At 40.9% G+C, this 72,089-nt stretch overlaps 3 protein-coding genes across 4 annotated transcripts; 1 reads left to right on the forward strand and 2 right to left on the reverse strand.

Moving 5' to 3' along the window:
• The first annotated feature begins 18,450 nt into the window (after positions 1-18,450).
• Positions 18,451-26,630, forward strand: LOC116362205 (gastrula zinc finger protein XlCGF17.1-like). Of its 2 annotated transcripts, XR_004207730.1 has the most exons (3): positions 18,451-18,771; positions 23,065-23,302; positions 23,904-26,630. XR_004207730.1 is itself a non-coding variant. In XM_031816527.1 (2 exons), exons 1-2 carry the CDS (start codon positions 23,200-23,202, stop codon positions 24,821-24,823), a joined length of 1,023 nt encoding a protein of 340 aa, XP_031672387.1. In that variant the 5' UTR covers positions 23,189-23,199; the 3' UTR covers positions 24,824-25,123. The 2 variants fall into 2 exon arrangements, 1 of the variants encoding a protein (XP_031672387.1); XM_031816527.1 differs by lacking the exon at positions 18,451-18,771 and having other exon boundaries at positions 23,189-23,302; positions 23,904-25,123.
• An 8,229-nt stretch (positions 26,631-34,859) lies between these two features.
• On the reverse strand, positions 34,860-46,662 carry LOC116362207 (zinc finger protein 239-like). The gene is made up of 3 exons (XM_031816529.1): positions 46,565-46,662; positions 42,462-42,702; positions 34,860-36,990 (listed from the first exon to the last, which is right to left on the reverse strand). Exons 1-3 carry the CDS (start codon positions 46,604-46,606, stop codon positions 36,236-36,238), a joined length of 1,038 nt encoding a protein of 345 aa, XP_031672389.1. The 5' UTR covers positions 46,607-46,662; the 3' UTR covers positions 34,860-36,235.
• A 6,267-nt stretch (positions 46,663-52,929) lies between these two features.
• On the reverse strand, positions 52,930-66,832 carry LOC116362206 (oocyte zinc finger protein XlCOF6-like). The gene is made up of 3 exons (XM_031816528.1): positions 66,727-66,832; positions 63,013-63,258; positions 52,930-56,084 (listed from the first exon to the last, which is right to left on the reverse strand). Exons 2-3 carry the CDS (start codon positions 63,116-63,118, stop codon positions 53,656-53,658), a joined length of 2,535 nt encoding a protein of 844 aa, XP_031672388.1. The 5' UTR covers positions 63,119-63,258; positions 66,727-66,832; the 3' UTR covers positions 52,930-53,655.
• Positions 66,833-72,089: the final 5,257 nt, after the last annotated feature.

Raw genomic sequence — 72,089 nt, forward strand, 5'->3', positions numbered from 1 at the left:
ACACAACCCACCCAACTCATGCCCTGACCAAACTAAAACAAAGGAACTAAAGTTAGACCGTGACAGTACAACTAGTCACCCCCAAAACCAATTCTTTCTTTGGCCGCCTCTCCTTCCAGTTCTCTGTTCCTTTGTTATGTCTTTGTTTTAGTATGGTCAGAACGTGACTATCACCTACAGCTGAAAATAACTTTTGGTTATTGGATCGGCAGTCACTCACCAGCATTCCTACCTGAAATACAACTTTCCTGAATTGGATCCTTGGTTTGTACCCCATGAGGCAATTCAACTGATCCCAGGTGCTGCTCCAGGGCGCCGCAGACTGAGAAGAGGTGTGCAGTGTGGACTTTTGATTCGACTCACGGTAGGTTTTGACCAGAAGCAGAACCTATTCAAGTAAGTATTGCCACTGTGTGTTGGCTGATGAGCTGCTAGCTAGCAATTTTACATACTAGTGTTAAGTTAAATATCAGCTGGCTAACGCCATATTAGCTTGTTATCTTAATGTTCACCTATTTATCATTGTAAATTAAAAATTCATTACCCAGATGCGTTTGTAGATATCAGCAATGGAAGAGGGTGAAAGGATTTTCTTCTCCAGCTGTCAGAAAAGGAAAACTATGAAGACCAACAGAGATAAGTCAGGGCTGTCTAATTGGAATATAATGAAGATTGATTCTTTGATGTCTGTCCTCAGATATGGAGAGCTATGAAAGCCTGTCTGCAGATGAAGAGGTCCCAGTGAAGGTCCAAGAGACTGCAGGCCCATCCTTGTGTGCCATAGGATTTGTGTGTACTTATGTTAGCACATGTTGTACACAACAATACAGTTACAATTCACACACAATGTAGGCTACAAACATACTAAATCAAATCAAAGTTTATTTGGGGCGGCAGGGTAGCCTAGTGGTTAGAGCGTTGGACTAGTAACCGGAAGGTTGCGAGTTCAAACCCCTGAGCTGACAAGGCACAAATCTGTTGTTCTGCCCCTGAACAGGCAGTTAACCCACTGTTCCTAGACCAGTTAACCCACTGTTCCTAGGCCGTCATTGAAAATAAGAATTTGTTCTTAACTGACTTGCCTGGTTAAATAAAGGTTAATAAATAAATAAATGTCACGTGCCCCGAATACAACAGGACCTTACAGTGAAATGCTTACTTACAGGCTCTAACCAAGTGTGAAAAAAAAGGTGTTTAAGTAAAGAAATAAAAACAGTAAAAAGACATTTTAAAATAAGAGTAGCAAGGCTATATACCTGGCTAGACACCTGTTAGTCAGGCTTATTGAGGTAGTATGTAGGTATGGTTAAAGTGACGACCCTGGCTTTATAAGCGCAGCGACTCTGCCGCTGGAGCGAGCATGCTTTTGTGACAGCGCGCCGGACCTCGGGCTCTAAGGTCGAGGGTTAGAAGGTCGACAGCGCGCCGGACCTCGGGCTCGAAGGTCGAGGGTTCGAGACCTGCTCCCTGCTGTTTCATTACAATAGTATCCAAGATGAACTAGTGTCAATGTTCATTAATTACAGATCAGAATTCTACAATCAAAAAAGGTGTGAAGGGGATCTGTCTCTAACTTGTCTGTGTCTCTGTGTTGCTGTCTCAAATGAACACAACCTTTTTGTCCAGTTGTAATCTCTCTCTGAGCGGTTTTATTTGATTGTCATGCTGTCTCAGGATATCATCCATTTAGCTGCTTGTCATAATGGCATGCATTACCAATGCAACCATATGTCTACAGTATGATGGCATTAATGGCCTAACGGACATGTGCAATCAATGTGCCCCTTGTCATTATACATCAGCAGACAATAGCTAAACTCATATTGTTGAGCTAGCTATATGTTCTACATTTGAAATGGATAATGTATGAGGCTAACCATAAGCCAGATTTGTGACATGATTTATCTGACAATTTGTTCAGTGCAAATTCAACCATTGTATTCTAGGTACATGATATTTTATTTTAGCTCATGAAAAATGGGACCAACAGTTGACATTTTGCATTTATATATTTTTTGTGTATCTTCACTGAGTGTACAAAACATTAAGGACACCTATTCAGTTAAAACCTTTTGCCCTCAATTCGTCAGGGCATGGACTGGGGATGATGGTGTTGATGTGAGCCATGACCAGCCTTTCAAAGCACTTCATAGCTACAGACGTGAGTCCTACGGGTCGGTTGTCATTTAGGCATGTTACCTTGGTGTTCTTGGGCAAAGGGACTATGGTGGTCTGCTTCTCTACTTGCACCTGCCCGCCTGTCCAACATCACTACTCTGGACGGCTCCGACTTAGAATACGTGGACAACTACAAATACCTAGGTGTCTGGTTAGACTGTAAACTCTCCTTCCAGACCCATATCAAACATCTCCAATCCAAAGTTAAATCTAGAATTGGCTTCCTATTTCGCAACAAAGCATCCTTCACTCATGCTGCCAAACATACCCTTGTAAAACTGACCATCCTACCAATCCTCGACTTTGGCGATGTCATTTACAAAATAGCCTCCAATACCCTACTCAACAAATTGGATGCAGTCTATCACAGTGCAATCCGTTTTGTCACCAAAGCCCCATATACTACCCACCATTGCGACCTGTACGCTCTCGTTGGCTGGCCCTCGCTTCATACCGCATATCGCCAAACCCACTGGCTCCATGTCATCTACAAGACCCTGCTAGGTAAAGTCCCCCCTTATCTCAGCTTGCTGGTCACCATAGAATCTCCCACCTGTAGCACACGCTCCAGCAGGTATATCTCTAGTCACCCCCAAAACCAATTCTTTCTTTGGCCGCCTCTCCTTCCAGTTCTCTGCTGCCAATGACTGGAACGAACTACAACAATCTCTGAAACTGGAAACACTTATCTCCCTCACTAGCTTTAAGCACCAACTGTCAGAGCAGCTCACAGATTACTGCACCTGTACATAGCCCACCTATAATTTAGCCCAAACAACTACCTCTTTCCCTACTGTATTTAATTGATTTATTTTGCTCCTTTGCACCCCATTATTTTTATTTCTACTTTGCACATTCTTCCTTTGCAAATCTACCATTCCAGTGTTTTACTTGCTATATTGTATTTACTTTGCCACCATGGCCTTTTTTTTGCCTTTACCTCCCTTATCTCACCTCATTTGCTCACATCGTATATAGACTTGTTTCTACTGTATTATTGACTGTATGTTTGTTTTACTCCATGTGTAACTCTGTGTCGTTGTATGTGTCGAACTGCTTTGCTTTATCTTGGCCAGGTCGCAATTGTAAATGAGAACTTGTTCTCAACTTGCCATCCTGGTTAAATAAAGGTGTTCTCAACTTGCCATCCTGGTTAAATAAAGGTGTTCTCAACTAGCCTACCTGGTTAAATAAAGGTGTTCTCAACTAGCCTACCTGGTTAAATAAAGGGGTTCTCAACTAGCCTACCTGGTTAAATAAAGGTGTTCTCAACTAGCCTACCTGGTTAAATAAAGGTGTTCTCAACTAGCCTACCTGGTTAAATAAAGGTGTTCTCAACTAGCCTACCTGGTTAAATAAAGGTGTTCTCAACTGGCCTACCTGGTTAAATAAAGGTGTTCTCAACTAGCCTACCTGGTTAAATAAAGGTGTTCTCAACTAGCCTACCTGGTTAAATAAAGGTGTTCTCAACTGGCCTACCTGGTTAAATAAAGGTGTTCTCAACTGGCCTACCTGGTTAAATAAAGGTAAAATAAAATAAAAAAACATGTAGGTATTACAGACTCAGACTCAGGTTGAAAATGTTAGTGAAGACATCTGCCAGTTGGTCAGGACATGCTCTGAGTACACGTCCAGGTAATCTGTCTGGCCCTGCGGCCTTGTTAATGTTGACCTGTTTAAAGATCTTACTTAACGGGGACTGTCTAATTTGTAACATTTTTTACTATATTGCAGATATTCAGAGATGCAGAGAATGAAGTTGGGTTACTTCTAAGTAACTTTGGCTGACTCCTGTCATCTCCAACATGTGACCTATTCTAGAGCTTTGCTTTGGTGTGGATTGAGGCCTATACATTCATATCAGTTGTGTTCCCCCTGTTGTATTCAGCTTTCCTTATTTCTATTGTGGATTGTGTTTCTGTACGCCAATGGAAAGTCTACAAAACTATGAGCAAACCAGCCTGTGTATTGAATACATGGAATTGGATTGTGATGATACCGATGAATGAATCATACACACAATGTGCAAATATTAATATGTTTCATTTATCAGTAATTAAATGTGAATGAAGTTGTTTGGTTAAATATGCATAAAAGGAGAGTAATTACCCATAATTCTGCACTTTTGTATCAGTTTTATTGTTTTTGAAATAGCTGAGAAAAATAATAGCTGAGAAAAGCTGAGAAAAGTGGTGTAGCGACACCAAGCATGCCATCTCCATCCTCAACCATCTCCCCATCTTGGTCCAATAAAGCCGAAATAGTCCTTTCCCCGTGATTTAATTTGCTTGAAAAAAATTTGACGAGCACTTCATCATTTTCCCATTTATCTTGTTGACTTTTAAAAATGAAGTCTCGAGCTTTCTTTTCAAATAATGTGTGCTGCTTTTTCAGCAGGATACCTAATTTGTCTTTATCTAATCCACCACCATTTACATTTCCTTGGCTGTGTAGATCTTTTAGTTCATTTTGCAGTTTATAAAATAGTGTGGTTATTACGTACTTTGTCTTTGCAAAAACTCTTGATTCTTAATTTTGTGCTCTGCCACCACTCTATGACAGTAGAATAAAACTGTTTCATAGCTACACAGCCCTGGAAAAAAGACCTGAATCTTGTCCCAAAAGTTTTGTCCTTTAAAATGCCGCTATTAATTTTCCAATAACCTTTTCCAAATTCAATTGTTTTTAATTCTACTGTCACAGACAGACAACTGTGGTCCGAATAAAACACTGGTGTGACGCAAGCGGAGGACACACGGAGTTCCCGCGGAACAAACAGATAATCTATTCGGCTCCTCGAGCCACTGCTGTTTCCCCAAGTGAAACCGGGATCATCCGCATGCGCCATTCTATACCTATCTACCAAATTATATTTACCTATAAGACTTTTTACAAGATGCCCGCCTAGATTACCTCGGTCATATGACACATTAAAATCTCCCCCCATAAATACCTGTCTGTCATAAAAATAGCGTCTAGGTCGTTAAGCATTTCCCTCCTTTCCTTGGGTGCCGATGGTGCATATAGATGAATAAATCTAAAACATTTACCCTTCCAATCGATATCTACTATTAAAACCCTCCCTTGTACTGCCGAAAAACTTCCTACTATTTTAAAATCCCTATTCCCACATAGAACACCAACCCCTGTAGAATGCACCCCTCCGACACTCCACCTGGACTCTCCCTGAACCCATTCCCGCGTAAACCTCTCCACGTCATTTTGGTCTTTTAAATGTACTTGTAAAAAAACACAGAAGCGAATGGAGGACAAATGGGAAAAAAACAGTCGCCCTTTTAACTGGGTTCCTAAACCCTCTAACATTGATGCTAGCTAGGTTAATAAAAGACGACATGAGTTAAAGAGGGAAAAAGACAACTATCTAAATATGACATTATTTTCCAAACTCACTTTAAGTACATTTCCTCATTAGGCGGCCTGTCTGGGAAACGATGTTCTCCAGTCGGAGGACTGTCCACCAAGATGGGGGTCGGGAAAACACTGTCCTCCTCCTCATGCTCCCCCTCCATCTGCGTGGGTGCAGGAACCCCACTGGGTGCCAGACCGCTGCTCTCGATGGAGGCCGCGCCTGACAGGGATAGCAGAGTCTCCACTGCGCTGCCCAGGTTTCCCTCGCTTTTCTCCTCAGACTTCCCGCTTTCAAAACAACTGAAACGATTCCCCCCCCCCCCCAAATCGGACTTCTCCGTCGCCTCCATGCGGATGAGTGGGGAAACAGGGCTCATCTGCTTCCTTTTCACCGAGCACTTCCTCCACTCCCTCACCGTTGTTCAGCTCTCGGTAGCCGAGGGCGCGGTGGGCTCTCCCTTCTCCTCCACTTGCTTGTTCCAACTGCTGTCCGCTTCTCCTCTCTCCTCGTGAGATGATGTTGGCGTCTCACTCCCGCTCTCCTCTGACTCTCGCAGTTCTCTCTCCATCACTAGCTCATCCACAACCTCCTCAATAGCGCGTAGTTCCATGCCTTCTCCCTCATCTGGTCTTTTCCCGCTCACCGCTCTGGCGTAAGAGGGGACAGCCTTCGGGCAGTGACGGAACAGGTGGTCCTCTGAGTTACAGACAGCAGCGCTTTGGCACGGTGCAATCCCTCATTATATGTCCAATAGTCCCACAGTTTCTGCACCTTGTCTGTGTACAGGCATCTGCAAGGTGCCCGTACGTGCTACACTTCCTGCAGAAACGAGGCTGTCCAGCATACATGAGGTTGCCCCTGTCTGCACCGATGGAAAAAGAAGCAGGAGGATGGCGGTATCCATCATGGCCGCTCTCGTCCTCCTTTAGCAGCACGCGAAACTGCCTCTTCCCTGTCCAGATGCCTAGGGCGTCCTTAATGTCTCTCACTCCTGGCAAGATGGTCACATACCGGCTGAGGTAGCACACTAAAGTTTCTTCAGTGACCCATGGGTTGAACATATGCACCCTCATATTGTGCCTACACATGGACTCAACTTTAAAATCCACGAGGGCGGGTGCTGTCGCGTTCGCACGGAAGAGCCCTCTTACCTCCTCCATCCGGGTGATGGTGTAGAAAGACACATCATAAAACTTCTCGGGTGTGTTCTGTTGCAGGCAGTGCACATCGTCTGCTGTCAGGCGTAGAGGTCCAAACAGAACTTCCTTTCCAAAACGAAATCTTTCCATCAAATTATCCTTTCCTGTCCATTGAAAACGAAGCGTATTCTTCAGTCCAGCAGCCGCTGACTGTGACGTGGCCGACGACGACGTACCACCTTGAGGATCCCGCTGTGAAATGCACTCGATCTTTCTCTTGATCTTAGCCAAAAGGCCGAGAAGCGATACCCACAGTGGTTTCGGGAGGAAGTGGCCATTCTCCGACACGTCAAATTCGACGATGGCTACACCAAACTGAGCTCTGTATACTATTTTCCCCCATAAAAAAAGATTATGCTTTAAAAAAATGGCGGCATGGATTGCGAGTTCATCAACGAAGCACCAGGTTTGACTGTTACAAAGTAACACAGTTGAAGGTTCTAAAGTCATGTGGTCATCCACCCTCCAATCAGACATGAGAGAATGCGTTGTTAAATTAAAACCATATTAACAGCTAAATTGGAATAATAATATATCACGGGTGGGGGTGGAGGGAAACAATTGAGATAATATAGACATAAAATTAGATATTGTATCAAATATCTCTGGTAGCGTTTCTGCCACAACGGAACTGAAGCAATTGTCCACTTGATGGCGCCAGAGTTCCACCGACCGTTGCTTTTTCTAAGCTGTCCCGTGTGGTACATAAAACTGCATGACTTCAATACATCATCAACGCAAGAAATGTGAACAATAAAAATAGAAAAAAAAATACATAGGCTGTTGAGCGTTGTATGATAAGGCCATTGTGAGGAGGCCTTCATAAAGTTGCCCTCCTAAATTACTAGAGGACAAACAAAGATCCATGGCACTGGACTGCAGTGAGAGCTAGGCCAGAGCGGTCCTGGCCTATGGTCCTGGCTGCCTAAATGTTTCCTCATAATAAAAAGGTGGCACTTTTACATTTAGGCTTACTCAGTCACTGCAAAAAATGCCATATCATGGTCATAAAATTCAATTTTGGAAATGAAATGGTTGTGCTTTTTGTATTCTTCTGACTTCATGGGGCCTACTGGAATGAATGGGCTGCTTATTCTGTAACATTACTTGATGCTGTGTGTGACTGCTGTCTCCTGGCTCTGTGTTTGACCAGAACGGTCTCTCCTTCAACGCCATGGAATGCACAGGTATTACGGTCGTTGTCCTTTCAGCCCCCCCGAGTGTAACGGATGTGAAACGGCTAGCTAGTTACCGGTGTTCGCGTTTTAATCGGTGACGTCACTTGCTCTGAGACCTTGAAGTAGTGGTTCCCCTTGCTCTGCTTTTGTGGAGCGATGGGTAACGATGCTTCGTGGGTGACTGTTATTGATGTGTGCAGAGGGTCCCCGGTTCATGCCTGGGTAGGGGCGAGGGTACGGATCAAAGTTATACGGTTACATTGATGCTGTTGACCCGGATCACTGGTTATTTTGGATATTTCACTTAGGGGTGTACTCACTTGTTGCCAGCGGTTTAGACATTAATGGCTGTGTGAGTTATTTTGAGGGGACAGCAAAATTTACACTGTTATACAAGCTGTACACTCACTACTTCACATTGTAGCAAAGTGTCATTTCTTCAGTGTTGTCACATGAAAAGACATACTCAAATATTTACAGAAATGTGAGGGGTGTACTTACTCTTGTGACATGCATACATACATAAAGTTTGGGGTCACTTAGAAATTATTGTTTTTGAAAGAAAAAGCAAATTTAGTCCATTAAGGGGATAGCCCCGTTTTTCCAATTTTCACCTAAAATGACATACCAAAACCTGCCTGTTGCTCAGGCCCTGAAGCAAGGATATGCATATTCTTGATACCATTTGAAAGGAAACACTTTGAAGTTTGTGGAAATGTGAATTGAATGTAGGAGAATATAATAGATCTGGTAGCAGAAAAGAAAAAAAAAACCTGTTTGTATTGTTTTGTACCACCATCTTTGAAATGCAACAGAAAGGTCTCAAATCTAGTCACGACTATGGTTGAAATTTAGATGGTGTCCACAAGAAGGCAGCAGTGTATGTGCAAAGTTTAAGACTGATAACTAGAAGACTAATCAGCAAGTTGCATGAAATTTACTATGAAGTCACCCAGGTGTCCTTCACAATTTGCCCAAATGTACCCAAGTGGCCTCTAAGTGGTCAAATTGGTAAATTGATACATTTTCAAGAATATAAAACTATAGAAAACATTCAAAAATGCTATGCCCATAAAAAATACAAGTTTACACTAACTTGCTAACAGGAGACCAGACAAGAATGCTGATCCAATGTCTCCAAACACAGAGGTGTTCTCTACCTCCCTCCCTCCCTCCCTCTCTAACTACCTCCTTTTCTCCCTCCTTCCAGAATGAGAGGTAAAATGTTATCACCTGTAGTATCTCGGGGCTGTTCTCCATGCCCTCCATCCAGGACGTCTTCAGCAGGAGCGGACCCTGTCCCATTTTCCAGAGTGGAGAACAGACGGATCCCGATGGTGCTCGTCATAGCGCTGGTTCTACGGCTCGTCTCATCGAATGGCTGCAAGGAGAGATGGGGAACACCTCATAAATATTACCAGAATGAACTTCGGTTGAATCCAAAATGGCACCCTATTCCACAATATAAAGATAAGAGTACCATTACAGACAGTCTCTTTCCTCACCTCCAGCCCCTCTCCAAACACATGGTCATTATCTTAAAAATATCACCTAAGTTAGCAGCCAACACTGATCTAATGTACAAAGTAAATACAAAATAAAATGTACACATTAATTACAATGACTTTACTTACAACACACCCTAAACACAAGATTGTGCTGCTAGTCCCAAGTCTCTTTCTGCTGTAAAGCACTTACCATCTACTTGTAGGCTGGCTGGGTATTCACACCTCTTGATGGCTGGGTGGGGGTTTGTTGTGGAGCCAGAGAGAGCAGCAGTCACTAAGTGGGGGATGTGTTACGCACGCCACTATGAAGAGGGAACGCAACGGCCTGCTACAACTAAACTCTCCGTGAAGTGAAAAAGTTATGGACTGTAGGTGCAAGTAAGAATGACAACAGGCAGAATGTGGTACCGTTTACAAGGACTTTATTCCTTTACACGGTAATATGGGGAAAAGGGGCTGGACGGAACCAAAGCAAAGAAAGTAAATCTCAAAGCCCCCCCTCTCCTATCTTACCTGCCTACCCACTACTTACCTAATTTAGCACCACCTGGTGCCATAACCAAAATACAGGGGGTGGTCCGCCCAGGACTTACCTAGTGTGCCTAGACAATGAATATACTATGGGTATATGTATGCCCGCGGGCCTCTTGCCTAAACACTCCCAAGGTCCCTTCCTCTTTCCCCCTGGGAACAAATGAAACAGAATATTAAACAATTTCACAAACAAACTAAGAAACAAAAGGACATCAAATAAGCTCCATCTGAGTAACAAACTCACAAAACATACCAACTTCCCAGCAAAATCAACCTCTAGCAAAATCAACCTCTAGCAAAATCAACCTCTAGCAAAATCTCTCTAGCAAAATCTCTCTAGCAAAATCTCTCTAGCAAAATCTCTCTAGCAAAATCTCTCTAGCAAAATCTCTCTAGCAAAATCTCTCTAGCAAAATCTCTCTAGCAAAATCTCTCTAGCAAAATCTCTCTAGCAAAATCTCTCTAGCATAATCTCTCTAGCATAATCTCTCTAGCATAATCTCTCTAGCATAATCTCTCTAGCATAATCTCTCTAGCATAATCTCTCTAGCATAATCTCTCTAGCATAATCTCTCTAGCATAATCTCTCTAGCATAATCTCTCTAGCATAATCTCTCTAGCAAAATCTCTCTAGCAAAATCTCTCTAGCAAAATCTCTCTAGCAAAATCTCTCTAGCAAAATCTCTCTAGCAAAATCTCTCTAGCAAAATCTCTCTAGCAAAATCTCTCTAGCAAAATCTCTCTAGCAAAATCTCTCTAGCAAAATCTCTCTAGCAAAATCTCTCTAGCAAAATCTCTCTAGCAAAATCTCTCTAGCAAAATCTCTCTAGCAAAATCTCTCTAGCAAAATCTCTCTAGCAAAATCTCTCTAGCAAAATCTCTCTAGCAAAATCTCTCTAGCAAAATCTCTCTAGCAAAATCTCTCTAGCAAAATCTCTCTAGCAAAATCTCTCTAGCAAAATCTCTCTAGCAAAATCTCTCTAGCAAAATCTCTCTAGCAAAATCTCTCTAGCAAAATTTCTGCAATGACCTCCCAGAAAATCTCTCTCCTGAACAGAACACTGGCTTTTATATAGCTTCAGAAGGAATGGGTAATTGGAGACAGCTGTGTCTTGATGAGGGGGCGGTGTCAGCTCTCCAATTAGCCCTGGAGTCGACCAATCAGCTGCTTGAGGGATTTCAGGAAGCCATTTCCTGAAATAAACACATGCAAATACACAAACTACAACACATAATCTGGGGAACGTAACAGATGGAGGACTTGAATGTGGTCTCTTTGTAGTCAGTCTTAATCACTAAAGCAAAATCTGTAAGAACTCAAGTTTATTACTTATTATATTGAACCTTTATTTTAGCAATACATCAAATATACAACAACACAACTATAAACATATATTATATTGAGTGGAGAACACTGTTTTGAAGGTTGTGTACCAATTTATTTACTTTTAAAATGAACCTTTATTTAAATTAGTTAAGTCAATACAAATAATTATTTACAATGACGCCTACCCCGGCCAAACCCGGACGACGCTGGGACAATTGTTCGCCGCCCTATGGGACTTCCAATCACAGCCGGATGTGATGCAGCCTAGATTCAAACCAGGTACTGCAGTGTGTTAGACGACTGCGCCAGTCGGGTGCCCAACGTGTATTGGATGTTGACTTTGACATGTGGTGGCTTTCGGATTTACAATATAAAAGAATAGAAAGACTTGTATTTCACTTACCAGTCTAATGTAACGTCATCATCCTCTCCTTTAGCTGTTGTCTATTACCGTTTATTACCAGTCTAATGTAACGTCATCATCCTCTCCTTTAGCTGTTGTCTATTACCAGTCCAATGTAACGTCATCATCCTCTCCTTTAGCTGTTGTCTATTACCTTTTATTACCAGTCTAATGCAACGTCATCATCCTCTCCTTTAGCTGTTGTCTATTACCTTTTATTACCAGTCTAATGTAACGTCATCATCCTCTCCTTTAGCTGTTGTCTATTACCAGTCTAATGTAACGTCATCATCCTCTCCTTTAGCTGTTGTCTATTACCAGTCTAATGTAACGTCAGCATCCTCTCCTTTAGCTGTTGTCTATAACATTTTTCAGCAAAAATATCGTCCAAAATCTGTATACTTGTACTTTGATTTAGCTTTTCCAGTATTAGTAGCCATATTGTAAGTTCAACATTTGCAAAACACCGTTTTCATAATTTCATAACTCACAGATCTGCGTAAGGCGACAGAAATTGTCCGACAGATACAGGGTTTCCTCATACTACCGTAAAGCCCAGCTCATTGGCTATCAAGCCCGATTGGTGCTCATTTGACAACGTTACAGTCAATCAAGTGAAACGACAGATTTTTTATGGAATGTCTTCATAGGCCTACAGATGCCCATTATCAGCAACCATCACTCCTGTGTTCCAGCAGCACGTTGTTAGCTACTCCAGGTTTATAATTTTAAAAGGCTAATTGATCATTAGAAAACCATTTTTCAATTATGTTAACACAGCTGAAAAAACTGTTGTTCTGATTAAAGAAGGAATAAAATTGTCCTTCAGACTAGTTGAGTATCTGGAGCATCAGCACTTGTGGGTTCGATTACAGGCTCAAAATGGCTAGAAACAAAGAACTTTCTTCTGAAACATGTCACTCTATTCTTGTTCTGAGAAATGAAGGCTATTCCATGTGAGAAATAGCCAAGAAACTGAAGATCTCGTACTACTCCCTTCACAGAACAGTGCAAACTGGCCCTAACCAGAAAAGACAGATGAGTGGGAGGCCCTGGTGCACAACTGAGCAAGAGGACACGTACATTAGTGTCTAGTTTGAGAAACAGATGCCTCACAAGTCCTCAACTGGCAGCTTCATTTAATAGTACCTGCAAAACACCAGTCTCAACATCAACAGTGAAGAGGCGACTCTGGTATGCTGGCCTTCTAGGCAGAGTTGCAAAGAAAAAGCCATATCTCAGACTGGCCAATAAAGGATTAAGATGGGCAAAAGAACACAGACACTGGACAGAGGAACTCTGCCTAGAAGGCCAGCATCCCAGAGTCGCCTCTTCACTGTTTAGACTCATGTTTTGCGGGTACTATTTAATGAAGCTGCCAGTTGAGGACATGAGGCGTCTGTTGACCTGGACTCAAACAAGGTTCAGAATGTCCGCTGACTACCCTTCTATATAGCAAACCCTTAAGTTATTCTATTTTCATCTCACATGATTTTACATACATTTTTCAATGTTTATCATTTCAATAGGTCCTTGGTAATGTGACCTACTGGCCTCAAACTACTTTCAGAATGTCCACTGACTGGCCAAGACGGGCACCGCGAGGCATCCAGTGCGTTAACGTGACTGATCCCAGAGAAGCTGGCTGGAGCCCCGGGGAGAGTTCGGGTTACCAGGTGCACGTGGTTCCTGACAGCGGGACTATAGAGGTCTTTCCAGGGAGTAAGCTATACTCTAAGGCCAAGGGAGAGGGTTGTTGACCAGGTAAGGAGAGTAGGTGTGGAGGCCTGGAGGTCTGTAGTTCTAGGGAATAAGCTATACACTCTTAGGCCCAGGGAGATGGCAGGCAGGCAGGGAGTGTAGGCCTAGAGGCCAGGAGTCAGAGGTCACCAGGTCAATGGGGGCCTGTCTGGAGGTCAGGAAGGCCCCAAGGAGAAGGCCCAAGTGAATTGGTGTGTGAGTGACACTGTCCTTCAGGGGGGCAGAGCAGGCAAATTAATGTAACATTGCGTGAGATGAAAATGGACAAACAAAAGGATGTGTAATGTGTAGGCCCACTGAGTGGACATTCTGACATTAAAGGGGTTTGGGGTCAGCCAGGATGTTCTGGAGAGGGTGTACAGCAGTTTAGTGGAGCGTATCCTCACGTTCAATATGACAGTCTGGTATGGTAATCTGAGCTGGTAGAGAGCATCCTCACGTTCAATATGACAGTCTGGTATGGTAATCTGAGCTGGTAGAGAGCATCCTAACATTCAATATGACAGTCTGGTATGGTAATCTGAGCTGGTAGAGAGCATCCTCAAATTCAATATGACAGTATGGTACGGTAATCTGAGTGTGAGGCGCAAAAGCAAACTGACCAGAATAGTAAACACAGCCAGCAAAGCAATTGGTCGACCACAGGCACATTTGAGCAGTCTGTTCCACATTGCAACCAAAAAGGCTGCACTGGCTGTCATTGGCGACCCCTCCCACCGTCTACACCCACAGTTCCAGAGGTTTCCCTTCTGTCTGACGCTTAAGAACGCCCATCACCAAGAAGAACGTGTTCAAGAAGAACGTGTTGAAACATTCATTCGTTCCTTGTGTAACCGATGTGAAATGGTTTGCTAGTCAGCGGGGTGCGCGCTAATAGCGTTTCAATTGGTGACGTCACTCGCTCTGAGACCTTGAAGTAGTTGTTTCCCTTGCTCTGCAAGGGCCACGGCTTTTGTGGAGCAATGCTTCGTGGGAGGCAGTTGTAGATGTGTGCAGAGGATCCCTGGTTCGAGCCCAGGTAGGGACGAGGAGAGGGACAGAAGCAATACTGTTACACTTGTGCTGACTACTAAATGCTAAGTAAATTGTATCGGTATATTGTAAATGAGAACTTGTTCTCAACTTGCCTACCTGGTTAAATAAAGGTGTTCTCAACTTGCCTACCTGGTTAAATAAAGGTGTTCTCAACTAGCCTACCTGGTTAAATAAAGGTGTTCTCAACTTGCCTACCTGGTTAAATAAAGGTGTTCTCAACTAGCCTACCTGGTTAAATAAAGGTGTTCTCAACTAGCCTACCTGGTTAAATAAAGGTGTTCTCAACTTGCCTACCTGGTTAAATAAAGGTGTTCTCAACTGGCCTACCTGGTTAAATAAAGGTGTTCTCAACTAGCCTACCTGGTTAAATAAAGGTGTTCTCAACTAGCCTACCTGGTTAAATAAAGGTGTTCTCAACTAGCCTACCTGGTTAAATAAAGGTGTTCTCAACTAGCCTACCTGGTTAAATAAAGGTGTTCTCAACTAGCCTACCTGGTTAAATAAAGGTGTTCTCAACTAGCCTACCTGGTTAAATAAAGGTTAAATAAATAAAAAAATCAAATAAATAAATGTACTTATCTATCTAGTGCAGTTGGAACAGTAGTCGTCGTGAGTGAATGCATGTCCTCTAAGTTGATAGTGTGTGCAACATGATGCAACAAGATGGACTGACTGGTTTAAATATGATGTATGCGATTATTTATGAAGGTGATGTCAAAGAAAAATTGGACAATAAAGTGTTATTCTATTCTAATAGTGTGTTGGGCCACCACGAGCCACCAGAACAGCTTCAATGCGCTTTGGCATAGATTCAACAAGTGTCTGGAACTTCACATGTTTTTTTTGGGGCCCCATACTGCTAAGCAAGGACGAGGAAGTGATTCGCTGGTTGGGGTAAGGTTCTCAAAAACATGTGAAATCACAAAAAGTGTTTGAACCCTTTTATAAAATTACATTTACATCAAAAATAGTCAAATAGGACACTTCTCCTTTAATGGGAGGCAGACTGGGCATGGTTTTACATGTCTTTTAAATTTGTATTTTATTTATTTAACCTTTATTTAACTAGGCAAGTCAGTTAAGAACAAATTCTTATTTTCAATGACGGCCTAGGAACAGTGGGTTAACTGCCTGTTCAGGGTTACTAGTCCAACACTCTAACCACTAGGCTACCCTGCTGCCAATCAGAGATTGTTTGAGCTACTACATTCAAAATGTGATAGGAACAACTGTCTGCGACAAATTAGTATTGGTATTATATCTCTAAATCAAACAGGCAAGGTGTGACTGAGTTGTTGTAAAACAGGAAACTTTAACTTAGAACTACCCCTCCCAGATCTGGGAGAATTGTCATCAACTGACACTAATTAGCATAACGCAACGGACAAAAAAATGTTACTATAGAAAATATTCAGAAAATCACAAGTGAAATATAGTGAAACACATCTTAGCCTTTTGTTAATCACCCTGTCATCTCAGATTTTGAAATTATGCTTTACAGCCAAAGCTAGACAAGCATTTGTGTAAGTTTATCGATAGCCTAGCATAGCATTATGTCCAGCTAGCTGCAGGCAACTTGGTCACGAAAATCAGAAAAGCAATCAAATAAATTGTTTACCTTTGATGAACTTTGGATGTTTTCCACTCATGAGACTCCCAGTTAGACAGCAAATGTTCATTTTGTCCCATAAAGATGATTTTTTTATAGCCAAAATACCTCATTTTGTTCTTCACCTTTGGTTGAGAAATCCACCGGAAACTGCGGTCACGACAAAGCCGAAAAATATTCAAAATTAGATCCATAATATCGACAGAAACATGGCAAATGTTTTTTATAATCAATCCTCAAGGTGTTTTTCAAATATCTATTCGATAATATATCAACCGGGGCAGTTGGCTTCCCAGTAGGAGCGAGAGGCACAAGGGCCGCCTTTGTCTATTACGCACAATTCACTCTGAGAGCCACCAGCTAGCTGACCGCTGACGCAATGTTGTCGTTCACGCTCATTTTTCAAAATAAAAAGCCTGAAACTATGTCTTGTGACACTAGACACATTAGGGAAGCCATAGAAAAAGGAATCTGGTTGATATCCCATTCACTGCTCAATAGGGACGCATAGGAACACAGAAGTTTCTAAATAAGAGTCCCTTCCTGATTGGATTTTTCTCAGGCTTTCGCCTGCAATATCATTTCTGTTATACTCACAGACAATATTTTTACAGTTTTGGAAATGCATATTCTAGCATCTTGTCCTGACAAAGTAGCTTGTTTACTTGGGGAACGTTATTTTTCCAAAAATGAAAATAGTGCCCCCTAGTTTTTTTGGGTATCCGTACTTTACTATTGATATTTTCTGGCAACTTTTACTCCACTACATTCCTAAAGAATATATGTACTTTTTACTCCTATACATTTACCCTGACACCCAAAAGCACTGGTTACATTACGAAATTGTTTGACTACAGAGGTAGCAAAACTGTACTTCAAATCTATGATACTCCCCCACTTAACATACTGCTTGACTAGTTGGGCCCAAGCTTGCTGTACAACATTAAAACCTATTCAGTCTGTCTACAAACAGGCTCTCAAAGTGCTTGATAGGAAGCCCAATAGCCATCATCATTGTCACATCCTTAGAAAGCATGAGCTCTTGAGTTGGGAAAATCTTGTGCAATACACCGACGCATGTCTTGTATTCAAGATCCTCAATGGCCTGGCTCCCCCTCCACTCAATATTTTTGTTAAACAGAAAACCCAGACATATGGCAGCAGATCCACAAGGTCTGCCATGAGAGGTGACTGTATAGTTCCCCTAAGGAAAAGCACCTTTAGTAAATCTGCATTCTCTGTGAGAGCTTCCCATGTCTGGAATACACTGCCATCAGACACACATAACTGCACCACATATCACACTTTCACAAAATGCTTGAAGACATGGCTAAAGGTCAATCAGATTTGTGAACATGGTCCCTAGCTGTGTGTTGCCACTCCATGTTGTCTGTTGCTTGTGAGGTGTGGAAACACTTTGTTGCTTTTATGAATTTTGTCTTGCTGCTTTTTGTTTTATGCTGCTCTGTCTGTATGCTACGTCTTGCTTGTCCTATGTTGCTCTGTCTGTATGCTATGTCTTGCTTGTCCTATGTTGCTATGTCTTGCTTGTTCTATGTTGCTATTGTCTATATTGTAATTGTTTTTAATAACCTGCCCAAGGACTGCGGTTGAAAATTAGCCGGTTGGCTAAAACCGGCACTTTTACTGAAATGTTGATTAATGTGCACTGTCCCTGTAAAAATAAAAATAAACTCAAACTCAAATTACAAATGGTCAGGCAGGACAGCAATGTGGCCCAATTAACACGTTGTCATTTCTACTGCCTCTGAACTGGCGGGCTCACTAAACACAAATACTACATTTGTAAATTATGCCTGAGTGTTGGAAGGTGCCCCTGAAAACCGTAAATAAAAATACATTAGATAAAAATAAAAAACTGGAAAATCATGCCGTCTGGTTTGCTTAAAGATGCGCTATGCAAACAAATAATCAATTTCCTGGTTGCAAAATGTTCCGTTTGTGGCAAAACAAGCAATCATTGTGTAGAGAATCATTGTACCATCTAAACCGCTGTGAAATATATTTTCCATAACCAACTGGGGTATCTGGAGTGATCAGAGAGTAGACTAAAGAAGTGCAGTAGACAAATTGCCAGTGAAGAAGTTCTATGAAATGAGTCTGTGTAGTTACTAGGCTTGGGCGTAATTCCGTATATACCAGAATATTTGGGAAAAAGCCATAGGATGGTTTTTCAATACCGTTGAAACTATTTTCTTCGAAGTAAAATATTTGTAGATACTTTTTAAGTAAATGCCTGCAGTTAACTTGTGCAATACGTTAGGCGATAAAGACTAGCATTCTTATTTGCCTCTGTCACATTATTATGTAGTTTACGGTAGTCCCCCAGTCACGTGGTGTTTGACCACGGGAAGAGACCTGAGTGTTCCCGCAAGATGGCGGTCAGTCAGTGTAGATACGTTTTTTTTTTTAAGATGAAGGAATTATTGGATTTCCTCTCCCAAACCCCGACCAGTCACAAAACAACATTGATTAAAACGTTGCTCGGAATGACACAATTTCATGTGTACAACATCTAAAGACCCGCATCACTATCCTGGGAGCTTTGCCGGTTCTAAAAGGACGTATTTCGGGGGTTTTGGGGCCTTAATTTGTTTTTTCGCCCCCATACTGCTAAACAAGGATGAGGGCGCGATTTGCTGGTTGTGGTAAGGTTCTCAAAAATATGTGAAATCACAAAAATACTGTCTGGACCCTTCTATAAAAAATGTATTTACATAAAAATGAGTGATTTGGTGTAGAGGATGTAGTTGTAACACTTTAGCATTTTTTTTCAACGATTATTTTGAGCTAGTACATTCAAAATGTGAATAGGAACATCTGTCTGTTACAAATTAGTATTGGTTTTATCTCTCTAAATCAAACAGACAAGGTGTGACTGTCTCAAACACAAGGAGTGACATGTTCCAAATTCCCCCACCTCCCGGGTCAGTTGTAACAGGCCTTGGGGTGAAATGTTCCAAATTCCCCCATCTTCCGGGTCAGTTGTAACAATTCCCCTACATCCCGGGTCAGTTGTAACAATTCCCCTACATCCTGGGTCAGTTGTAACAATTCCCCTACATCCCGGGTCAGTTGTAACAATTCCCCTACCTCCCGGGTCAGTTGTAACAGGCATTGGAGTGACATGTAACAGTTTGACATAATGCTAAAATCATAACATGCAACAAGATATTGAAAGCCTTTATTGGGAACATGAGAACATGTTTAACATTTTGTGTAGCAGAAATAATAGTCAAAATACAAATCAGAATGTTTCTTATTTTGACACTATTAACTGGCCCTTCTCAACATCTGACAATTTAACATCTGAATGTAACTGAATGTGAGTGAATTTGAGAGAAAGCAGAGGTGTGAGTGAATGTTGGACATGTTAACTCAGAGTCACAGTTTAGACAGTGGTATGGTAGTCCCGGGGTACAGGCTTGGTGGGCCCATCAGTTTAGACAGTGGTACGGTAGTCCCGGGGTACAGGCTTGGTGGGCCCATCAGTTTAGACAGTGGTACAGTAGTCCCGGGGTACAGGCTTGGTGGGCCCATAATTTTTTATTCCCAGCACTGCACTCAGACCTCATTAGGCTTGTTATAACTAACCCTGATGCTTGCAGCCATTAGTTAGCTTCAACTTTAGCTACATGTTTAAACTTTAGCATTGCTAACTTGCATCAAATCGATATTTATTTATTTTTATTTAACTACGCAAGTCAGTTAAGAACAAATTCTTTTTTTCAATGACGTCATAGGAAGAGTGGGTTAACTGCATTGTTCAGGGGCAGAACGAGATTTTTACCTTGTCAGCTCGGGGATTAGATCTTGCAACCTTTTGGTTACTAGTCCAATGCTCTAACCACTAGGCTGCTTGCCGCCCCATATCTACACAAACTGGTTATGAACCTGAAATAAGTTTGGTTAGTCTAACTACAAAGCAGGTGATGCCGTCACAAAAACACATTTGGCCCCAAATATGTCTTTCTTACTTCAAACTTTCAATAAGGGTCTTGCTGTTTCACATGACGGTTGAGGACCAAACTGAGCATGTGCACAGTGAATCACATGATTTTAGCTTGTTCCTGCTTGACGATATTAAGTGTCACCGTTATCCTGTGTTACAACCATCCCGGTCTCCCCTAAAATAGGAAACTTCTCCTTTTAACTAAACTCAGCAAAAAAAAAAGAAAGTCCGCTCACTGTCAACTGCGTTTATTTTCAGCAAACTTAACGTGTAAATAATTGTATGAACATAAGATTCAACAGCTGAGACAAGTTCCACAGACGTGACGAACAGAAATGTAATAATGTGTCCCTGAACAAAGGGGGTCAAAATCAAAAGTAACAGTAAGTCTCTGGTCCATTAAGTACTGCAGTGCATATCCTCCTCATGGACTGCACCAGATTTGCCAGTTCTTGCTGTGAGATGTTACCCCACTCTTCCGCCAAGGCACCTGCAAGTTCCTGGACATTTCTGGGGGGAATGGCCCTAGCCTTCACCCTCTGATGAGGGAGGAGGATGTCTTCCCTGTAACGCACAGCGTTGAGTTTGGCTGCAATGACAACGAGCTCAGTCCGATGATGCTGTGACACACCGCCCCAGACCATGATGGACCCACCACCTCAAAATCGATCCCGCTCCAGAGTACAGGCCTCGGTGTAACGCTCATTCCTTCGACCATAAACGCGAATCCGACCATCACCCCTGGAAGAGCACTTTTTGCCGGTCCTGTCTGGTCCAGCGACAGTGGATTTGTGCCCATAATCACCGGCAAGAACGTTGCCGTCTGGTGAGGACCTGCCTTACAACAGGCCTACAAGCCCTCAGTCCAGCCTCTCTCAGCCTATTGCGGACAGTCTGAGCACTGATGGAGGGATTGTGCTTTCCTGGTGTAACTCGGGCAGTTATTGTTGCTATCCTGTACCTGTCCCGCAGGTGTGATGTTCGGACGTACCGATCCTGTGCAGGTGTTGTTACACGTGGTCTGCCACTGCAAGGAAGATCAACTGTCGGTCCTGTCTTCCTGTAGCGCCGTCTTAGGCATCTCACAGTACGGACATTGCAATTTATTGCCTTGGCCACATCTGCAGTCCTCATGCCTCGTTGCAGCATGCGTAAGGCACGTTCACACAGATGAGCAGGGACCCTGGGCATCTTTCCTTTGGTGTTTTTCAGTCAGTGGAAAGGCCTCTTTAGTGTCCTAAGTTTTCATAACTGTAACCTTAATTGCCTACAGTCTGTAAGCTGTTAGTATCTTAATGACTGTTCCACAGGTGCATGTTCATTAATTGTTTATGGTTCATTGAACAAGCATGGGAAACGGTGTTTAAACCCTTTACAATGAAGATCTGTGAAGGTATTTGGATTTTTACAAATTATCTTTGAAAGACAGTCCTTTTTTTGTTGCTGAGTTTAGTTTACTATTGATATTTCCTGGCAACTTTTACTCCTCTACATTCCTAAAGAACATATGTACTTTTTACTCCCATACATTTCACTGACTCCCAAAAGTTCTTGTTACATATCGAATGCTCAGGCAGGAGAGCAATATGGTCCAATTCACGCGTTGTCATCCCTGCTGCCTCTGATCTGTCAGACTCACTAAACGCAAATATTGCGTTTGTAAATGATGCCTGAGTGTTGGAGTGTGCACCTGGCCGTCCATAAATACATCAAAACAGTCTGGTTTGCTTAAAGATGCATTATGCAGAAATCCCTCTTCCATTTCCTGGTTGCATGAATTTGAATAATACGGATAATTTCAGTTTGTGACAAAACAAGCGGTGTGGAGAATCATTGTACCATCTAAACCGCTGTGAGAACGTGTCCATGACCACATATTGTACAGTGCATTCGGAAAGTGTTCAGACCCCTTTACTTTTCCCACATTTTATTACATTTCAGCCTTATTCTAAAATTGATTAAACTGTTTTTTCCCCCCTCATCAATCTACACACAATACCCCATAATGACAAAGTAAAAACTGAAATACCACATTTACATAAATATTCAGACCCTTTACTCAGTACTTTGTTGAAGCACCTTTGGCAGCGATTACAGCCTTGATTCTTCTTGGGTATGACGCTACAAGCTTGGCACACCTGTATTTGGGGAGTTTCTCCCATCGCCACAGAGGAACTCTGGAGCTCTGTCAGATTGAATACTTATGTAAAATGTGAGTTTGTTTTTAATACATTTGCAAAAATGTCTAAACCTGTTTTCGCTTTTTAATATTGGGTATTGTGTGTAGATTGATGAGGAAAACATTTTTATGTCATCCATTTTAGAATAAGGCTGTAACGTAACAATGTGGAAAAAGTCAAGGGGTCAGAATACTTTCTGAATGCGCTGTAGTTATCCTCTATTCAGGTGTACAAAACCAAAAGTAAAAGACGACAAACTTAGGAAGGGGACGCATAGAAATATCACACACAGAACAGATCTACCGCTTCTTAGACTTGCTTTCAATGAGACTGACAGATCGATAACTCACATTTCTATGTGCATTTGGTCGGGTTGCCTAACAAGTTACATATTGTAGCTTTAATAAAAGGAATTTGATGTACTTTTACTCAAATATAACAATTTAGTACTTTTTTCCACCACTAACCATTGGTTGTGAGTGAAATAATACAGTGAAGACAAGGTTATTCAGGAAAATAGTACATAGTGCTGCCTGAAACACTGCAACCTTACTACATGTTTTATTGAGTCATTTCTATTAATTTAGGAAATCTACTATAGGTTAAGTGCACTTACGTTGTGTAATTTAAAGTATGTGATTCTAATCTGAATTCATGTTTTGTTTTCAATGTTTAGCTACCTGATCTGTTGAAATGCGATAATTGAACAAGAACAATTTAAAATATATTTAGAGAATAAAGAAAGTGCCAGAACTGTCAAGAAAATAACTTTTTTGTCCGTTTCTCTTTATTACTACTGGCTGACTCAGATTAGTCTGAGGCCGGTAACATCAACAGTGAGGACAAACCCAGCCTGCCTCTCTCCTTCCACACTGAGTAGAAACCTACAGTCACTGGGTCCTGATTGTGACAGTGGAGCCCAGTTTTCACTGCAGGATCCAGAGATGGCATCAGTGAAGCTGGAAGACTGCAGTCAAACACTGGAGCTGAATGTCAACATTAAAGATGAAGAAGAGGAGGAGAAGATTGGGACATCTGTTAATCATGGTAACAGCAGGTTCTATCTATCTATAAGTTATCTTCATAAATTAGACCTCCATAAGTTATGACCCAGTCTATTGATAGGTTGAAGTCTGTAACTCTGACATCACACATCCCTGAGAAACTCCAGACTGCACAACAAAGCTTGTTATTCATTCCAACTTCTCCACTGTGTATGAAAGGTTACTGTAGAACTGTTTCATGATGAACTGTTTAAATAAGGAAGTAGTGTTATTTCATGCCACTGAGTCTTGTATGGTTGGATACCAGTATTGTCAGCATTTAGAAAAAATGCAATTCCAGTTAATTGAACACTAAAATGACAGTTATAGTCAATCCTTTGAAAAGAGAAACATTTCGAATTGGAATTTGGTTTGCTTTCTGAATTAACTCGGAATAGAAATGGAATTGACCCCAACCCTGGTGGTTGTTAACTTGTGATAGTGAGTGGAGGATGATATGGCTCCTAATTTTCACTCCTTTTTGCCTTCAACTCTTATCCACTTTTAGAATTTGTTTTATTCCCTTGTGTATTGAACTGCCTACTGATATGAAGTCATATGTATATCTCTTCAACTGACTGGTTCTTCTGATGTTGTTCACACAGGAGACCATGTTGAGACATTCTCTACATCCAGAGAGCAACAGCGGGAAGATCACAGAGCTAAGAGGTCTCACCTCTGCCCACATTGTGGGGAGATTTTCCCAATTCTATCAAAACTAGAAATGCACCTGAAAATACACACAGGAGAGAGTCTGTATTCCTGTACCGACTGTGGAAAAAGCTTCAAAACATCAAGGTCTCTGACAGTTCATCAGAGAACACACACAGGAAAGACGCCTTACTCCTGCTCAGAATGTGGAAAAAGTTTCTCTCAACAGAGCAATTTAAAAACACACCAACGTATACATAAAGGAGAGAAGCCTTACTCCTGCTCTGACTGTGGGGTCAGTTTCTCCGGATTGGATACCTTAAAAACACACAAACGTATACATACAGGAGAGAAGCCATATTCCTGCTCTGACTGTGGGAAGACATTTTCTCAACTGGTCCATTTAAATGCACACCGACGTATACATACAGGAGAGAAGCCTTACTTCTGCTCTGACTGTGGAAAGAGTTTCTCTCAACAGAGCAGCTTAAGATCACACCAGCGTACACATACAGGAGAGAAGCCGTACTCCTGCTCTGACTGTGGGAAGTGCTTCACAACATCATCTGCTATAAACGTTCATCAGAGAACACACACAGGAGAGAAGCCTTACTTCTGCTCTGACTGTGGAAGGAGTTTTTCCCGGTTGAATACCTTAAACTGTCACCAGCTAATACATACAGGACAGAAGCCTTACTTCTGCTCTGACTGTGGGAAGAATTTCTCTCTACAGAGCAGCTTAAAATCACACCAACCTATACATACAGGAGAGAAGCCTTACTCCTGCTCTGACTGTGGAAAGTGTTTCTCTCGACAGGGCAGCTTAAAATCACACCAACGCATACACACAATAGAGAAGCCTTTTTCAGAATAAAACCTTAAAAGTATCCTCCATTTTAAATGAAGTCTTACAGTTGGCTACAATGTCATCCTCCAGACAAGGCAGATCTCATATTACAGCAAATAATATGGCTCAGCTCCAATGTACTGAGAGATAAAACAAGAAAACTTTTATTGTAAAAGAAAGTGTGTATAATATCTATGAAGGACATACATTTTCAACATTTTACAACATACAACATTTTCAGACAAGATAGAAAGGCCAAAGAGGGCAGTGTTGCAATCTACTGCAGAGATCTGTCCTACTATCCAGGTCTGTACCCAAACAATTTGAACTTCTACTTTTAAAAAGCCACCTCTCTAAAAACAAGTCTCTCACCGTTGCTGCCTGTTACAGACTTAAAAAAATCATACAATGTGATTTTCTGGATTTTTGTTTTAGATTCTGTCTCTCACAGTTGAAGTGTACCTATGATAAAAATTACAGACCTCTACATGCTTTGTAAGTAGGAAACACTGCCGATTCTGCAGGTTATCAAATACTTGTTCTCCCTACTGTATATCTCTCTGGTCACCCACAAAACCAATTATTCCTTTGGCCGCCACTCCTTACAGTTCTCTGCTGCCAATGACTGGAACGAACTACAAAAATCTCTGAAACTGGAAACACTTATCTCCCTCACTAGCTTTAAGCACCAGTTGTCAGAGCAGCTCACATATTACTGCACCTGTACATAGCCCATGTATAATTTAGCCCAAACTACCTCTTTCCCTACTGTATTTATTTATTTATTTTGCTCCTTTGCACCCCATTATTTCTCTCTACTTTGCACATTCTTCCACTGCAAATCTACCATTCCAGTGTTTTACTTGCTATATTGTATTTACCTCCCTTATCTCACCTCATTTGCTCACATCGTATATAGACTTGTTTCTACTGTATTATTGACTGTATGTTTGTTTTACTCCATGTGTAACTCTGTGTCGTTGTATGTGTCAAACTGCTTTGCTTTATGTTGGCCAGGTCGCAATTGTAAATGAGAACTTGTTCTCAACTGGCCTACCTGGTTAAATAAAGGTGAAATAAAAAAGACTGCCTGATGCTTTCACATCAGCATGGACCAACATCCCTGTCTAACATTTACAACATGCATAATCCATGCCTTGAAGAATTCAGGCTGTTCTGCAGGCAAAATTGGTGTAACTAATAAACTGTCCGGTGAGTAAATGAGCAAGGCATACTGGGATAAAAGTTTTGGTTAACAGAATACATGACTGGTTCCCCAGGCACAAAACCCTCGAATAGGCTCTCAATTTAGCATATTTAACAGGCTGCTGATGGGCCATCAACTGCGTCCCATTGTATTTACACTGGTTGGGTGGGTTAGGCCCACAGAACAATCACACTTGTCCCAATCAGCAAGCAGTTGTCTGGACTTCACAAAGCTGTGGAAATATGTCCAGACAGTCACAATTGTTATTTATTCAAACTGATACATAGATATCAGTTAGACAAATTACAGTTGAACTCATAGTGATAAACTGTAGATTTTCAATGCCCATTTCAGTGCCCATTACTAAAACAATGTAGTCTGATGGTTGACTGGATGGCACTGCTTCCCTCTGCAGTTTTCTGTGGGAATGAGTTAGTAGACAACATGTATCAGATAGAGATGGTGTGATGATCCGTTTTTAATACTAAACAATTATTTAACGATACACAATCTTAGAAATGACTTCATATATTTATTAAATTGTAATTTTAGTCATTGATGAGAAAAGTGTTTTGGATGAATGCATTGAACTGAATGGATCTACCAATAAATAAAGTTTGTACATTTTTTCTGGTCAAACTCTTATTTTTTGTATAATTACATCGGGCCATGTCTCTCACCTGAAATATGCTGCTGCATTCATCCCAGTCATCAGCATCAGAGCATTGGGGTAGGTCCATGTCTGACAATGTGTGCGCAATTACAATGACAATTTAACATGTTCAATTAAAAAAAAAAGAGATAACAAACATAATGTTGACACACAGGCTGGTGTAATGGAATGTTTTGCCATGTGTGGCTGGTTTTGTGAATTTTGACACTTATGTAGATGTCATAACTAGTTATAAAATAATGCAATATCTCTAAACAGGTCATGACAGTTATGACAAGTTATATTAGCTGTTGACATTATGACATGGTTATGACAGTGTTATAGCACGTTCTATCAGCTGTTGACATTATGACATGGTTATGACAGTGTTATAACACGTTCTATCAGCTGTTGACATTATGACATGGTTATGACTGTCATAAAGTGTTATGACGCTGGGTGTAAAGTAGTGTTAGCGATTATTCTAATTCTATAGTTAAAATATAATAATGACAACAAATTAAAATGCCAGGGAGCAGTTATTGTGACAGAGTAGGAACCAGTGTTTTCTCTTAGCTACTTCATGTAGCTAACATTCTTGCTTCACATATTCCTCTTTGGGTTTTGAAGATACTGTTGCCCAAACAACATGCTGATTCAGGTCTACAGCATCACTGGTATTATCAGGCTGCATAGCTAATTACGTTTGCTCTGACTCAGTACATTTATTAGATTGCTAGCTAGCGATTAGCATTAGCGGCTAACAATATTTAGGCCCAACTTGCAGTGTAATTTTAGAACGCTAGTGGTTTATATTAAGAAGTAAAGAGAAAACAGCATCGTTGTCATCAACATTGCTGCATTGACCTTGCAGACGGAGCATAAGTGTCTCATGGTCCAGGAACAACAAATACCTCCTCGTGTGACAGGGGGCGGGGCTAGGTCTGTGCGGAAAGCGGCATGAAGAGAGAGAGATGACTCAAGAAGCGAAGTATGATTTTTTTTAAATGGATGTTACACCGGACGTATCCCATGTAACAAATCAAACATTAACATACTGTTATAGGGAAAGTAAAAACTCAAACCGGTCCGTGCAACAATACCAGTACGTCGTAAAATACGGTATACCGCCCAGCCCTACTTACAAAAATGTATCATCTTTATCCCACTGGAAGGGTGGGTTCAAAGAGGTGAAAGGCACTACAACTAAGAACTGGGGTGTATTCATTACGTTCTTGCAACGGAAACCGTTTACCATTTAAAAAGCAAACAGAGCAGTTGGAACGAAATGGGGAGTGACCTACCTGAATTTGTCCAATAGAAACTCTCCTTGTCATTGCGAAACTTTTTCAATTTGGAGTAAAGGGTTTATGATGCAAAACGTTTTACAACAGACAATGTTTTCCAACAGAATCAGCGTAATGAATCCACCCACGGGGAGGTTTTAAACAAAAACCATTCATACATCTGAAAACCTAAGGTTCATCATGTTACATTATAGGTATGTGGTCATACCAGTACATACTGCTGTAATGTGTTAGTAATTAGATATGTAGACGGACGAGTCGGTCAAGGATCGATTCAGACAAGGTGGTAAATTGTATGACAAGCTACAGTTTATTCAGAGTGAAGATATCTAGAACAGCGTAATTACGGCTCTCCCGCTGGTTCGTACGGAAGCGCAGACGAAGAAGAGGCCGTTACAATCAGTACACCACTATTATATAGAAAAGAAAGTAGGTTGATTCTGGAAGATCGGATCTTTGGATTGGTTCAGCTGGGGTGTAGTCTGTAGTCTTCCGCCATTGGCTCAGTTGTCTGTCCGTCATCGTAGAATCCTCTTCGGGCATTCAACGTTCAGCTACAACGGAGATCATGTGTGTGTGCGCTGGTTTTGGCCATTAGTGTAATGCGGGAGCTATCCTGTAGGGGACCCCACAGGCTCAACTCTGAGTGGTAGCCCCCCCTTAACAATAGTTTGGTCTCCTACATAAGAAATAGCATTTCTCTACAAATGCTATGCAGTTCCTAAGGATAGCGTAGCTAACATACCAGTACATACTGCTGTAATGCTATGCAGTTCCAAAGGATAGCGTAGCTAACATACCAGTACATACTGCTGTAATGCTATGCAGTTCCTAATTGTCAGCCAACTTAACGTGTAACGTAACTTATTTGAAAAGTCATTACTTAATTACATTGCTCAACATTTTCTTAACATTTGTTATAATTAGTTAAAGAAATGAATTTGTATTCTCTCTCATTGGACTTCGGCTGCATATTTTACCCCATTTTCTTGAAATCTGAACACGTTGTGAAGCCATGCCCCTTTTTTTTAAAGAATTGCATTATGGGCCCTAAAAGTACAGAAATAGTGTCCTCTGTGTGTATACTTCGTATTTTGGCGAATTGCATGCTAACCATATCCATACTATGACCAATAAGCATACTATATACTCCATTCACGTCACAAATAGTACAGTCAGTGCGGTTAGTTTGAGTATTCAAACACAGCCTGTTTGTTTTTAAAATGAGAAGCCTCACAGAGGGTATTCAACACTACGGGCAAATCCAAGGTCATCTCAATATGTTTACAGTAGAATCAAACAAAGCACACCAAAACTAAAGGAGCACACTAATCAGTAAAGTAAAGAGGCTAACATTCTAGAACTCTTCCTTTCCACTGGACAGTTCTCTCACAGTGAGAAACAATAAGATTACAATAGTGTTCTAAGCTTCATTCAATGTTACCACTTCCTTTATGAGATGAGAATTAAGTGATGGAGTGACTTTAAACATAGCTGGTCTGAGAGAACTGATGCTGCTTTCACCTGTTCCACCTTGCTAGGAGGGTGTGACTGACTCACAGACATTTGTTGTTACTTAGTTTCCACCTTGCTAGGAGGGTGTGACTGACACACAGACATTTGTTGTTACTTAGTTTCCACCTTGCTAGGAGGGTGTGACTGACACACAGACATTTGTTGTTACTTAGTTTCCACCTTGCTAGGAGGGTGTGACTGACACACAGACATTTGTTGTTACTTAGTTTCCACCTTGCTAGGAGGGTGTGACTGACACACAGACATTTGTTGTTACTTAGTTTCCACCTTGCTAGGAGGGTGTGACTGACGCACAGACATTTGTTGTTACTTAGTTTCCACCTTGCTAGGAGGGTGTGACTGACGCACAGACATTTGTTGTTACTTAGTTTCCACCTTGCTAGCAGGGTGTGACTGACGCACAGACATTTGTTGTTACTTAGTTTCCACCTTGCTAGGAGGGTGTGACTGATGCACAGACATTGTGGAGACAAGTGATTGGTTCCCATCACTCATCCCTTCACATGGTTTGCAATAGGTAAAGACACTTTCACATATGGAAACAATGTTTCCTTCTGACCTCCTTTTCCCTGTTCTCTTCGTGATATTCTGCATAGCAACAGGGACATGTGATAGACAAGCCTGACCTCAGGTGACTGGGGCCCAGATGAGGGAGGAAGAGCAGTTGCCAACACCAGACTCCCAAAGGAGACATTCTAATAACAAGAGTTAACAGTTTAAGCATATTCTGTAGATAAGTCATCTTCATTTATCTACGTTACTTAATTCTGATTTCACCACAGTATACTGAACAAAAATATAAATGCAACATGCAACAATTTGACCGAGTTACAGTTCGTATAAGGAAATAAATTCATTAGGGCCAAATCAAACAAATGTCACATGACTCGGCAGGGGTGCAGACATGGGTGGGCCTGGGAGGGAACAACCACTGAGGAGCCAGACCCAGCAAAATCAGAATGAGTTGTTCCCACAAAAAGGGCTTTAGTACAGACAGACAAGTACTCCTCACTTTCATCAGCTGTCCGGGTGGATGGTCTCAGACGATCCCATAGGTGAAGAAGCCGGATGTGGAGGCCGGGTATTGGGGTGGTTATACACTTAGTCTGTGGTTGTAAGGCCAGTTGGACACACTGCCAAATTCGGCTGCTTGTGGTAGAGAAATTAACCCTAAATTCTCAAGCAACAGCTCTGGTGGACATTCCTGCAGTCAGCATGCCAATTGTGCGCACGCTCAAAACTTGAGACATCTGTAGCATTGGGTTGTGTGACAAAACGTCACATTTTAGAGCAGCCTTTTGTTGTCCCCAGCACAAAGTACACCTGTTTAATGATCATGCTGTTTAATCAGCTTCTTGATATGCCACACCTGTCAGGGAAATTGATTATCTTGGCAAAGGAGAAATGCTCACTAACAGGGCTGTAAGCACATTTTTTGTACAACATTTGAGAGAAATACATTTTTTGTGCATATGGAACATTTCTGGGATCTTTTATTTCAGCTCATGAAACATGGGACCAACACTTTAGATTTATTTTACCTTTATTTAACTAGGCAAGTCAGTTAAGAACAAATTCTTATTTTCAATGACAGCCTAGGAACAGTGGGTTAACTGCCTTGTTCAGGGGCATAACGATTTTTTACCTTGTCAGGGGATTCGATCTGGCAACATTTCGGTTACTAGTCCAACGCTCTAACCACTAGGCTACCTTTCGCCCCCATATGTTGCATTTAGATTTTTATTCAGTTTAATATACACAACTGTCTATTTGATTATTTCATAGTAATTTACTACTTTTCTATTAATGTCTACCGAATGTGGACCTGACAGATACAATGGAATATTTTCAATGTTTTGGCAATTTAATGTTCACTATTTTGGCCTTTGGAATTTCCATTAAAAAGCCCTACAATTATTGTTGTCAGTCATTATTTATTTCATTTAATGTTTAATTTGTATATTTTTTAAACCAAACCGACCTTCGAGGTAGGCAACACTGAACCATGCGTGAAAGCTCCAGCTGTTCAGGACAACTATATGATCACGTTTGAGCAAACCACCATAGTCCCTGTGCCCATGAACACCAAGATAACCTGTCTAAATGACTATCGCCCCGTAGCACTCACATCTGTAGGCATAAAATGCTTTCAAACGCTGGTCATGGCTCACACCATCACCCCAGAAACCCTGAACCCCTCCAACTTGTCTACTGCCCCAACAGGGGAATCTCTATTGCACTCAACACTGCCCTTTCGCATCTGGATAAAAGGAACACCTACGTAAGAATGATGTTCATAAGGAGCTTATCGAGGACCAAAGGAAACGGAGGGCTGAACACGCCCCCCATTCATATTTTACAGGGACATAGTGGAGCGGGTAGAGAGCATCCAATTCCTCGATGTCCACGTCACTAAGGACCTATCATGGTCCAAACACACCAACAGTCGTGAAGAGGGCACGACAACGCCTTTTCCCCCTCAGGAGGCTGAACATTTGCGGCATGGGCCCTCAGATCTCTCAAAAAGGTTCTACAGCTACACCATTGAGAGGATCTTGACTGGCTGCATCACTGCCTAGTATGGCAACTGCTCTGCATGGCGCTACAGAGGGTAGTGCGTAGGGCCCAGTACATCACTGGTGCCGAAGTCCCTGCCATCCAGTAACTCGACACCAGGCGGTTTCAGAGGAAGGCACAAAAAAAAGGGTCAAACAAGGGCCTTCTGAGTGGCGCAGAGGTCTACGGCACTGTAGTGTTGCAGCGTCACTACACCCTGGGGTTCGATCGAGCTGTGACAGGGAGTCCCGTAGTGCGGCGCACAATTGGCCCAGCGTCGTCCGGGTTATGGGAGGGTTTGGCCGGGTGGGCTTTACTTGCCTCATCGAGCTCTAGCCCCTAGTGGCAGGCCGGGCGCCTGCAGGCTGACTTCCGTCATCAGTTGAACTGTGTTTCTCAGACACATTGGTGATCCCCGAGATCTGTAAGACCTTGGGTTTAATAATAATTAGTCAAAGACTCAGTTTATGCAAAAAGATACTACAGTTTATTCAGAGAACGTTCTAAAGTCCATTATACAAAGACATCCATTTTATTGCACATACTTCCACACAAACAGTAGGTGAGTTTTATCCTTCTCCGTAGTTCTCACCACTGTGTGACAGTTCCATTCCTCCAAGATTAGGGAAACCTTGAGAAGTATTCCCTGTGCTCTCATAGGTTCCTCAGAGGCCTAGCCAGGTCGGTCCAAACACAGTTTTAATTGTTCTTCGGTATTTTCCTGGGCACACACACACGTTCAAATCTTAAACTACGCCTTGCTCAGACAGTCTGTGTTTTTCCACTATACAGATACATTGTTTAACACAATTCAGACTAAAACTACACACATCATCAGATTATAATTTTATGATTCTAATCAATTTCATACAGTTATAAGGTTTCGGAGTGGAATTATTTGATCATTATCTTTCAACATATACATTATTCTATCACAAGCTAATACCATTTTTTAAAAACACGTAAAACGAACTCAGAAGTGTTAATGGAATCTTTATGAAATCTTGATGAAATAATGTAGATTAATTCACTCAAACTCAGTCGTCTCTAACTATGTGACTTATCACGTCCTTTGCTCGGTTTGACACAAAAATAACACAACATCTTGACCAAAGTGATAATACCTTGACGGATTTTCAACCTAGCATGTTATTTCGATATTAGTCAATTGAAACGTGCTATTACATACCTGTAGTAATACATTTGAAACGGACACGAAACCTTTCGTTTTCACAGCACAGATCTAGTGCTTAGTGGTGGGAGTCGATTCCCATTTCTGGGTAAGATTCTGTATTTTTGCATCGGAGGAAACTATTTTCCGTAGTCTATTACTTCGAGAACAAAAACTGTAGCATCTTTCACAGCAAATAAAGAGCGAGCTAGCGAGGGAGAGAGATATGGGAGGGGCACAGGCAGACAGTCAGAACCATGCATCGGGCTTCTGTCATAAGAGTCAATAAAACGGGGGCAATTTGGAAAAACAAATCTTGTGTGAATCGTCCTCTGGAATAACACACATGCTTGGTTAATAATGACAAAAAGAACGTCTGTAGTAATGCCTGAAAGTAACTAGAAACGCCTGTCCGAATAGGGCTATAACATGGCAAAGAACATGTTGATCATCCCATGGGATCTGTCAAAGCCACACACAGTAGAAATATCACTGAAATATTCTAGTTCCTACACAACCTTCTATATTCAAGGTTTTTATGGGTAACATATGTTGACAATCCTAAGGGTGGACTGTTTCAGCATGATATAGATGCAGTTTAATGGGGTTGGAGGGCTGGGGAGAGTTTTGGCTGGGAGGGTGTGGTAGAAGTTAGTAGGGATTTGTTGATTTAAATAATTATATTACAGAAGAAAAAAATATGCAGACCATAAATGATCTCACACTCCTGCACAGGTGGCAGAATGCACCTTAAACGTTTGTTTGCAGACCCCCATGATATCATCGAAAAAGCCAGCTAGGTAGTTTATGCTTGTGGCTAGAAACTTCAGCGAGAATTTGAAACCTTTTTTTTTTTGCCTGGAGGGAAAGAGGCATGCAGTGTGTGATGCGTGTTCGGCCTTTGCGAACCACAGAGACAGGGAGACATCAGGCCATTCATTGGGAGAAAGACGGAGAGGAGGCAGACTCAGGAAGGCTAGAAGATGGCGGAGGGGATGTGTTGTTTGATGGCGTGTCGAGGGGAGACGAGAGAGAAGGAATAAAAGGGGAAACTAGAGAAGTGGTCGTGGAGTAAATCCAAGCCTACTTCTGACTGTTCTTTGGATCCATTTAGATACCTGGGAGATCCGTTTGAAGTCTCCATGGTGATGTGTAGGATCCATCTAGATACCAGGGAGATCCGTTTGAAGTCTCCATGGTGATGTGTAGGATCCATCTAGATACCTGGGAGATCCGTTTGAAGTCTCCATGGTGATGTGTAGGATCCATCTAGATACCAGGGAGATCCGTTTGAAGTCTCCATGGTGATGTGTAGGATCCATCTAGATACCAGGGAGATCCGTTTGAAGTCTCCATGGTGATGTGTAGGATCCATCTCTAGATACCTGGGAGATCCATTTGAAGTCTCCATGAAAATCATAGATGACTTAATAGGTTTAAGGTTTTTAAACCATTACATATGCATTAGTGAGAATACTGGTGGCTGGCATATTGGCTTGTCCCCATGGTGACGTGTAGAGGTGTAGTGACATGTTTTTAGGAGATAGAAATATACATTTAGAATTTTAAGAAATAAAACAAAATAACATTTACAGTATAGAAACCCCCCAAAAACAAAGACTGACCAGCACAAATTAATGTAGAACATTTATTTTTCATTAGTAGATCAATTAAGTTCACTACAGTTATCCAAATACATTAATTATCAATGATTAAAATAACAAATCTACAAAATATAAACGCAACGTAAAGTGTTGGTCCAATGTTTCATGAAGTTGAAATAAAAGATCCCAGAAATTCAACAAGTTCAAATGAGCCTCACAAAGCTGCATTATATCATGCTGAAACATGAGGTGATGGCGGCGGATGAATGGCACAAAAATTGTGTTTGTTGTCCGTAGTTTATGCCTAACAATACCATAACCTCACTGCCACCATGGGGCACTCTGTTCACAACATTCACATCAGCAAACCGCTCGCCCACACAACACCATACACATGGTCTGCGGTTGAGGCCGGTTGGAGGTACTGCCAAATTCTCTAAAACAATGTTGGAGGCAGCTTATTGTAGGGAAATTAACATTCAATTATCTGGCAACAGCTCTGGTGGCTATTCCTACAGTCAGCATGCCAATTGCACATTCCCTTAAAACATGAGACATCTGTGGCATTGGGTTGTGTGACAAAACTGCACATTTTAGGCTGTCCTTGTATTGTTCCCAGCACAAGGTTCACCTGTGTAATGATCATGCTGTTTAATCAGCTTCTTGATATGCCACATCTGTCAGATGGATGGATTATATTGGCAAAGGAAAAATGCTAACTAACAGGGATGGAAACAAATTTGAGCACAGAATTTGAGATAAATACCCTTTTTGTGCATATGGAACATTTCTGGTCTTGAAACATGGGACCAACACTTCACATGTTGCCAGGTCGCAGTTGCAAATTAGAACTTGTTCTCAACTAGCCTACCTGGTTAAATAAAGGTGAAATAAAAAATTAAATAAAAACATGTTGCATTTATGTATATTCTTTCAGTGTCGATGTTTCAAAGCCTGTTTATCATTAAACAAAGTTGATTAATAGCAAAAATAATACACCCAAACTAGTGGTGAAAACTGATCATCACCCCATCTCTATCTGATACATATTTGGTCTACTAACTCATTGCAACAGAAAACTGCAGAAGGAAGCCGTACCACCCAGTCAACCATCACACTGCATTGTTTTAACAAGTGATCCCTCAGAGGGTTTTCAACGCTAAGGGAAAATCCAGGTAATCTCAACATGTTTACAGTAGAATCTAACAAAACACACCAAAACTGACAAGGTGCACACTGATCAGTAAAGAGAGGCTAACATTCTATAACAATCCTTTTCCTCTGCACAGTTCTCTCACAGTGAGAAACAATAAGATTACAGTGTTCTACGCTTTCTTCATTTGATCCAATTCACTGTTACCACTTCTTTTATCAAATGAAAATTAAGTGATGGAGTGACTTTAATCTTAGCTGGTCTGAGAGAACTTCTCTCCTTTATGTATGCGTTGGTGCGTTTTTAAGTTGCTCAATTGAGAGAAACTCGTCCCACAGTCAGAGCAGTGGTAAGGCTTCTCTCCTTTATGTATACGTTGGTGTCTTCTTAAATTGCTCAATTGAGAGAAACTCGCCCCACAGTCAGAGCAGTAGTGAGGCTTCTCTCCTGTGTGAGTTCTCTGGTGAGATTTTAGCTCAGTTGATGTTTTAAAGCCTTTCCCACAGTCAGAGCAGGAGTAAGGCTTCTCTCCTTTATGTATACGTTGGTGTGTTTTTAAGTTGCCCTGTTGAGAGAAACTCTTTCCACATTCAGAGCAGGAGTAAGGCTTCACTCCTGTATGCATTTGTTGGTGACATTTTAAGGTATCCAATCTGGAGAAACTCTCTCCACAGTCAGAGCAGGAGTAAGGCTTCTCTCCTGTGTGTCTTCGCTGATGAGATTTTAGCTCAGTTGATGTTTTAAAGCATTTACCACAGTCAAAGCAGGAGTAAGGCTTCTCTCCTGTATGTATTCGGTGGTGACATTTTAAGGTATCCAATCGGGAGAATCTCCCCCCACAGTCGGAGCAGGAGTAAGGCTTCTCTCCTGTGTGTATTTTTAGATGTATTTTTAGCTTTGATAGAATTGGGAAAATCTCCTCACAATGTGGGCAGTGGTGAGACCTCTTAGCTCTGTGACCTTCCTGCTGTTGCTCTCTGGATGTAGAGAATGTCTCAACATGGTCCCCTGTGTGAACATCAGAACAACCAGTCAGTTTGTGTGACATACATGTCAATCCCAACTCAGTTGTGATATTGATCCAAAAATTTTTTATGAAGCCTTTTTTAAATTAACAGTTTTCAAAGTGTTGAACAGAAACTCAGCCTAAAACCCCAAAGAGCAAGCAATGCAGAAGTGCAGTGGCAAAGGAAAAACTCAGTAACATAGGAAGAAACCTAGAGAGGAATCAGGTTCTGAGGGGTGGCCAGTCCTCTTCTGGCTGTATCTAATGTAGCAACATTTGAAAGAGTTTTTTTTTTAACATTGGATAAAAGTAGAGACTCAGAGCTGGAAAATTGTATATCATACACTACAGTTGAGGAACAATAGGGAAAGTAATTCTGTTTTAAAAGTTGACAAACTTGTAACCTCACTTTTGAGAAAATGGACTTTGAATGTTTTGGTACACCTACTGCAGACCTCTTTGTCTACACCCATTCAGTATTGTTCACACCCTGTGCTGTTGGCAACAATTTACGCTTTTTTTGTCAACTTTTATGGACAAGGCCATATTCAATGGCTGTTGAGCGTTTGTAAATTCATCATTTATTCTGCGCTCTTGCACACTCAGACGAGAGTGCGCTGAAATCTGAGTAGATAGCCAGAGCGAATGTACCAGCTACGTCTATCAATAGTTGTTGTAGTGACATAAACATTCTACTGAAATGGTTACTTGCAAAGTGGAGTCTTTTGTTAAGACATGTAGCTAGCTAGCTAAACAATGAACCATAGTCACAACTCTTGCCGTTAGTAACCTGCATGAATCTGCTGGTAGCTAACAAACCAGGTTCAATATTAGCCAGCTAACATTAGCCTATAACTAGCAACGCAAATTTCTCTGAGATATGAATAATATTACTACACAGATCATAACGTTAGCTAGCTGACCTAACAGCAGTAGTCAAGCACCCAAGCTAACGTTAGCCAGCTAGCTAACAGTACACTAACACTTTAACTTGAAATTAAAACGACTTTGACAAAATTAGAAACGTGTAATATCTGAAAATGTAGCTAGCTAGACTATCTTACCCGTCCGTATACATGGATGGACGCTTCTCCCTCTCTCACTGATGTCATCGTTACCCTTAGTTTGAAGATGTAATCCAGAGACAGGTGTTTTCCTTACCTATCATACTCTAATTCCACTGATTTCAAAACTCGGTCCTCCAGAAAGTGGGGAGTTACACTACGAAATATATATTCTTTAAAGCCGCATTAGACAGGATTACCTACACATACTGACCAGGTCAAATAGACAGAAGTGCTATATGGCAGACCAATCTGAACTAATCTCTAGGCATGTCCAGCCCACTCATTATCTCAGCCAGTGATGGCTAGCTGAAAGGTTGCTGGCTTTATCTGTGGCTAAACCAACTAGGCTCAGAATTGTTTTACTTTATTTGTATTTACAGATGGCATACAAGTTTGTTATTAAGGCACATGAAAGTTCACATGTTCCAAAAGACATTTCTGACAAAAAACACATTTTGATTTTAAAAAAAAGTTTGCGTTCAAATAGCTCTACTGTGAAGTAGTGACGTGTGACATACACCTAGTTTTCTGAAACTAGTCACATATCAGGTGTGGCCAGTCCTCTTCTGGCTGTACTGGGTGACATATGTATTCATATCAGTAGGCTGTACAATACAGGGGAATAAAACTATTCTAAAAGTGGGTAAGTCAGGGTTGGGGTCAATTTCATTTAAATTCCACAAAGCAAACCAAAATCCAATTCCAAATTTTCCTAATTTAAAAGCATTACAGAGAATTGGAATTTCAGTCTATTTTCTGAAGTATCTGGTATTGACCCCAACCCTGGTAACAGTGGAAGTCAAGAAGGGACAAAAGGAGTGAATGTTATGAGCCATATCATCCCCCACTCACTATCACAAGGGTTAGTAACTACACAGACTCATTTCATATCATCCCCCACTCACTATCACAAGGGTTAGTAACTACACAGACTCATTTCATATCATCCCCCACTCACTATCACAAGGGTTAGTAACTACACAGACTCATTTCATATCATCCTCCACTCACTATCACAAGGGTTAGTTACTACACACACTCATTTCATATCATCCCCCACTCACTATCACAAGGGTTAGTAACTACACAGACTCATTTCATATCATCCCCCACTCACTATCACAAGGGTTAGTAACTACACAGACTCATTTCATATCATCCTCCACTCACTATTACAAGGGTTAGTAACTATACAGACTCATTTCATATCATCCTCCACTCACTATCACAAGGGTTAGTAACTACACAGACTCATTTCATATCATCCTCCACTCACTATCACAAGGGTTAGTAACTACACAGACTCATTTCATATCATCCTCCACTCACTATCACAAGGGTTAGTAACTACACAGACTCATTTCATATCATCCTCCACTCACTATCACAAGGGTTAGTAACTACACAGACTCATTTCATATCATCCTCCACTCACTATCACAAGGGTTAGTAACTACACAGACTCATTTCATATCATCCTCCACTCACTATCACAAGGGTTAGTAACTACACAGACTAATTTCATATCATCCTCCACTCACTATCACAAGGGTTAGTAACTACACAGACTCATTTCATATCATCCTCCACTCACTATCACAAGGGTTAGTAACTACACAGACTCATTTCATATCATCCTCCACTCACTATCACAAGGGTTAGTAACTACACAGACTCATTTCATATCATCCTCCACTCACTATCACAAGGGTTAGTAACTACACAGACTCATTTCATATCATCCTCATCTCACTATCACAAGGGTTAGTAACGACACACTCATTTCATATCATCCTCCACTCACTATCACAAGGGTTAGTAACTACACAGACTCATTTCATATCATCCTCCACTCACTATCACAAGGGTTAGTAATGACACACTCACTTCATATCATCCTCCACTCACTATCACAAGGGTTAGTAACTACACAGACTCATTTCATATCATCCTACAATCACTATCACAAGGGTTAGTAACGACACACTAATTTCATATCATCCTCCACTCACTATCACAAGGGTTAGTAACTACAGACTCATTTCATATCATCCTCCACTCACTATCACAAGGGTTAGTAACTACACAGACTCATTTCATATCATCCTCCACTCAGTATCACAAGGGTTAGTAACTACACAGACTCATTTCATATCATCCTCCACTCACTATCACAAGGGTTAGTAACTACAGACTCATTTCATATCCTCCTCCACTCACTATTACAAGGGTTAGTAACTACACAGACTCATTTCATATCATCCTCCACTCACTATCACAAGGGTTAGTAACTACACAGACTCATTTCATATCATCCTCCACTCACTATCACAAGGGTTAGTAACTGACCCCAACCCTGGTAACAGTGGAAGTCAAGAAGGGACAAAAGGAGTGAATGTTATGAGCCATATCATCCCCCACTCACTATCACAAGGGTTAGTAACTACACAGACTCATTTCATATCATCCCCCACTCACTATCACAAGGGTTAGTAACTACACAGACTCATTTCATATCATCCTCCACTCACTATCACAAGGGTTAGTAACGACACACTCATTTCATATCATCCTCCACTCACTATCACAAGGGTTAGTAACTACACAGACTCATTTCATATCATCCTCCACTCACTATCACAAGGGTTAGTAATGACACACTCACTTCATATCATCCTCCACTCACTATCACAAGGGTTAGTAACTACACAGACTCATTTCATAGAACTTTTTAAAAAAGTGGCATTTTGACTATTTCTTTTTCTTTAGTCTCCTCTCTAAGCACTCAAGATCGCTTAAGATGTGTGATGTCCGAATTACAAAATTCAACCAAGCAACAGGCTGGATCACAATTTATAGAGGAACTTATGAAAATAACGTAGTAGTGCATTCAGAAAGTTTTCAGACCCCTTCAATTTTTCCACATTTTGTTACGTTACAGCCTTATTCTAAAATCAATTAAATATTTTTCCCTCAACAATCTACACACAAAACCCCATAATGACAACACAAAAACAGTTTTTTTGAAAATGTTTGCAAAAGTATTCAAAATAAAAAACAGAAATACCATATTTACATAAGTAATTCAGACACTTTGCTATGAGACTCGAAGTTGAGCTCAGGTGCATCCTGTTTCCATTGATCATCCTTGAGATGTTTCTACAACTTGATTGGAGTCCACCTGTGGTAAATTAAATTGATTGGACATCATTTGGAAAGGCACACACACCTGTCTATATAAGGTCCCACAGTTGACAGTGCATGTCAGAGCAAAAACCATGGGGTCAAAGGAATTGTCCGTAGATCTCCAAGACAGGTTTGTGTTGAGGTACAGATCTGGGGAAGTGTACCAAAAAAATGTCTGCAACATTGAAGGTCCCCAAGAACACACTGGCTTCCAACATTCTTAAATATAATTCGTTTTGAAACATCAAGACTCTGGCCGCCCAGCCAAACTTAGCAATCGGGAGAGAAGGGTCTTGGTCAGGGAGGTGATCAAAGAACCTGATAATCACTCTGACAAAGCTCCTGAGTTCTTCTGTGGAGGTGGAAGAACCGTCAAAAGGTACAACAATCTCTGCAGCAATCATCTTTGCAGCACTCCACCAATCAGGGATTTATGGTAGAGTTTCCAGACGGAAGCCACTCCTCAGTAAAAGACACATGACAGCCATCTTGGAGTTTGCAAAAAGGCACCAAAAAGACGAAGATCACGAGAAAGAAGATTCTCTGGTCTGATTAAATAAAGTTTGAACTCTTTGGCCTGAATGCCAAGCATCACATCTGGAGGAAACCAGGCACCGCTCATCACCTGGCCAATACCTTCCCTACGGTAAAGCATGGTGGTGGCAGGGACTGGGAGACGAGTCAGGATTGAGGGAAAGATGATTGGAGCAAAGAACATTGAGATACTTGATAAAAACCTGCTCCAGAGCACTCAGGACCTCAAACTGAGGTGAAGTTCCACCTTCCAACAGGACAACAACACTAAGCACACAGCCAAGATTATGCAGGAGTGGCTTTGGGATGTCTCTGAATGTCCTTGAGTGGCCCAGCCAGAGGCCCGGACTTGAACCCAATCGAACATCTCTGGAGAGACCTGAAAATAGCTGTGCAGCGACACTCCCCATCCAACCTGACAGAGAATGGATGGGAGAAACTCCCCAAATACAGGTGTGCCAAGCTTCATACCCAAGAAGAGGCTGTAATCGCTGCCAAAGGGGCTTCAACATTACATTTGCAAACATTTTAAAAACCTGACATTTGACATGTGGTAATGTGTGTGTTGATGGATTAAATTGTAGTTCTCATCAATTTCAGACTAAGGAAGTAACAGAACAAAATGTGGAAAAAGTCAAGGGGTCTGAAAACTTTCCGGATGCACTGTAGATAGAACCTGCTGTTACCATGACTATCAGATGTACCAATCTCCTCCTCCTCTTCTTCATCTTTAATGATGACATTCAGCTCCAGTGTTTGACTGCAGTCTTCCAGCTTCACTGATGCCATCTCTGGATCCTGCAGTGCAAACTGGGCTCCACTGTCACAATCAGGACCCAGTGACTGTAGGTTCAGACTCGGTGTTGAAGGAAAGAAGCAGACTGGGTTTGTCCTCACTGTTGACGTTAACGGCCTCTTAATCTGAGCCTGTAGTTATGTAGACAAAAGGACACAAAAGTTAGTTAGTGTTGACAGTTCTGGCACTTTCTTTATTCTGTAAAAATATATATGATCTTTTTTCTTGTTCAATTATCTCATTTCAGTAGATCAGGTAGCTAATCCTTGACAAAACATTCATTCACATTAGACACAAAGTACACATTTTAAATTGCACAACATAAGTGCACTTAATCTATAGTAGATTTCCTAAATTCACATAAATGCATAAATGCTTCAAAAACCATTTAGTACAAGATCGCAGAATGTTTCAGGCAGCACTATGTACTATTTATCCTGAATAACCTTGTCTTCCCTGTATTATTTCACTCACAAAAACCAATTGTATTTCCCGTTCACACCATATTAAGAATTATCAGGGTTCGTACAGTGGCAAGTCAAATTCAAGGACTTTTCAGGCACTAATATTAATTTACTTGAAGCCCTGTGTGAAAACCCTGAATTATAGATAAATATAGAAACAACTGAATGTGTCTGAATATTAGTACACATGTAAAGAACTGATAATCATTACATTCAGCTTCAGAACTGTAGAGCAACTGAAATGTTCTCTCTCTGATGAGGCACTACCTGCACTGAAGTCCGTTGATGCAGATGGTATCATGGAGGTCCACAAACAAACATTTAAGGTGCATGTCTGTCTAATTCTGTACTATGAAAATAAACCAAGAAATCCCTATTAACTTAGATTTCCTAAATTCACATAAATGCATAAAACAATTTAGGACAAGATTGCAGTATGATTTAGGAGGTACTATGTACCATTTTTATGAATAACCTTGTATTCCCTGTATTACTTCACTCACAAAAACCTATTTTATTTCCCATTCACACAATAGTAAGAATGATCAGTGTCTGAATATTAGTACACATGTAAAGAACTGATCATCATTACATTCAGCTTCAGAACTGTAGTGCAACTGAAATGTTCTCTCTCTGATGAGGCACTACCTGCACTGAAGTCCGTTGATGCAGACCTCCTATTGTATCATGGAGGTCCACAAACAAACATGCATGTCTGTCTAATTCTGTACTAAGAAAATATACCAAGAAATACCTATTAACTTCTACCACACCCTCCCCTTCCCCCAAAAAACACTCCCACACCCCCTAATAAACTATATCAATAGATCCCTTTCTGCGTTTGCAAACATTGGGGTTTATATCATGCTGAGACAATCCACCCCCAGGTTATCCAGCTTATCAAAAACCATACCGACAGTAACATCTGTTACACCCAACAACTCTGCTGCAGTTTACAAGATAACTTTCAACCTGGTATTTCTGCTTTACACAATCCAAGCTGTTGATAAGCTTACTAATGAAAGCTATGAAGTACATATTATTCACTATTAAAGTATCCTTTGTCACAGCACATTTATGGGCACAAGATTTCTGAACAGGCCTCGAAACCATGTCAGGAATAGTAGAAAGACCAGTTCTGACAGTAGGTCCTCTTACTACAGGACCAACCATGGAAGCTCCATCAGTCTGACAGTAGGTCCTCTTACTACGGGACCAGCCATGGAAGCTCCATCAGTCTGACAGTAGGTCCTCTTACTACGGGACCAGCCATGGAAGCTCCATCAGTCTGACAGTAGGTCCTCTTACTACGGGACCAACTATGGAAGCTCCATCAGTCTGCACTGTAGTTCCACCAGTCTGTCTTACAGCCTCTGCATATGATACATCATGATGGATTCTATATATCTGAGCATCTCTCTGCACCTCGAATCCACCAAATGCTGCTCTGTGTCCTACGCACAATTGCAACACTTCACCGTCACATTGCTCCAACATTCACCGTAATCATGTTCCCCACCACACTTGGCACATCTTTCCACTCAACAGCTACATGTCCAATTCTTTGGCATTTAAAAACACTGTGATGATTCACTGTTGCTGCTCCAGTTTCAACTGTTCTGCCTGCTGTCATGGAACCCTGACCTTTTCACCGGATGTGCTACCTGTCCCAGATCTGCTGTTTTCAACTCTCTAGAGACAGCAGGAGCGATAGAGATACTCTCAATGATTGACTATGAAAAGCCAACTGACATTTACTCCTGAGGTGCTGACCTGTTGCACCCTCGACAAACACTGTGATTATTATTATTTGACCCTGCTGGTCATCTATGAACATTGGGATATCTTGGCAATGTTCTGTTATAATCTCCACCCAGCACAGCCAGAAGAGGACTGGCCACCCCTCATAGCCTGGTTCCTTTCAAGGTTTATTCCTAGTTTCTGGCCTTTCTAGGGAGTTTTTCCTAGCCACTGTGCTTCTACACCTGCATTGCTTGCTGTTTGGGATTTTATGCTGCGTTTCTGTACAGCACTTTGTGACATCAGCTGATGTAAGAAGGGCTTTATAAATAAACTTGATTGGTTGATTGATGAGGCTGCGTCAAATTCTCTGACATTGAAGCTAAGGAATCCTATTCTGTACTTTTCCAGACAAAACCTTCTAACACCTCAACAGCACTGATAAGCTTTCACTTCTTTAACCCTCTTTCCTACTGATCAACCTTTAGGCTTCAACCACTGTCTCCCTTCACATGTTCTTTAACAAGATCATCCATGGACATAGATATTGGGACCTCAGAGATTATTACTCCCTTCAATGTAGCATCAGCTCCAGGGTCATGACTTCTGAGCTTTGTCCCATTATGATTTTCCAATTGAAGAATCTTCCCTTGCTGAACCTGACCAGCACAAGATATTAACAATCTACCATGGACACGGATCCTGCCCAGCTGAACTTCACCTCTCTTTAAGGCCTTGGTTAATCAGATAGGGTGTAAATGAGGCCCTGTGGTCTCCTCAAACACCATCCCAACTTTCCACTGTGACACATTATTACTCTAGTTCCCTACCATAGGCCTCTTTAGAGTTTCTGAACTACATGCGCCACTGCTTCCAGTATCATTATCTCTGTTCTTCCTATCTTTCCACTACAGACCATTCACATACTAGGCCCTCATCCTCCCACTCCATGTCATCAGACCTGTCCCGCACATTGATCGCATTCCAGCACAGCTGTTGCTTCTCAAACTCTCCATTTCCATTGTTTCAGGGGTGTCTAACTCATTCCATTAAGGGCCGAGTCTCAGCGGGTTTTATTTGTTTCCTTTCAATTAAAACATAGACAATCAGATGAGGGGAGTTCCTCACTAATTAGTGATGTTAATTCATTAATCAAGTACAAGGGTGGAGCGAAAACCCGCAGACACTTGGTCCTCCATGGAATGAGTTTGACACGTGCTCCGATTCATCCGCATTAATCGACGCCATTCCATGCAGTTGGCATCTCTCTCCAAATGGTGAAGGATAACTTCCGCTAGCTTCTCTCTATTTTGACACTTCATCACGCAGCCTGATGTCATTTCACCACGAGCAAACTCCTAGGAAGACGACCAAAACCGTTGAAGCCGCCATTTGACGAGCCTCGTCCGAACCATCCAGATCTCGCGAGCTTACATTAACGAAACAGTGCATGTAAACTCGCGAGATCAGGATGCTTCGGAGGCTATTTACCAGCTCATAAGCATCATTTTACACAAAACCAAGAACATGTAAAAACGAACTTAAATAAATGGAATCTTTATGAAATGACGTTGACGAAATTATGTACATACACTCAGATAAACCCAAAGTCTAGCTATGTGACTTGAAAAATCGTTTTTAATCACGTTCTTCACTCACTCGATTTGACCCCAAAATAACACATACAAGTAAAACCTTTACCAAACGTGATAATACATTGACGGATTTGTTACCTAACATAATATACATTCTTTCGACATTAGAAAGTTTAAAACGTGCTATTACATACCTGTAATAATACATTTGAAACGGACACAACCACTATCGACATAACACATTTCTGTCGTTTTCTACCCGGAACTTCCTGTTCCCCACTATGACAGTGCAACAGCGTCATATTCTTCTCTGGTATATTGACGTTTACACAATATAACGTGTCTGCCTCCACCTACTGTACGGTTAGTAAACTGCAGAAAGAAATACATGTCCATTGTGGAAACAACGACATCAAAACAAAATACAAAAATACAAAAATAGATAAATAAAAACATCCCACTCCTTCAGTCACAGCCCAATTCAAATCACATCCCTACAGTCTCATGGGCCTCGTAGGGAGGAACATCTAAAGTCAGTGGGATGCAATCAGTGGTGTAAAGTAGTTAAGTATGTTGTGTTTACTGACACCGGTCGTATTCAAGGGGTGTTGGGCGTTCGTTTTTCATCAATTATTCTGTCCTCTGGCACTCAGACCAGAGTGCTCTATAATTGATAGAGTATTTAGCCAGAGCGAATTTAGGAACGCGCGCTGTGTCTGTGTTGGAGTGTGTCCCTGACTATCCGTACATTTAAACTACAAGAAAATCGTGCTGTCTATTTTGCCTAATGTAATGAATTTGAAATGATTTATACTTTTACCTTTGATACTTAAGTATATTTTAGCAATTGCATTTACATTTGATACTTATGTATATGTTAAACTAAATACTTTTAGACTTTTACTCAAGTGGTATTTTACTGGGTGGCTTTCACCTTTTCCTTGACTCAAGTATCTATACTTTAACTCAAGTATGACAATTGGGTACTTTTTCCACCACTGCCTGCAATGCTTTCAATATTAATTCCTGAACTCCCATAAACCTTTCAGCCGCACATACAATTAATATTTACTATCGGTATCCTTCAACTGGTAAATGACATTATGAATCTCAACAGGCTGCTGGCCATCCACTGCCATAGCTTCCTCAGCACCAATCGCTCTTTAAACTATTTCCCGCGCCTCCCAGTAGGATAACTACTGTACAGTTTCTTGATGTGGATGTTCCCTGATATAATAAAAATGGATACATGCCATTGGTCAGTTTCGGTGTTATGAAACTGATGGAGACTATTTGTTAAATGTTTTGTTTATTTATTTATTTATTTAACTTGGCACAAAGCAAACATAAAAGGTTAGGATCATTAAAGTGGCAGGTTAGGATCATTAAAGTGGCAGGTTAGGAGACTGAGGTTAAGGTTAGGAAAAGGGTGAGGGTTAGGGATTTGTTTACCATGCAGGTTTGGATAAGTAACGTGGCAGGTTATGATAATTAACGGTGGTTAGGAGACTGAGATTAAGGTTAGGAAAAAGGTTAAGGTTAGGCATAGCTACAATGCTACAGTTCTCAACAACTGTTGTCCCCAACGCAAAAGAAACGGTTAAGGACCAATGGGGAGCATCAATTGGTGTAAACTTGATACGATGAAACACCCGATATCAGAGAACGCCCCAAATCGCGGTCTGCAATTACCCCCTTCTCGGATCAAGGGGCCAGGCTTCCAGTCTACAGGCATGCATTCCACTGTGCTCAGAGGGCATTTTCGGTACTGCAGTTCAGCTGAAGCACGGCCCAATTCCCATTCCCATTGACGGCCCCATAGCGAAGTCAATTCTTTTTTTAAACAAGACAAATTACTCAGCAAGTTTGTAAACAAAACATCCATTGAATTATTCAAGTAATTGCCGTAGTCAGATTTTTTCCCCATCACTCACAGCCAAGGTTAACCATTTTAGTGAGCTTATGCCACATGCAGATGCTGAAGGGAAAACACACCTCTTGAGCTGCTTGGTCGTGCTGTACAGTAACAGCGATCTGAGCCAGTTGAAAGTATTGACAACAGGGACATATTGTTGGTGACTGTGTGCTCCTTCATTCGTTTTGTGGTTTTTATTCATTTATTTCTCGTACCTTCCTACCTGAGAGGCATGAGGCCTGTGTGGCGTTACACTGTTAAAATCATCCCAGTCTGGAGATGAAACACCTGTGTGTTGCAAAGCCACATGCTCTGTCCTCTCTGCTCTACCTAGGGGTTTCAATGTGGGTAATACAGAGATGATACTAATTCAGAGAGAACCACGACTCTACCTAGGTGTTTTAATGTGGGTAATACAGAGATAATACTCATACCGAGATAACCACTGCTCTATCTAGGCGTTTTAATGTGGGTAATACAGAGATAATACTCATACCGAGATAACCACTGCTCTACATAGGTGTTTTAATGTGGGTAATACTAATACAGAGATAATACTAATAGAGATAACCACTAATCTACCTAGGTGTTTTAATGTGGGTAATACTTATACAGAGATAATACTAATAGAGATAACCACTAATCTACCTAGGTGACTTAATGTGGCTAATACTAATACAGAGATAACCAATGGACATGCATTTTCCATTATGCCATTGTGTTTACCACTTCAGATCCTTAAATTGTAGTTTCAAGCATATACAGGGCATTATACAGGACCCCTTGACTTTTTCCATATATTGTTACGTTACAGCCTTATACAACAAAAAAAATGATACCGCTCATCAATATACACACAATACCCCATAAGGACATAGCGAAAAAACTTTTTTTATACATTTTAGCAAATTTATAAAAATGAATCCTCATTTGCATAAATATTCAGACCATTTGCTCTGAGACTCAAAATTCAGCTCAAGTGCATCCTGTTTCCATTGATCATCCTTGAGATGTTTCTACATTGGAGTCCTCCTGTGGTAAATTCAAATGATTGGACATGATTGGAAAAGCACACACCTGTCAAAATAGTTGACAATGCAAGTCAAAGCAAAAACCAAACAATGAGGTCTAAGAAAGGTTCTGTCGAGCTTCGAGACAGGTTTGTGGTGAGGCACAGATCTGGAGAAGAGTAGAAAAACATTTCTCAAATCTCTGTTGGCTGGACTCCCAGCTTGTGCCATCCAACTCCTGCCCCACGGTGGGCACAAACATTTTAAGGGCTCCCGAGTGGCGCAGCGGTCTTAGGCAATGCATCTCAGTGCAAGAGGTATCACTACAGTCCCTGGTTCGAATCCAGGCTCAATCACATCCGGCCATGATTAAGAGTCCCAAAGGGAAGAGCACAATTGGCCCAGCATATTCCGGGTTTGGCTGGGGAAGGCCTTAATTGTAAATAAGAATTTGTTCTTAACTGACTTACCTAGTTAAATAAATAAATAATTAAAGTGGGATGCATGCCAGAAAAGCCACTAAACAATACATTAATTGCACAATAACGGTGCCCACAAACTGTTAGGACCCAACAGCATAGTCCCAACAACTTACCACTGCTACACCTGGCTATCAGCGGAGCCTTGTCTGTCATCAAAACAGTTCATTAGGCCTCATTTACTGCCTTTTAAAATAACATGGCTGACTTGCTTAAACAAATGTGGTTTTTACTGACAATTGAGATGTTCAAACTATGGCATAAGGGGACGAAAAGCGGATAAGAGGCAATCCGTAATTTCGATTAAGACATCAATGAGCGAGCTATGAAGGACATATTCAATATAACTATTTGTGCAGCCCTTTTGAAATGCAAAGCGACAAAATTCAGAACATGGGCCATTCTTACAGTGTTCTCCTTGTACGCCAAGTCAGAACCGTAGGATAAATAAAGGGGCATGTAAGCAGACAATGAAAACCCTTACAATATTCAATGATGACTCTAAAACAGTTTATTGGCTACATGTGAACCACCAAGTCAGAGCAGTGGGCAAAATTAAGAGGTGAAAATAGACCAAATTATTAGGGTGAGGCACATGGGCTACTGACATCTTACTACACAACATAGACTTAGTATTACTTTCTTAGCTACAGTATACACATCTCCCTGGCATATTATATAATTTATGCACCAGCATACATGACATTTTTGGACTCACCTTGTTGTGCTGTGTTCACTTGAACAGGAAGGTGGCGCGGCAGTCCTTCGTGGGCATATTTTGTCCTCAAACTTTGTCATCAAAGTCTGGCATTCTCTGGATTTATGGTGCTTTCAAGACAACTGGGAACTCAGGAAAAAAAAAACTGTTGACGTCAGTGATCTTCAGGTTGTAGCTGTAGAAAGAGGCCCAAGTTCCCAATTTACAATTCCGAGTTGATTGAAAGTTCAAAACATATTTTCCCAGTCGTAGCTTGTTTCTCTCTGAGTTCCCAGTTGTATTGAACTCACTCAAGTAAGATTTTGAAGTACTGAGTTATGTTGTTTTGAGCACGGCACAAATCAAGCTTCATTGACAGCATGGCCAATGTTGAATGTTTACCATTTTAAACTAGGAAAATAACCCCTTAATCTTAGACTTGAGTCCACAGAGCCACTCCAATGAATTATAGGCTAATGATTGCTTTGCAATGCTTGCCGTTAGCCACTGATACTTTCCAAACCACTCATGGTTGAATTTGCAATTTGTTGTGTAATGATTATGTCCAATGGCCGATGAGCACCGATACATTTTATCAATAATTTCTCATTATTTCTCTTCATATGACAAAGATTAAAAAGGATTTGCCAGTAGATTGTCGACTTGATTCATGATGATGTTGCTAGCTCAGATTTCGAAAGTATGATGTTGACATGATCAGTCCAATCAAAGCGACTGTAGATATCACATGATTTGACGTTATTTTTTCTGTGCACAATGACCTTGAGCCTTCATGGATGGGCACTTCTAATGTAGCTCTACGGCAGCACCCAAGGGGCTTGAATTTTCCATTTCTACCCTTAGACTTGGTAGTGACGTATTGTCCCCATGAATGACAGAACACTGAGCCAATCACGGCACAACGCTCCGTATTTTCTGCTGGCTTGCCCCACCTCCAAAGAAGGCAATGAGCTAGGCTGAAAGACCTGCATTTTGGAGCTGCCTTACTCAAGAAAACAAAAGAGACAATTTTTGTTTGTGGATTTATTAATAACTCAATTATAAGTATTTTTTTTTTACATTGGTTGCAAACAGATCATTTTTTTCACACTTTATCGCTATAACTGTGGGGCTCAAAACAGGTGGCTCACCTGAATGATGGGTCGCCACTGAACTTATCTAGAACACTGCAGTCCATCTGGGTGTTTAACCTTCCCAAGTTCCCCCATGTCACCCTGCTCCTCTGTACATTCCACTTGCTTCCAGTCGAAGCTCACATCCACGACAAGACAATGGTGTTTACTTACGGTGCAGCAAGAGGAACTGCCACATCTCTACCTTCAGGCTTAAACCCTGTATCCCAACCCGAGCACTCAGTTCTGCCACCTCTGGTCTCATGGCCGTCCCACTGCTACAGGAGGTCAAGCTCCCTCTCAGCCCAGTCAAAGCACTTCTCTGTCCTGGCACCCCAATGGTGGCACCAGCTTCCCTCTGATGCCAGTGAAGCAGAGTCTCTGCCCATCTGCCCCAAAAGGTCTGAAACCCTTCGTCTTTAAAGAGTAACCCCCCCACCAAAATACAAATAATAATAATAGTAATAATGTGAAACTGACTAATTGAGGAGAAATGTATTTACTGTGACATGTGGTTGTCTCACCTGGCTATCTTAAGATGAATGTACTTAATGTGCTGGTGACATCACAGGGTCAGAGAGAACTCCTGACTGTAGTCATACAAAAACACTCCCAGCACACAGCCCATAAGAACCATTCACACAGGCAGATCTAATATGAAGAACTGAATACAACCATAAGAACCATTCATACTGTCAGATCTAATATGAAGAACTGAATACAACCATAAGAACCATTCATACTGTCAGATCTAATATGAAGAACTGAATACAACCATAAGAACCATTGTCAGATCTAATATGAAAAACTGAATACTAAAGAGAAGAAGAGGTTGACCAGTACATATTCATGTAACTCTATTTCTCATTGGCAGATCAATAAAGTTTGCTTCAATGCAGTTATCCAAACACATTCATGATCAGTAACTAAAATAACTCATCTAGTTTTAAAGACAATTAATAAACTCATGTATTCATTTCATAAACTGTGTATCATTAAAAAAGTTGTAAAATAATCACACCCCAAACTAATGGTGAAAAGTGATCATCACACCATCTCTATCTGATACATGTTAGGGGCGGAAGGTTGCCTAGTGGTTAGAGCGTTGGGTCAGTAACCAAAAGGTTGCTTGATCGAATCCCTGAGCTGAAAAGGTAAAAATCTGTTGTTCTGACTCTGAACAAGGCAGTTAACCCACTGTTCCTAGGCCATCATTGTAAGTAAGAATTTGTTCTTAACTGACTTGCCTAGTTAAATAAAGGTTTAATAAAAAAAACTGTCTACTAGCTCCTTCACACAGAATACTGCAGAGGGACAACCTGGTCTCAGAGCAAAACGTATTTTATATGACAAAAACATCCATTCCACTCCATTTGTATGTTAGGTTACATTACATTGGCCTACCAATAAAAACTGAACTAAAATATAAACTAAACATGTAAAGTGTTGGTTTCATGAGCTAAAATGCAATGTTCCATATGCACAAAAAGCTAATTTCTCTCAAATGTTGTGCACAACCTTGTTTATATCCTTGTCAGTGAGCATTTCAGCCTTTGTCAAGATAATCCATCCACCTAACAGGTGTGGCATATCAAGATGCTGATAAAACAGCAATATCATTACACAGGTGCACCTTGTGCTGGGGGACAATAAAAGGATACACATTGTCACAGATGTCTCAAGTTTAGGGAACGTGCATAATAGACATAGAAATACTTATTTTCCACCATAATTTGCAAATAAATTCATTAAAAATCCTACAATGTGATTTTCTGGAATTTTTTTTCTCATTTTGTCTGTCATAGTTGAAGTGTACCTATGATGAAAATTACAGGCCTCTCTCATCTTTTTAAGTGGGAGAACTTGCACAATTGGTGGCTGACTAAATACCTTTTTGCCCCATTGTATACGTGTTTTTAAGTGGGAAAATTTAGAGAAGCTAGTTCCACACTCAGAGCAGTAATACGGCTTCTCTCCTGTGTGAGTCTTCTGATGAACTTTTAGCTCAGTTGATGTTTTGAAGCATTTTCCACAGTCAGAGCAGACGTAAGTCAGTGGGTATAAGTCTCACCAGTGTGTATAAGTTGGTGTGTTTTTAAGGTGCCCAGATGAGAGAAACTCGCCCCACAGTCAGAGCAGAAGAAAGGCTTCTCTCCTGTGTGAGTCCTCTGATGAACTTTGAGCTGAGTTGATGTTTTAAAACCTTTAACACAGTCAGGGCAGAAGAAAGGCTTCTCTCCTGTGTGTGTTCTCTGGTGAACTTTTAGCTCATTTGATGTTTTAAAACATTTCCCACAGTCAGAGCAGTAATAAGGCTTCTCTCCTGTGTGTGTTCTCTGATGAACTTTTAGATGAGTTGATGTTATGAAGCATTTTCCACAGTCAGAGCAGACGTAAGGCTTCTCACCAGTGTGTATAAGTTGGTGTGTTTTTAAGTGGGAAAATTTAGAGAAACTAGTTCCACACTCAGAGCAGTAATACGGCTTCTCTCCTGTGTGAGTCTTCTGATGAACTTTTAGCTCAGTTGATGTTTTGAAGCATTTCCCACAGTCAGAGCAGACGTAAGGCTTCTCACCAGTGTGTGTAAGTTGGTGTGTTTTTAAGGTGCCCAGATGAGAGAAACTAACCCCACAGTCAGAGCAGAAGAAAGGCTTCTCTCCTGTGTGAGTCTTCTGATGAACTTTTAGCTGAGTTGATGTTTTAAAACCTTTTCCACAGTCAGAGCAGGAGTATGGCTTCTCTCCTGTGTGTGTTGTCTGGTGAACTTTTAGCTCATTCGATGTTTTAAAACGTTTTCCACAGTCAGAGCAGGAGTATGGCTTCTCTCCTGTGTGTGTTCTCTGATGAACTTTTAGATGAGTTGATGTTGTGAAGCATTTTCCACAGTCAGAGCAGACGTAAGGCTTCTCTCCTGTGTGTGTTCTCTGGTGAACTTTTAGCTCATATAATGTTTTGAAACATTTTCCACAGTCAGAGCAGGAGTATGGCTTCTCCCCTGTATGTATACGTTCATGTGATTTTAAGTGGGAAAGTTGAGAGAAACTAGTTCCACAGTCAGGGCAGAAGAAAGGCTTCTCTCCTGTGTGTGTTGTCTGATGAACTTTTAGCTCATTTGATGTTTTAAATTTTTTTCCACAGTCAGAGCAGGAATAAGGCTTCACTCCTGTGTGTATACGTTGGTGTGTTTTTAAGGTGCCCAGATGAGAGAAACTCGCCCCACAGTCAGAGCAGAAGAAAGGCTTCTCTCCTGTATGTATACGTTCATGTGTTTTTAAGTGGGAAAATTTAGAGAAACTAGTTCCACAGTCAGAGCAGAAATACGGCTTCTCTCCTGTGTGTGTTCTCTGATGAACTTTTAGCTCAGTTGATGTTTTGAAGCATTTTCCACATTCAGAGCAGATGTAAGGCTTCTCTCCTGTATGTATAAGTTGGTGTGTTTTTAAGGTGCTCAGATGAGAGAAACTCGCCCCACAGTCAGAGCAGAAGAAAGGCTTCTCTCCTGTGTGAGTCCTCTGATGAACTTTTAGCTGAGTTGTTGTTTTAAAACGTTTTCCACAGTCAGAGCAATAATAAGGCTTCTCTCCTGTGTGTGTTGCCTGATGAACTTTTAGCTCATTTGATGTTTTAAAACATTTTCCACAGTCAGAGCAGTAATAAGGCTTCTCTCCTGTGTGTGTTCTCTGATGAACTTTTAGATGAGTTGATGTTGTGAAGTATTTTCCACAGTCAGAGCAGGAGTAAGGCTTCTCTCCTGTGTGTGTTCTCTGATGAACCTTTAGCTCATATAATGTTTTAAAACATTTTCCACAGTCAGAGCAGGAGTATGGCTTCTCCCCTGTATGTATACGTTCATGTGATTTTAAGTGGGAAACTTGAGAGAAACTAGTTCCACAGTCAGGGCAGAAGAAAGGCTTCTCTCCTGTGTGTGTTGTCTGGTGAACTTTTAGCTCATTTGATGTTTTAAAACATTTTCCACATTCAGAGCAGTAATAAGGCTTCTCTCCTGTGTGAGTTCTCTGATGAACTTTTAGATGAGTTGATGTTGTGAAGCATTTTCCACAGTCAGAGCAGACGTAAGGCTTCTCTCCTGTGTGTGTTCTCTGGTGAACTTTTAGGTCATATAATGTTTTAAAACGTTTTCCACAGTCAGAGCAGGAGTATGGCTTCTCCCCTGTATGTAGCTGTTCGTGTGATTTTAAGTGGGAAAGTTGAGAGAAACGAGTTCCACAGTCAGGGCAGAAGAAAGGCTTCTCTCCTGTGTGTGTTCTCTGGTGAAGTTTTAGCACCGTTGATGTTTTGAAGCATTTTCCACAGTCAGAGCAGGAGAAAGGCTTCTCTCCTGTGTGTATTTTTAGGTGTATTTTTAGCTTTGATAGAAATGGGAAAATCTGTTCACAATGTGGGCAGTGATGAGACCTCTTAGCTCTCTGATCTTCCTGCTGTTGCTCTCTGGATGTAGAGAATGTCTCAACATGGTATCCTGTGTGAACATCAGAAGAACCAGTCAGTTGGTGTGATATACATGTTAATCAAATGTATTTTATGAAGCCCTTTTTACATTAGTAGTTAACCTGTCTGGTTCAAATCCCATAATGAAAAATTCCTCAAACATACAAGTATTTTACACCATTCTAAAGATAAACTTCTTGTAAATCCAGCCACAGTGTCCGATTTCAAATAGACTTTACAGCGAAAGCATACTTTGCAATTATGTTAGGTCAGCGACTAGACACAGAAAACCATACAGCCATTTTCCAACCAAGGAGAGCTTCACAAAAGTCAGAAATAGCATTAAAATTAATCACTTACCTTTGATGATCTTCATCTGGTGGCACTCCCAGTTCTCCATGTTAGACAACAAATGTTTGTTTTGTTCGATGAAGTTCATCTTTATGTCCAAATACCTCCGTTTTGTTGGTGCGTTTAGTTCAGAAATCCAAAGGCACAATGCGCACTCTCAAAAAGTCATAAAGTACAATAAAAGATGGTAGAAACATGTCAAACGATGTTTAAAATCAATCTTCAGGTTGCTTTTGTCATAAATAATAACAATAATATTTCAACCGGACAAAAGCTTCGTCAATGGAAAAAGGTAAACAAGAAATGCGCGCTCTCGATCACGTGCCTGGCTCATATGGATGGAAATTTCCACTGTCCTCTCATTGAAAGCGGTGTATCTCCCTCATTTGGTTGGATTTTCCTCGGGTTTTCGCCTGCCATATCAGTTCTGTTATACTCAGACATTATTTTAACATTATTTTAACAGTGTTTTCTATCCAAATCGACTAATTATATGCATATCCTAGCTTATGGGCCCAAGTAGCAGGCAGTTTAATTTGGGCACGCTTTTCATCCAAAATACGAAATGCTGCCCCCTACCCTAGTGAAGTTAACTTCTTTGGGGTAGGGGGCAGTATTGGGTAGCTTGGATGAAAAAAGTGCCCAAATTAAGCTGCCTGCTACACAGCCAAAAAAGCTAGAATATGCATATACATAGAACATTTGGATAGAAAACAATCTGAAGTTTCTAACACTGTTTGAATGATGTCTGTGAGTATAACAGAACTTAAATGGCAGGCAAAATCCTGAGAAAAATCCTACCAGGAAGTGGGAAATCTGAGGTTTGTAGTTATTCAACTCAGCTCCTATTGAAGATACCGTGTGATGTTAGTTATTTTTCACTTCCCAAGGCTTCCACTAGATGTCAACAGTATTTAGAACCTGTTTTGAGGATTCTACTCTAAAGGAGGGGCTCATAAGGGCTCTATGAGTGAGTGGTCTGGCAGAGTGCCACAGCCTCGGTCTGGCGCGCTCACGTGAAAGGTAGCTACGTTCCACTTCATTTGTACAGACAAAGGAATTGTCCGGGTTGGAACATTAATGAAGATTTATGTTAAAAACACCCTAAAGATTGATTCTAAACATCGTTTGACATGTTGCTACGGACTGTAACTGAACTTCGTCTGAAACTAGTGAACACGCTTGGTGAGTTTAGATTGTGTACTGAACGCGCCAACAAAAGGAGCTATTTTGAAATAAATTATGTACATTATCGAACAGAACAAGCACTTATTGTGGACCTGGGATTCCTGGGAGTGCATTCTGATGAAGATCATCAAAGGTAAGTGAATATTTATCATGTTATTCTGACATCTCTCGACTCCAACATGGCGGAAATTTGTTTGGCTTGATTTTGTTGTCTGAGCGCCGTACTCAGATGATGCTTTTTTGGTAAAGTTTTTAAAAAATCTGACACAGCGGTTGCATTAACGAGAAGTGTATCTATAATTCCGTGCATAATTATTGTATTTTCATCAACATTTATTATGAGCATTTCTGTAATTGATGTGGCTACTGAACGTAACGCTCCTATGTAAACTCAGATTTTTGGATATAAATATGAACTTTACCGAACAAAACATGTATTGTGTAACATGATGTCCTAGGAGTGTCATCTGATGAAGATAATCAAAGGTAGGTGATTAATTTTATTGATATTTCTGCTTTTTGTGACTCCACTCTTTGGTTGGAAAACGTAACTATATGTTCTGCTTTCGCCAAAAAGCGTTTTTGAAATCGGACACTGTGGTTGGATTAACGAGAATTTTATCTTTAAAATGGTGTAAAATGTTGTATGTACTTGTATGTTTGAGGAATATTAATTATGGGATTTCTGTTGTTTTAAACTTGGCACCCTGCAGTTTCACTGGCAGTTGAAAGGTGGGTAGCTCGCGTCCCAAACGGTCCCAGAGAGGTTAACAGAAACCCAGCCTAAAATCCCCAAAGAGCAAGCAATGCAGATGTAGAAGCACAGTGGCCACAAAAAAACTCCCTAGAAAGCAGGAAGAAACTGAGAGAGGAACCAGGCTCAGAGTGGTGACCAGTCCTCTTCTGGCCATACCGGGTGACAGAGCAGAGTGGTTAGAGCAACCGAAAGGTTGCAAGATCGAATCCCCGAGCTGACAAGGTAAAAATCTGTCGTTCTGCCCCTAAACAAGGCAGTTAACCCAATGTTCCTAGGCCATCATTGAAAATAATAATTTGTTCTTAACTGACTTGCCTATGTCCAAACGCTAGCAGGACACCTACGACAACATCCGGGGAAATTGCAGAGCGCGAAATTCAAAGTACAAAAATCGGAATATTAAACATTCATGAAAATACAAGTATTTTACATCATTTAAAAGCTTCTTGTTAATCCAACTGCGTTGACAAATTTGAAAAAGGCTTTACGGAGAAAGCATACCAAGCGATTATCTGAGGACAGCTCCCCACATCAAAATACTTTTTCAACCAGCACAGGCGTCACAAAATCACAGACAGCAATTAAATAAATCACTTACCTTTGAAGATCTTCCTCTGATTGCAATCCCAAGCTCCCAGCTACACAATGAATGGTCGTTTTGTTCGATAATGTCCTTCATTATATCCCAAAAATATCAGTTTAGATGCTGCGCTTGAATCAGTAGGTCACTCGTTCAACATGCACACAAACAAATCTTAAAAGGTTACCGGTAAAGATCGTCCAAAAAAGTCAAACGACGTTTTGAATTAATCTTCAGGTATTCTAATATGTAAATAAACAATAATATTTAAGACGGAGAATAGTGTGTTCAATAGCAAAGATAAATAAGAAGAGCGCACTCTCGTTGATGCGCGCAACATGACTACTTTTCGAAATGGGGGACATCTTGGAAAAACTACAAATACACATTTTTCAAAAAACAAGCATGAAACCCTTTCTAAAGACTGTTGACATCTAGTGGAAGCCATAGGAACTGCAATCTGGGTCTTATCTATTTGTATATCCCATAGGCAAGCATTGAAAAAACCGGTGACCTCAAAAAATAAATATTCCAGATGGATTTTCCTCAAGGTTTTCGCCTGCCATATACGTTATGTTACAGTCACAGACATTATTTTAACAGCTTTAGAAACTTCAGAGTGTTTTCTATCCAATGCTATCAAGTATATGCATATCCTAGCTTCTGGGCAGTTTACTTTGGGCACGTCAGTCATCGGAATATATTTTTTTAAATACACTACGAATAGTGGTGAAATAAATGAATAAATTCTAAAGTTACAATGTCCATGTTTTTGAAAGAATGGCACCTTTTTTGTCCAATGAAAGTGATCAGAAATACAGTGTAGACATTGTTAATGTTGTAAATGACTATTGTAGCTGGAAACGGCTGAAGATCTCGTACAATGCTGTGTACTACTCTCTTCACAGAACAGCGCAAACAGTCTAACCAGAATAGTGTCTAGAAGGCCAGCATCCCGGAGTCGCCTCTTCACTGTTGACATTGAGACTGGTGTTTTGCGGGTCCTATTTAATGAAGCTGCCAGTTGAGGACTTGTGAGACGTCTGTTTCTCAAACTAGACACTCTAAAATACTTGTCCTCTTGCCCAGTTGTGCACCGGGGCCTCCCACTCCTCTTTCTATTCTGGTTAGAGCCAATTTGCACTGTTCTGTGAAGGGAGTAGTACACAGAACTGCACAAGATCTTCAGTTTCTTGGAAATTTCTCACATGGAATAGCCTTCATTTCTCAGAACAAGAATAGACTGACGACTTTCAGAAGAAAGGTCTTTGTTTCTGGCCATTTTGAGCCTGTAATCGAATCCACAAATTACCCAGATGCTCAACTAGTCTAAAAAAGGAATGTTTTATTGCTTATTTTATCAGCACCACAGTTTTCAGCTGTGCTAACATAATTGCAAAAGGGTTTTGTAATGATCAATTAGCCCTTTAAAATGATAAACTTGGATTAGCTAACACAACATGCCATTGGATCACAGGAGTGATGGTTGCTGATAATGTGTCTCTGTACACCTATGTAGATATTCCATTTTTAAAAATCATCCGTTTCCAGCTACAAGTCATTTACAACATTAACAACGTCTCCACTGTATTAATGGTCAATTTGATGTTATTTTAATGGACAAAAAAAACATACTTTTCTTTCAAAAACAAGGACATTTCTAAGTGACCCTAAACTTTTCAACGGTAGTGTATGTATTCATTTCAGTAGGCTGTATGGGAAGGGGAATCAAACTATTCTAAAACTGGGTAGAAATCAAAAATTAATAAGAGGCAAAAGTTGTGAAAATTATGAGCTATACCATCCTCCACTCAATATCACAAGGGTGATAGTAGAATTTGTGTGTTGAAAGTAATGACTAAGATATTTCACCCTGAAACTGTATCACTGTGTGTGAAACCCATTAGACACATAAGACTATAAGTTGGTAATATGTGCAGCGTTGGCAGGATAGAATTAGAACATTGTGTTCCTTACAGGACATTCTGTCCCCACCCGGAGAGGAGAAACTGTTAGGCTTGTCTATCATGAAACATGTTGCAGAATATGATAAACAATGTAAGTGTACAGTGGAACAATACAGCCATCCTAAAGCAGGGTGGGGTTCTCGACTGATGTGTGTATAAAAGATGGGCTCTGAACTTGAGAGGGCAGAGCTCTCTGAATAAAGAACTGATAATTTGTATGCTGGGACTCTGTTTATTAAAACTTAGAGCCTTACAACCTCTAGGATACAGATGGAGTTATACAATAGTTCAGTTAGAACATTGGGATAGAAATTCTCGTGACAAAGGGGGTTAGTAACTACACAGACTCATTTCATAGAACTTCAAAACACTGGCAGTTTGTCTACTCCACTTCTTTAGTCTACACTCTGAGCAGATAGCCAGATAGCCCAGTGAATAAAACAAATGCTGACAATACTGGAGTCATCCATACAAGTCTTAGCAGCATGAAATAACGTCTACAATGCATTCAAAAAGTATTCAGACCCCTTGGCTTTTTGGTTTTGTTACATTACAGTCTTTTCTAATTCTCATCAGTCGACACACAATACCCATAATGACAAGGGCAAAAACAGGTTTTTAGAAATAACATGAAATATTACATTTATGTAAGTATTCAGACCCTTTACACAATAGTCAGTTGAAGCACCTTTGGCAGCGATTACAGCCTTGAGTCTTGTTGGGTATGAAGCTACAAGCTTGGCACAATTGTATTTGGGGAGTTTCTCCCATTCTTCTCTGCAGATCCTCTCAAGCTCATGGTCAGAGTCCTTTAGGGGCATTTTGGCAAACTCCAAGTGGACTATCATGTGCCTTTTACTGAGGAGTGGCTTCTGTCTGGGCACTCTACCATAAAGGCCTGATTAGTGGAGTCCTGCCGAGATGATTGTCCTTCTGGAAGATCTATAGAGGAACTCTGTAGCTCTGTCAGAGTGGCCATCGGGTTCTTGGCCACCTCCCCGACCAAGGCCCTTCTCCCCCGATTGCTCAGTTTGGCCGGGTGGCCAGCTCTAGGAAGAGTCTTGGTGGTTCCAAACTTCTTCCATTGAAGAATAATGGAGGCCTCTGTGTTCTTGGGACCTTTAATGCTGCAGAAATGTTTTGGTACTGGTCTCCAGATCTGTGCCGACACAATCCTGTCACGAAGCTCGACGGACAAATCCTTCCACCTCATGACTTGGTTTTAACTCTGACATGCACTGTCAACTGTGGGACCTTACATAGACAGGTGTGTGCCTGTCCAAATCATGTCCAATCAATTGAATTTACCACAGGTGGACTCCAAGTTGTAGAAACATCTCAAGGATCATCTCATAGCAAAGGGTCTGAAAACTTAGGTAAATAAACAATAATTCTTTTTTTAAATTACATTTGCAAGAATTTCTAAAAAACTGTTTTGGCTTTGTCATTATGGGGTATTGTGTGTAGATTGACGAGGAAAAACATGTAATCAATTTTAGAAGAAGGCTGTAACGTACCAAAATGGGAGAAATGGGAAGGGGTCTGACAGTGCCCTCGGAAAGTATTCAGACCCCTTGACTTTTTCCACATTTTCTTATGTTGCAGCCTTATTCTAAAATTAAATTGAGACTGGTGGTAAGTGACCCCAAACTTTTGAAATGAACTCAGGTGCATCCTGTTTCCATTGATCATCCTTGAGATGTTTCTACAAATTGATCTATAAAATATTAAATATATATGTATCAGATATAAATCATCAGGATGTGGTAGTCTACTGGTTATGTTCAACACTTCTCCAATCGTTGTTGAGATCTGATATTCTGTGCAGCAAACAAATTATAATTCAATCTTGACAGTGATGATGCCATGGCCTATTTTGAAATGAGGTATGCCTAACTTGGTGATTGAGGGTATTAAACATTTTCAAAGTTCTTGAGACAATGTGTGGGCAAAGGCAGGCGTTACAAGTTTAAATAGTTTTTGCTTCGCTGTGAAGTCTTGAGTTGTTCAGGGATGTGTGATGTCAGAATTACAGAATTAAACCTAGCAATAGACTGGTCATAACTTATAGAGGTCTAATATATGAAGATAACTTATAGGTAGAACCTGCTCTTACCGTGACTAACAGTTGTCCTAATCTTCTCCTCCTCTTCCTCTTCATCTTTAATGTTGACATTCAGCTCCAGTGTTTGACTGCAGTCTTCCAGCTTCACTGATGCCATCTCTGGATCCTGCAGAGCAAACTGGGCTCCACTGTCACAATCAGGACCGAGTGACTGTAGGTTGCTACTCAGTGTGGAAGGAGAGAGGCAGGCTGGGTTTGTCCTCACTGTTGATGTTACCGGCCTCAGACTTAATCGGTCTGTAGTAATAAAGACAAACGGACACAAAAGTTATTTTCTTGACAGTTCTGGCACTCTATTCTGTAAAAATATTTTCTTGTTCAATTATCTCATTTCAGTAGATCAGGTAGCTAATCCTTGACAAAACATTGATTCACATTAGACACATTTTAAATCGCACAACATAAGTGCACTTAATCTATAGTAGATTTCCTAAATTCACATAAATGCATAAATGACTCAAAATCCATTTAGTACAAGATCACAGTATGTTTCAGGCAGCACTATGTACTATTTTCCTGAATAACCTCGTCTTCTCTGTATGATTTCACTCACAAAAACCAAATGTATTTCCCGTTCACACCATATTAAGAATTATCAGGGGTCATACAGTAGCAAGTCAAATTCAAGGACTTTTTCAAGCACTAATATTTATTTACTTGAAGCCCTGTGTGAAAACCCTGAATTATAGATAAATATAGAAACAACTGAATGTGTCTGAATATTAGTACACATGTAAAGAACTGATAATCATTACATTCAGCTTCAAAACTGTAGAGCAACTGAAATGTTCTCTCTCTGATGAGACACTACCTGCACTGAAGTCTGTTGATGCAGACCTCCTATGGTATCATGGAGGTCCACAAACAAACGTTTAAAGTGCATGTCTGTCTAATTCTGTACTAAGAAAATAAAACAAGAAATCCCTATTAACTTCTACCACATCCTCCCCTTCCCCAAAACCCCTCCCACACCCCCCAATAAACTATATCAATGGATCCCTTTCTGTGGTGCAAACATTGGGGTTTATATCATGCTGAGACAATCCACCCCCAGGTTATCCAGCTTATCAAAAACCATACCGACAGTAACGTCTGTTACCCCCAACAACTCTGCTGCAGTTTACAAGATAACTTTAAACCTGGTATTTCTACTTTACACAATCCAAGTTGTTGATAACCACACCAATGATAGCTATGAAGTACATATTATTCAATATTAAAGTATTCTTTTTCACAGTGCATTTATGTACGCAAGATTTCTGAACAGACCTCGAAACCATGTCAGGAATAGTAGAAAACCAGTTCTGACAGTAGGTCCTCTTACTACGGGACCAGCCATGGAAGCTCCATCAGCCTGACAGTAGGTCCTCTTACTACAGGACGAGCCATGGAAGCTCCATCAGTCTAACAGTAGGTCATCTTACTACAGGACGAGCCATGGAAGCTCCATCAGTCTGACAGTACGTCCTCTTACTATGGGACCAGCCATGGAAGCTCCATCAGTCTGACAGTAGGTTCTCTTACTACGGGACCAGCCATGGAAGCTCCATCAGTCTGCACTGTAGTTCCAAAAGTCTGTCTTACAGCCTCTGCATATGATACATCATGACAGATTCTATATATCTGAGCATCTCTCTGCACCTAGCATCCACCAAATGCTACTCTTTGTCCTCCACACAATTGCAACACTTAACTGTCACATTGCTCCAACATTCACTGTAATCATGTTCCCCACCACACTCGGCACATCTTTTCACTCAACAGCTACATGTCCCATTCTTTGGCATATAAAAAACACTGTGATGATTCACTGTTGGTGATCCAGTTTCAACTGTTCTGCTATGGAACCCTGACCTGTTCACCGGACGTGCTACCTGTCCCAGACCTGCTGTTTTCAAGAGAGACAGCAGGAAAGTTAGAGATACTCTCAATAATCGGCTATGATCAGCCAACTGACATTTACTCCTGAGGTGCTGACCTGTTGCACCCTCGACAACCACTGATTATTATTATTTGACCCTGCTGGTCATTTATGAACATCTTGGCCATGTTCTGTTATAATCTCCACCCAGCACAGCCAGAAGAGGACTGGCCACCCCCCACAGCATGGTTCTTCTCAAGTATTCTTCCTATGTTCTGGCCTTTCTTGGGAGTTTTTCCTAGCCACTGTGCTTCTACACCTGCATTGCTTGCTGTTTGGGGTTTTAGGCTGGGTTTCTGTACAGCACTTTGTGACATCAGCTGATGTAAGGGCTTTATAAATACATTTGATTGGTTGATTGATGAGGCTGGGTCAAATTCTCTGACATTGAAGATAAGGAATCCTATTCTGTACTTTTCCAGACAAAACCTTCTAACACCTCAACAGCACTGATAAGCTTTCACTTCTTTAACCCTCTTTCCTACTGATCAACCTTTAGGCTTCAACCACTCTGTCTCCCTTCACATGTTCTTTAACAATATCATCCATGGACATAGATATTGGGACCTCAGAGATTATTACTCCCTTCAATGTAGCATCAGCTCCAGGGTCATGGCTTCTGAGTTTCGTCCCATTATGAGTTTCCTTTTGAAGAATCTTCCCTTGCTGAACCTGACCAGCACAAGATATTAACAATCTACCATTTATTTTTTATTTTACCTTTATTTAACCAGGTAGGCTAGTTCAGAACAAGTGATCATGCGGCCTAGTTTAACTTCCAACTGTTTTTATGGCCTTGGTTAATCAGATAGGGCCCTCATCCTCCCACTCCTTATCATCAGAACTGTCCCCCACATTGATCACATTCCAGCACAGCTGTTGCTTCTCAAACTCTCTCCATTTCAGGGGTGTCAAACTCATTCCATTGAGGGCCGAGTCTCCGCGTTTTTTTTTTCATTCAATGAAAACCTAGACAATCAGTTGAGGTGAGTTCCTCACTAATTAGTGACCTTAATTCATTAGGGCGGCAGGGTAGCCTAGTGGTTAGAGCGTTGGACTAGTAACCGAAAGGTTTCATGTTCAAATCCCCAAGCTGACAAGGTACAAATCTGTCGTTTTGCCCCTGAACAGGCAGTTAACCCGCTGTTCCTAAGCCGTCATTGAAAATAAGAATTTGTTCTTAACTGACTTGCCTGGTTAAATAAAGGTAAATTAAAATCAAGTACAAGGGTGGAGCGAAAACCCGCAGACACTTGGTCATCCATGGAATGAGTATGACACTCCGATTAATTGACGCCATTCCATGCAGTTGGCATCTCTCCAGCTAGCTTCCCTCTATTTTGACACTTCTTCACATACCCTCGTCGCCATTTCACCACGAGCAAACTCCTAGAAAGACGACCAAATCCGTTGAAGCCGCCATTTGACGAGCCTTGTCCGAACCATCCAGATCTCGCGAGCTTACATGAACGAAAAAGTGTATGTAAACTCGCGAGATCAGGATGGTTCGGACGAGGCTATTTACCAGCTCATAAGCATCATTTTACACAAAACCAAGAACATGTAAAAACGAACTCAAAGTGGACTTTGACGAAATGATGTACATACACTCAAGACAAACCCAAAGTCTAGCTTAATCACGTTCTTCACTCACTCGGTTTGACCCCAAAATAACACATCCAATTAAAACCTTTACCAAACGTGATAATATCTTGACGGATTTGTTACCTAACATATTATATATTCTTTCGACATTAGAAACTTTAAACGTGCTATTTACATACCTACAATAATACATTTGAAACGGACACAACCACTATCGACATAACACAGTTCTGTTGTTTTCTTCCCGGAACTTCCTGTTCCTAAATGCGACAGTGCAACAGCGAACGTCTACTTTTTCTCTGGTGTACTTACACAAATATAACGTGTCTGCCGCCACCTACTGTACGGTTAGTAAACTGTTAAAAGAAATACATGGCAATTGCGGAAACAACGACTTCAAAACAAAATACAAAAATAGATAAATAATAACTTCCCACTCGTTCAGTCACAGTCCTATTCAAATCACATCCCTACACAGTCTCATGGGCCTCGTAGGGAGGAACATCTTCAGTCAGTATTTCCTGCAATCAGTGGTGTAAAGTACTTAAGTACAAATATTTTAAGTACTTTTGGGTGTCTGGGAAAATGTATGGAGTTTTAGGAGTATCTGTACTTTACTTTTGATATTTTTGACAAACACAAATACTTTCTTTGAAAATGATGGGTGGGATCTTAAATTCAATCCAGAGTGCGCTTGAGCGTTCGTAAATTGAGAGCGTTGTCAGATTGTCAGTTCGTATCGCTCTCAGAGCGTTCAGAGCCACACTGGACGCTCTGGCGGAGGAGGAGGGTTGATTCAAGCGTTCTGACCTCACAACGGCAGTCAAGCATCCAAGATAACTGGTTAACATTGGCTAGCTTGCTAGCTACTTTCAGGACAAATGAGCGATTTCTGACCATTTCACTCGCCTTAGCAGAGCTGGTTAGGCTGTGTTCATGTTATCCAGAGCATTGGTGACTTTAAATGTGCTACAGGCAACGATTTAATTAAAATGTTTATTCCATCAAACTTCAAATTATTAGAATAGTACTATGAGGATTCTGTGTTATGCACTATAGACCGTTACCATATATGTGATTGAATATTATCTGCTGTTGGCTTGTGTGGATGTATGTATGTGTTATGCAACATAGCTGACTTGAAACATTGTAAACAGTTTCAGGGCCATGGGCCTTTCTCATGATGGAAAAATACAGAATAACATAAAAACTGACACATACAGAACGTAGCGTAGCAAACCACAGACTGTTTTTTGTTATAACTCAAACTTAACAATAACAGAAACCAGATATGTGATAACGGTATCTAGGGAATGAGCGCATAGATACTCGACACAGCAACAGTTACATCTATCAACTGGAACGCCCGGGGGCTGGTACCAACTCGTACGACAACAATCAACGATAGGCTGGGTGAGTCTAAACCACGCCCAGTCTCTACTCTGACAGGCCGGCTCAGAAGCAGGAACTATTTCTGTCAGAGTATATTTATAATATCTTCGTCAAGAACAAGTTGGTTCTCTGTTTGCCCTTTAAATTGCATTTACCACTTATTGCTTAGCTAATAAAAAATACATAGCATACAATCGGTGACTCAGTGTCATATTTATCCTGATACCAGATTAGAATTAACGCAACTCTAATAGTACACAACGCAGAACAACAACCAGGTTGAGGGTCAGTGGCCAAAGCCCGGGAACAGGAATATTCCAAGTTCAGACAGGAGGGGGGTGTCAGATCGCTATGATCGCCAGGAACTTTACTTTTGGTGTCTGTTTTTAATTGTTGCGCTACTGGTGCTGCCTGTTGATGTTAGGTAGGCAGCTACAGTAGCTGAATGATGTTAACATCTTCGGGTTTTGTTTCATTAAATATATTTTATTTTATCTGGATGCTTATGTGAGTGCTCTGAAGTCGGAGTAAATTGCCAGAGCGAATTTAGAAATGCACCCTGAGTGTTGGAGTGTGCCCCTGACAATCCGTACATGTAAACTACAAGAAAATCGTCTGCTTAATATAACGAATTTGAAATTATACTTTTACTTTTGATACTTAAGTATATTTTAGCAATTACATTTACTTTTGATACTTATGTATATGTTAATCTAAATACTTTTAGACTTTTACTCAAGTGGTATTTGACTGGGTGGCTTTCACCTTTTCCTTGACTCAAGTATCTTTACTTTAACTCAAGTATGACAATTGGGTACTTTTTCCACCACTGCCTGCAATGTTTCCAATGTTAATTTCTGAACTCCCAAAAACCTTTCAGCCGAACGTACAATTAATATTTACTATCGGTATCCTTCAACTGGTAAACGACATTATGAATCTCAACAGGCTGCTGGCCATCCACTGCCATAGCTTCCTCAGCACCAATCGCTCTTTAAACTATTTCCCGCGCCTCCCAGTAGGAGAACTACTGTACAGTTTCTTGATGTGGATGTTCCCTGAAAAATACAAATGGATACATGACATTGGTCAGTTTCGGTGTTATGAAACTGATGGACACTTTTTGTAAACATTTTTTAAAAGTATTTATTTAACTAGGCACATAGCATACATAACAGGATAGGAATATTAAAGTGGCAGTTAGGTGAATTAGCATGGCAGGTTAGGAAAAGGGTTAGGCTTAGCTACAATTTTCAGAAAGTGTTGTCCCAACGCAAAAGAAACGGTAATGGACCAATGGGGAGCATCAATTGGAGTAAACTAGATATCATGAAACACCCGATATGAGAGAACGTCCCTAATTGCGGTCTGCAATTGCACACTTCTCGGATCAAGGGGCCAGGCTTTCCACTGTGATCAGAGGGCATTTTCGGTACTGCAGTTCAGCTGAAGCACGGCCCAATTCCCCGACAGCCCCATAGCGAAGTCAATCAAATAAAATAAAATACAATTTAGTTATCAAGTTTGTAAATAAAACATCCTTTGAATTTGTCAAGTAATTGCCTTGGAGTCAGATTTTTTCCCATCACTAACAGCCAGTTAACTATTTTAGATTCATGCTGTGAGGTGGGTGAGTTTATGTCACATGCAGATGTTGAAGGGAAAACACACCTCTTGATCTGTGTGTTTATAATGTAGGTTAAAGGTGCATTTTGTGACTAGGGGGCAGTATTTTAATTTTTGGAAAAATAACGTTCCTATTTTGTCAGGACAAGATGCTAGAATATGCATATAATTGACAGCTTAGGATATAAAACACTCTAAAGTTTCCAAAACTGTAAAAATATTGTCTGTGAGTATAACAGAACAGATATTGCAGGCGAAAGCCTGAGAAAAATCCAATCCAGAAGTGCCTCATGTTTTGAAAGCTCTGCGTTCCAATGCGTCCCTATTGAGCAGTGAATGGGCTATCAACCAGATTACTTTTTCTCCGTATTCCCCAAGGTGTCTACAGCATTGTGACGTAGTTTTACGCATTTATGTTGAAGAATACCCGTAAGCGGCTACATTGCGCAAGTGGTCACCTGATGCTCCCATAGTGATTCTCGAGTAAAATACAGAGGTAGCCATTATTCCAATCGGTCCTACTGAAAAACCAATGGTCCTGGTGGATATATTATCGAATAGATATTTTAAAAACACCCTGAGGATTGATTATAAACAACGTTTGCCATGTTTCTGTCGATATTATGGAGCTAATTTGGAATATTTTTCTGTGTTCAGGAAACAGCAGAGGGAACACCCCCCTATCCACATCGATGGAACAGTAGTGTAGAGGGTAGTACGTTTTAAGTTCCTCAGCGTACACATCACAGACAAACTGAATTGGTCCACCCACACAGACAGCATCGTGAAGAAGCCTCTTCAACCTCAGGAGGCTGAAGAAATTCCGCTATCATCCAGAAGGCGAGGTCAGTACAGGTGCATCAAAGCTGGGACCGAGAGACTGAAAAACAGCTTCTATTTTCAAGGCCATCAGACCGTTAAACAGCAACCACTAACATTGAGTGGCTGCTGCCAACACACTGACTCAACTCCAGCCACTTTAATAATGGGAATTGATGGGAAATGATGTAAAATATATCACTAGCCACTTTAAACAATGCTACCTAATATAATGTTTACATACCCTACATTATTCATCTCATATGAATATGTATATACTGTACTCTATATCATCAACTGCATCCTTATGTAATACATGTATCACTAGCCACTTTAACTATGCCACTTTGTTTACATACTCATCTCATATGTATATACTGCACTCAATACCATCTACTGTATCTTGCCTATGCCGCTCTGTACCATCACTCATTCATATATCTTTATGTACATATTCTTTATCCCCTTACACTTGTGTCTATAAGGTAGTAGTTTTGGAATTGTTAGCTAGATTACTTGTTGGCTATTACTGCATTGTCGGAACTAGAAGCACAAGCATTTCGCTACACTCGCACTAACATCTGCTAACCATGTGTATGTGACGAATAAAATTTGATTTGATTGATTTGTTTTGTGACTGCAATTTCCGGGCAATTTTTCAGCCAAAGGTGAAGAACAAACAGAGCTATTTCGCCTACAAAAATAATATTTTTGTAAAAAAGGAACATTGGCTATCTAACTGGGAGTCTCGTGAGTGAAAACATCCGAAGTTCATCAAAGGTATACGATTTAATTTGATTGCTTTTCTGATTTCCGTGACCAAGTTACCTGCTGCTAGCTGGACAAAATGCTATGCTAAGCTATCGATAAACTTACACAAATGCTTGTCTAGCCTTTCTGAGATGACAGGGTGATTAACAAAAGGCTAAGCTGTGTCTCAATATATTTCACTTGTGATTTTCATGAAAAGGAATATTTTCTAGGAATATGTATGTCCGTTGCGTTATGCTAATTAGTGTCAGTCGATAATTACGCTCCCTCATGTGGGATGGGGAGTCACTACAGGTTTTAAAGGTGCAGCCTCGTCTCATAGACTAGATGTGACGTAGTAAATATAAATCCGGGACTCTCAAAATAGTGTGATATGTTACATTATGGTTCCATAAGACAGATGGTTACTTAATAAATGGAATTTGGTGGTGCTGTACTGTAACAGCGAGCTGAGCCAGTTGAAAGTATTGACAACAGGGACATATTGTTGGTGACTGTGTGCTCCTTCATTATTTTTGTGTTTATTATTATTTTACTTCTGGTACCCTCCTACCTGAGAGGCATGAGGCCTGAGAGGCGTTGCACTGTTAAAATCATCCCCGTGTGGAGATGAAACACCTGTGTTCTGCAAAGCCACATGCTCTGTCCTCTCTGCTCTACCTAGGTGTTTTAATGTGGATAATACTAATACAGAGATAACCATTGGACATGTATTTTCCATTATGCCATTGTGTTTACCACTTCAGATCCTTAAATTGTAGATTAAAGCATATACAGGGCATTATACAAGACCCCTTGACTTTTTCCACATATTGTTACGTTTCAGGCTTATACAAAAAGCGAAAAAAGGTTTTTATAAATTTGCAAAATTTTTATAAAAATGAATACCGTATTTGCATAAATATTCAGACCCTTTCCTCTGAGACTCAAAATT

This window comes from Oncorhynchus kisutch, unplaced genomic scaffold (genome assembly GCF_002021735.2).
Source record: "Oncorhynchus kisutch isolate 150728-3 unplaced genomic scaffold, Okis_V2 scaffold814, whole genome shotgun sequence".
NCBI classification, from domain to species: Eukaryota; Metazoa; Chordata; class Actinopteri; order Salmoniformes; family Salmonidae; genus Oncorhynchus; species Oncorhynchus kisutch.

Bases quoted from the DNA above. Each gene is read 5' to 3' on its own strand.
- LOC116362205 (XM_031816527.1), top strand. From the start codon at position 23,200: ATGGCATCAGTGAAGCTGGAAGACTGCAGTCAAACACTGGAGCTGAAT. The intron at 23,303-23,903 runs GTAACAGCAGGT...TTGTTCACACAG, and splicing joins TGGGACATCTGTTAATCATG to GAGACCATGTTGAGACATTC.
- LOC116362207 (XM_031816529.1), bottom strand. From the start codon at position 46,606: ATGTCGATAGTGGTTGTGTCCGTTTCAAATGTATTATTACAG. The intron at 42,703-46,564 runs GTATGTAATAGC...ACATAACTACAG, and splicing joins TTTCAAATGTATTATTACAG to GCTCAGATTAAGAGGCCGTT. The intron at 36,991-42,461 runs GTAACAGCAGGT...ATGTTCACACAG, and splicing joins TGGTACATCTGATAGTCATG to GGGACCATGTTGAGACATTC.
- LOC116362206 (XM_031816528.1), bottom strand. From the start codon at position 63,118: ATGGCATCAGTGAAGCTGGAAGACTGCAGTCAAACACTGGAGCTGAAT. The intron at 56,085-63,012 runs GTAAGAGCAGGT...ATGTTCACACAG, and splicing joins TAGGACAACTGTTAGTCACG to GATACCATGTTGAGACATTC.